Source organism: Scardinius erythrophthalmus (assembly GCF_964197995.2).
Source record: "Scardinius erythrophthalmus genome assembly, chromosome: 7".
Taxonomy (NCBI): domain Eukaryota; kingdom Metazoa; phylum Chordata; class Actinopteri; order Cypriniformes; family Leuciscidae; genus Scardinius; species Scardinius erythrophthalmus.
This window is the reverse complement of record NC_138227.1, coordinates 16112268-16184043: the sequence shown is the minus strand read 5'-3', so window position 1 is coordinate 16184043 and position 71776 is coordinate 16112268. Positions and strand designations below refer to the sequence as shown.

Genomic DNA, 71776 nt, shown 5'->3' with positions numbered 1-71776 from the left:
CAGTGAGCGGCCGCGCGCCGAATCGGCGAACGCTGCTATGGCCGCGACGTAAACCTTGAGCGTGGAGGGGGACCTGCCCGCGTCCAACATCTCTTGGAGAAAGTTCAATACCTGTGGGACTCCACAGGACTGAGCATTAGAACCCATTTCCACACACCATTTGTTAAACACTGACCATTTAGACGCATAGAGCCGCCTCGTCGAGGGGGCTCTGGACTGCGTGATCGTGTTAATTACCCCTTCTGGCAGATCAACGAATATCCGTTGATTTCCCACGCATGCAGAGACCAGTGCTCTGGATGGGGATGCAGAATCGATCCTCGAGCTTGAGAGAGAAGATCTCTCCTCACCGGGATCGGCCATGGGGCTGTGTCTGTCAGCCTCATCAGCTCGGAAAACCATGGTTGGTTTTCCCAGCGCGGGGCTATGAGGAGCGCTGCGCAGTTCGTCTCCCTGATCCTCGCTAGCACTTGAGGCAGCATCGAGATCGGGGGGAACGCATACAGCGGAACGCTGGGCCATGTCTGGGCCAGCGCATCCTCGTGTTTCGAGAAAAACCTCTGGCACTGAGCGTTCTCGCTCGCGGCGAAGAGGTCGATCTCCGCTTTGCCAAAGCGATGCCAAAGCGCTTGGACCGTCTGGCGGTGTAGAGACCATTCCCCTGGGGGAACGTTGTCCCTGGACAGTCTGTCCGGGCCGTCGTTGAAGCGACCGGGTACATGAGCTGCCCTTAGGGAGCGCAGCGGGCCCTGAGCCCAGGATAGGAGGCGCTCTGTGAGAGCGCGCAGGGCTCTGGATCTGATTCCGCCCTGGCGGTTCACGTAAGACACTACTGACATGTTGTCCGAGCGGACTAGCACATGGTGTCCCCGTAGGAGTGGTAGAAAGTGCTTCAGCGCTTTCTCGACCGCCAGCATCTCTAGACAGTTTATGTGAAGGCTTTTCTCCGTATTCGACCACCGGCCGCAAATCGGACTGCCCTCGTGAGTCGCTCCCCAACCCATGTTGGACGCATCTGTCGAGACCACTTTGCGGTGTGCGATGACCCCCATCGACACTCCCCGCTGAAACCATTCGGCCGCCAGCCAGGGCTGCAGGGCTGAGACGCAGCGCTGAGTCACTCTGACTGGTGCACGGCCCGAAATCCATGCTTTGCGGGACACTTCCGACTTTAGCCAGCACTGAAGCGGGCGCATTCGAAGTAAACCCAGCTGCAGGACCGCTGCGGCTGACGCCATATGGCCCAAAAGCCTCTGAAAGGTTTTTAGGGGAAAAACTTTTCCCACCTGAACGGAAGCGGCGAGGTGTCGAACACGGCGCGCGCGCTGTGTTGACAGTCTGGCCGTCATCGCCGCCGAATCCAGATCTATACCCAGGAAAGTGATAGACTGGCTGGGGGTTAGAGAGCTCTTGTCCCAGTTCACGGAAAGACCCAGGCTTTCCAAATGACCGAGAAGCGCTTTCTTGTGAGAAACTAGTTCCTCTGTTGACTGCGCTATAATGAGCCAATCGTCCAGATAGTTCAGAATTCGCATCCCTTTCGATCTCAGGGGTGCGAGGGCCGCGTCCATGCACTTCGTAAAAGTACGGGGTGCCAGGGACAAGCCGAACGGCAGGACGGTGTACTGATATGCCTGACCGTCGAAGGCGAATCTCAAGAATGGCCTGTGACGGGGAATAATCTGAATCTGAAAATACGCGTCTTTCAGATCGAGAGAGATGAACCAGTCCCCCGGGCGAATCTGCGCGAGGATTTGACCGGTCGTGAGCATTTTGAACGGTCGTTTCACGAGCGCTTTGTTCAAATATCTCAGATCTAGTATAGGTCTGAGCGCTCCGCCCTTCTTGGGTACGAGGAAATAGCGGCTGTATAAGCCTGCCTCGGCAGCCAGAGGGTGAACCCGTTCTATGGCACCTTTGTGCAGTAAATTCGCTATCTCTGTGTGAAGCAGATGGGCTGCATCTGCTTTCACTTGTGTCTCGACCCGGGCGCGAAAACGCGGGGGGCGGCGAGCGAATTGAAGCGAATAGCCCTTTATCACTGTGTTTAATACCCATTCCGACATTCCCGGAATAGCTTTCCATGCATTCGCACTCATAGCTAGGGGTCGGATAGCCTCCGGGTCCCGCCCGCCGCACAGCGCGGGACGGGGAGCCTGTGGCGGTATGTGTGCGAGTCGCGCAGTGACAGTGAGGGGAGACGGGGGCTCGCTGATAGCGGCAGCCGGCTGAATGACGCTGTGAGAGAGCGTTTTGAGCAACGGCTCGCGGCGCGGAAGCGGGGCGGGCTCGTGAGTGTGTACATGAGAGCGTGCGTGCTGTATAGCGGGCACAGGACTCTTTATTAACGCACAGCCGGCGGTGGAGTGCTTTCGTCCCCGAATGTGTGAGGCAGAGCGGGCACTGTGTAGGTGTGAGCACTGGGTTGTGGGCACGTGACCTACAGCTAACACTCGAGCGGCCGTAGCGCGCTTTATGTGAGTGCACTCTGTGGGGTACACAGGGGGGATTGTGCTTGTGTGTAGTGATGAGCACTGGGGTGTGGGCATGTTTACTACACTCATAGCACTGACGGCGTGAGCCGGATGACCAGATTTTACACTCTTTATTCGATTTATCTGGGTCGCCGTAAAAACGGCGTTTGTGTGCAGGCGAGAGAGTTGAGAAACTGGCTCGTTGGCTGCGGTGGACACTACTGCAGTAGCCTTTATCAAGGGGACTGGCAGAGGGATACAGGTTAGCTTCGACGGCGGTCCGGCCGCGGCGGGACTCAACCGTCTTTTCCTCCTTGCGAGTGCTAGGAGGATTTCGCAGGCTCGGTTTTCAGCGAAACTCTAGGCCGGGGACCCCGCGGGGGTGGCGGCCTGTGTTGGCTGGTGGAGCGGGACCTGGGTCGGCCGCGCTGACGCTGCTGCGATGCTGGAGGTCGGGAGGGGCGCCGCGTGGGACTGCGTGCAGGAGGCTGAGTTTTAGAGCGGCCTGCAGCGGAGCTCGAGCGGCGGGGCAGGAAGAGGTTCATGGCCTGTGACGCCTTCTGAACTTCCGAGAAGCTGTCCACGAGGCCACTTACCGCGGGGCCGAAGAGGCCGGCGGGTGAGAGCGGGGCGTTGAGAAAAACGGACCGCTCTTGCTCTCCCATGTCGGCTAGCGTTAGCCAGAGGTGGCGCTCAATGACAGTCAGCGCAGCCATAGATCGTCCGATCGCTTGGGCTGCTGTTTTCGTCGTGCGAAGAGAGAGATCCGTCGCACTGCGCAGGTCGGTCAAAGCAGATTTATCAAGTTTTCCCTCGTCGAGCTGGCTGAGGAGGTCGGCTTGAAAAACTTGTAAAACCGCCATTGTGTGCAGGGCTGAGGCGGCTTGCCCAGCAGCGGAGAAAGCGCGGCTGGCAAACGCCGAAGTAGTCCTGCAGGCCTTGGACGGGATGGCAGTCTTTGAGCGCCATCTCGCGGATGGGGGGCAAAGATGCGCTGCAACCGCTGGTTCGACCGGTGGGATCCGGTCATACCCTTTCTCCTTGGCTCCGTCTACGCGAGAGAGAGTAGATGAGGCCGGAGAACGGAGTCTGGCCGAAACTGGAGCGTCCCAGGATTTGGTAAGCTCCTCGTGAAGCTCCGGCAGAAAAGGCGCTGGCCTGGACACTGGAGCTCGTCGACTGGCGGGCAGAAAGCACCCGTCGAGTCTGTTGGGCGGAGTCACCGCTGGCGGGGACCATTCGAGGCCCAGGTGTTCGACTGCTGCCGTGAGGAGGCGGAGAAGCTCGGCGTCCACACTGGCGTGAGTCCTGCTGGACGCTCTGGTGGAGGAGGCGGAGCGGACAGAACCGGACCATTCCTCGCTGTCCGACGCCATTAGTGAGCACGTGTCCAGTAGCGCGTCATCATCCGCTTCATCCCCTGAGGCGACGGCATCGAGGGCGTGAGCCGTCGGCTGCGCGTCGGGAAGCGGGGGCGGAGAAGGAGAGAGCGAGGCTCGCGGGAGAGGCTCCGGCGAGGCCTTGGCTCGAGTCTCGGGCTCCGGTGGTCGCTGCGAGCGGCGTTTCTTCTTACGCGGCCCGAGGACAGTTGGAGCAGATTCCGCGAAGAGGGCGAGTCGAGCCCGCAGGGTCGACATCGGCAGCTCTTCACAGAAAGCGCAGCCGCCCGTGGAAAGCGCGACGGCTGCGTGGTCCTGGCCCAGGCAGAGAGCGCAGAGAAGATGGCGGTCTCCGTCGCTGAGCGCGGAGCGGCATGAGCCGCACGTGGTGCGAGGCATTTGCAACAACGCCTCTGCTCTTTTAGAAAGTGCTGCGGAAGCAAGAACACACACAAAAGAGCTTGCAAAGGATATTCGCCGGATAGCTGAGCTGGCACGGCAGGCTGAAGGCGGCGAAGATCGTCCGGCTTCCTCAGGCTGACCTAAGCTGGCTCGTTAGCTGGGCCTTGAAGGACAACGGCGACGGCTTCCTCTCCGAGATCAGCGATGCGAGTGCTTCGCTGAAAAGACAGAAATCAGAGAATATAGCCTACGAGCCTTCCTTATATATGCTCTGACGCCGCCCATTCTGGCGGGCTGTGACGCGCTAGGGCGCGCGCGCCCTCATTGGGCGTGACGTCACGCCAGGCTCACTGGTAGGCTTAAGCAGTTGCCGCGCGGCAGCCAATGAGCGCGCAGTATGCCGCTCTAGCTCAGCTGCCCGCAGCTGCACTGCGTTGACAAAAAATGAAATTAAGGATAATTTTTGGCTTCAGTATCTCGAGAAAAGAAGACTTTCCCGCAGCGTAAGCAAGCTTACGCAATACGAGAGAACCTCTCGTAAGAGAACTAATTTCGGCGAACAATTCTAGTCTATTCAAAACAGTCTGAGACCGCATTGAGAGTTTCATGATTTTGAAAACAAAGAAACTAATGCAAAATGAATTAAAAAAAATGTGTTCTGTCTGAGTCTTGTTTTTTTTTTTGTCACATGTCTTCCTTTGTTCTGTTTACCCACCTCTCATGGTTACTCTCGTTATCAGTTCAGTTTTATCACACCTGTTTAGTCATTATTGTCATTTGTATCATCTGTGTTCCATTAATCAGTGTTCATCTGTGTTTGTATTTAGTGCCATCCTGTTCAGTCAGTCCTTGTCCGATCTCCGTCGTATTTAGTGTGTGTGTACCTTCTGCCTGTCTTTGTTGTGCCCGTATGATTTATATAGTTAATAAAAGTTTGCATTGGAACTTTTGATTCTCCTTCGTCTTCTTCTGCCTGCACCACACCGTGACAATTTCACTATTGTTTAAGTAATTAATTACTAGCTACTAATTACACTTTCAAGAGTAATTAGATTACTGTACTAATTACTCTCTCTAAAAACTATTGCATTATTTATTACTAATTACTTTCTGAATCCCATAAAGTCCCTCATTAACCATACTTATACTCTCAAGAGAGAAACTCGTAACCTAGAGCGGAAAAACTCATTTAGAATCGTGTGGAAAGACAGTATGTCCCGTTATAAAAGCAGCTAGGGCTGAGCTTCTCCACAAACTCATAGAAAATAACTAAAACAGTCAAAGGCTATTAACAAATAAACTCCTGAACTAAATATTTCAACTGTTATATAGTAGTAATGACTTTATGAATTTCTTCACTGAGAAAATTGAAAGCATAGAAATACAATTTGACAACGTTTAAAGATCGAGACTCAATTATTTATCACCCCTAAAGAACAATTGCAGTGCTTTGCATAGGACAGGAAGAGCTAAATAAACGTATTGCATCTAAACCAACAACATGTTTTTTTTTTACCCAATACCCACTAAATTACTGAAAGAGTTGTTACCTGTAGCAGAAGAGCTCTGGGTGCCAAGACCATTCAAGCTGGCCATTATTAAGCCTCTCATTAAGAAACCACAACTAGATCCAAATGAATTGTCAAATTACAGACCCATTTTAAATCTTCCATTTATGACATGATTCAGGCCCCTTCATAGCACAGAAACTGTGTTTGTTAAAATTACAAATGACTTACTTCTAGCTTCTGATCAATGCTCCATCTCAATAATAGTTTACTTGCTAGTGCTGCATTCAACACCCATTAATTCTCTTCTATAAGACTGAGCTATTACTAATTCATCCAAAAACCTGTACGCAGAATCTCTTAGAATGCAATTTGCATCTAAGGTACTGTTACTTCATCCTCTAGTTAAAGACCTGGTTGTTATATTAGCAAATTGTCTTGCAAAAATCATATTTCATGTTACAAAAATAGCCTTTTCCTCAGAAACATTGCTATGCTACGGAACATGCTATCTGTTTCTGATGCAGAAAAGTTTAGAGAAAACCTCTAGACTGGGTTATTGTAATGCATTAGGTGGTTGTCCTGCATCCTCAATAAACATGCTATGGTTAGTCCAAAATGCAGCTGCTAGAGTTCTTACTTTTGGACTTTTGGTAGTACCTAGGATATCTAAGTCCACTAAAGGAGGGAGACCTTTTTCGCATTTGGCTCTTAAACTCTGGAATAGCCTTCCTGATAATGTTCAAAGCTCAGACACACTATAACCAGTTTAAATCTAGTTGAATGACACATTTCTTTAACCAAGCATTCACATAATGTATCTCATAACCTTGTACTCCAGTTATAACAGATCAAAAGCATGCCTATCTATTGCTTGAAATGTTATGAACATCAGCTACGCTAATTATTTTCCATTTGCTTTTCTGTTTTATCTCGGGATGCCCATCCAGAGGTAGCTAAAGATTACGCAAGCTCCAGTTTGGATCCAGCCTCTTACGAAGACTTCAGATGCCCCAACACCTTTGAAGAGATGACGCCAACTCCTAACGAGGACTTCAGATGATGCAAACTCTGAATTAACATACACAACTGCAAAATATTCCATATATTGTATTCATTATGATCACAACTTGTTATAACTGCTTTAAAGCTACAATGTGTCATTTTTTTCACCGCTAGGGGTCGCTAACCTCATTTAACAAAGGCGTAGATTGATGACGCAGTGAATAAGCGGAATCATGGAACTTGTCGTCATGCCGATGGATCTAATGTTTATGGATGAGTGAATACATTCATGTTTTTTAACATGACTGTGGTATGAAGCAGGGCACGATTGCTAATGAGAGATGGATATCAGCACCATACGCGAGTCCCACGGATATTAGGAATGAGGACATTTCATTCTACCAAACTCATACAGGTCAGTTTATTTGACGAATTAAACTTGTGAGGTAATGCAGCGCTGTTTCACTTGGTCTGACTCTAACGTTACACTATCATACTAAACTGCATTTGAGTGTGTTGAAAGTTATGTTATTCTGTGTTAGTTTGTTGGCTGTATGAGACTAGCAGTAAGCCAGATCAACATTAGAATAACATATTGATCATATTTTAACATTTCATCATGTTGAGCTATATAACATTGATTCGTTTTATTTACATTTGCTCACCTGTATAATGAAGTACATGCAAGAGCGACGTCTCTGTCAAGTCGAAGTTTGTCGCGGACACGGAACTCTCGGCATCTCGAAAACGCCACACCAATATTGATCCTCGTTTTATTTCTCATTTTGGCCTAAAGTCTGCTTGCCGTGGTCCGTAATGTTTGAACGAAACAACAACAGCGTGCCGCTAGACGTTACGCAACACGTTGTCCACGTCTGTCGCCATGGTTACTATGGCAGTACAAGCGGAAACCAGGGATAACGCGGATATTACGTCATTGACAGGCGACAAGTGACAAGGGACGGGCACTATTTAAAATTGTGAATTTCTCTGAATGTACAAATTCTTGTAAACATTTAGGAGAATGTAAGTACACAGTTAAAAGAAATATATAAAACTGTGCACGTGGTTTTTGGATATTTTGATACAAAATTCTTACATATTGTACCTTTAATGAGCTCATTGCTTCTGCCTAAATGAATACATGATGTTATATATCTGCATGATTTGTATTATCTTAGAACTGTACATTTATGACATATGGACGTTACTTTGACACTGTCACCTCTGATAACAGATTACTCACAACTGGAGGTAGAAATATGCATTTTCTGTAAAGGTGCTTTGAAACAATATGTATTGTGAAATAAAATAAATGTAAATTGAATTTAACTGAATTGAAATCAACCTCGACCAATTGAACATTACAAGGATAGACATGGAACTGCTCTTTTAAATCTTTCAAATAATATACAATTTAAGAAATTATTCTTGAACTGACCAAAGTATTTAAATAGAGAATTGTGTTAAAAACACTTTTTTATTATTAAATTTCTCTATAGTATATACAGTATTTAATGCAATTCCATCAGAAGTAACTGTAATTAAATGACAGAAAAAATATTTCAAAGGAAAAGTAATTAAATTACTCTTTGAACAGTTGCTCAGATATTCTTGCTTCCATTGAAGCGCAACATCCACTTTGGATCTGAAAAGCAAGGCGGAGATTGATTGATCTGATTAATACATTGAAAAAATGATTTATAAGTTAGATAACTTCAATTTAATAAAATATTAATCAATCAATCAGTCAATCCTACATTGTAAAAAATGATCAAAGTTGTAAATAAAACAAAGATTTGTCATTATCCCAGCCTGTGTTCCCCTGTCTTGTGTGAGGACTTGCTATTTCCTGTCTTGTGCCATGTGTTACAGTAGTTCCTTTGGTTACCCTTGTGTGTTCCCGTGACAATTAGCCACTCTGTTAACACTGTTATCTTGTTAACCTTGTATTCCCTTTACCCCAGTGTTTCTCTTGTTCCTTGTCTAGCGTTGCCAATATATGGTTGTATCGTGTGTGTTTGTTGTGGCTTCTTGTTCATGTGCCTGGATTTATCTTGTTCCTTGTTTGGTGTTATTTCAGTTATCCTGTTTCAATAAATGTTACTGCACTTGGATCCAACGCCTCTTGTCTGCAGTAGCCACGTTGTAAGATTATTGGAGAACATCTTACAAGTCTTTCTATTCAGAATTTCACTTTGAATTAAATGTGCTACTTGCTGTTGCTTTGTGAAATATACTAGCAATTTCTTGAGGGAAATTTGTTTCCACACCAAAACAACAGTAAAACAAAACATGTAAATCCCCTTCACTATTCATGTGTTTAAGAGAAGGGAAATTAGATAAGCCATTTTCCCCAAATGTTTAATCATTGGAAACTGTTTTGCTCCCTGCCTCTCACAATGCTTTTCGTGATTACATGAGTCAGAGGAAAAGGCATTTGCACAGAAGGAAAAGGCATTTTCTAACTTATTCCCAACACCTTCACAGTTCCCCTCATCTACGCCACAAAAAAAGTTGAACTCATAATGTAAAATTCTAAGATGGCCAATTGTTTATATCATAATTATTGAAGTATGTATTATTATTGTTATGTGTCTCAATAAAGTTCACACATTTGGTCCCTTTCTTGACAACAGAGCAGCACAGAGTCACATGAACAGGACACACATACAGGCCTTCAATAATTTCAGCAATTAGAGCCAGTGGTAAATGGTGTCAGCAGAGTCCCGTCAACCTGTTCTGCACTAATGAGACGTTCATCCTTCTTTTAGGCATGTGGTAATTAAAAGCTGGTTGTTTTCCAGTTTTTAAGGGCACATTCTCCAAACCACCATCTGTCAAAAATATACTTTGGCGTTTCTTTCACGGTGCCTCTTTTTTTCTGCTTTCTGATTGGATAGGAGAACAATTTGTACATATTTATTCTCCACACACCTCTGCCTAATCTACTTTCAGTTTTGCGTTTGCGCCTACCTTAGATTATATTTGTCACCTGTCTGGTTTCACTAAGGTCATTAGGTATAAGGCAATTGTGCAATTAGTGTCATGCACAGGTAAACATCACATGCAGTTGAACCTGTCGAGCAACAGATGAGTGTCTCTTTCATTCACTGATATTGCATCCCTATTGCATTTTCCTCTTTTATTTGGAGAAGGGCTTTTTCACCTTTAATGGACAGAATAATGGGCACTTCTCACAGATCCCTTGCCTCTATATTTTTCAGCATGACTTTCCCTGACTGTGTCTTTTATATCTCTAATAGATTTTAACCTTATTTTGCAATGCAAGTACAATATTTTCTTTGAATGCGCTAGACTTCCGATTCATTATTTGCTTTACGTAAATAGCTAGAAGGCAAGGCAAGGCAAGTTTATTTATATAGCACATTTCATACACAATGGTAATTCAAAGTGCTTTACATAGAAGAAATTAAAATAAGAAATAGAATAAAATACAGTACAAATAGTCGGACGAACAGTGGCACAGCACTCATTCAGTAAATGCACAGCTAAACAGAAGTGTTTTGAGTCTGGATTTGAAAGTGACTACAGTAGGAGCACATCTGATCTCCTCTGGAAGCTGGTTCCAGCTGCGGCTGGCATAATAGCTAAAAGCGGACTCGCCATGCTTAGAGTGAACCCTTGGTATTTCTAGCTGATATGATCCTAGTGATCTGAGTGATCTGTTGGGTTTATATTCAGTGAGCATATCTGCAATGTATTGAGGTCCTAGGCCATTGAGTGATTTATATACCAGTAATACTACTTTAAAATCAATCCTAAATGTAACTGGGAGCCAGTGTAAAGACCTGAGGACTGGTGTGATATGTTCATATTTTCTGGTTCTGCTCAGAATCCTGGCGGCAGCGTTCTGTATGAGCTGCAACTGTCTAGGTCTTTTTGGGAAGGCCAATGTGGAGTCCATTACAATAATCCACCCTGCTGGTGATGAATGCATGCACAAGTTTCTCTAAGTCTTGTCTGGAGTCACAGTGGAGACTCTAGTGTCACACCAAGATTCCTGACTTGACTTTTAGTTGTTTGACCCCTAGAGTGAAGGTATGCATTCACCTTGAGAACTTCATCTTTGTTTCCAAATGCAATGAATTCAGTTTTGTCTTTGTTTAACTGAAGAAAGTTTTGGGGCACCTCCAACTGTTGACTTCATCAGTGCATTGGCACAGGGAGTCAATGGGGCTGTCATCGTTAGGCAATAGGGCTAAGTAGATTTGTGTGTCGTATGCATAGCTGTGGAATAACAAGAATAACAAAGTGCAAAAAACTGTAAAGCTATTTGTGCTACAAACCAGCGTGTTTATTATTATGGTAACAATTATCAGTTTACAATGTAATGCAGCATAAAGGACTGTATTTGTACCGGTAAAATAACTGGAAGTGAAATGGCAAGGTGAGTATTTTACTGGAAGTAAAATGACACCGGAAGCCTTTTCACACTTCGCCCACTCTTACGTTAAAATGAGATGGATAAAGTGGCATTTCAACTCAGAACATTGGCAAAATACCCAGGTAGACCAAAATTATTTGTTAGTCATTGTGACTCGACAGGTTCACCTTCTACACCTTAAAAAAATCCCCTTGAGAGTGGCATCGGTTAGATCTAACGCTAAAATTTAGGGGTTTGACCATGTTGTCGTGTTTTGTTCGAGCTTGGAATATCCCAAGAAAACAAAAACATTTACACAAAAGACCTTTGACCATAATTTCTGCATTCCAACATAATGGTCAATGTCCGAAAGACAGGAAATATGTCCTTTCCCCTTGGCATGGTGCCTATACCTAACAAGCTTTCACTTTCACAATTTTAACGATTTCATTAAAAAGCACATTCTTTTTGTGTTGATAATTCGCTAAAATGGGAATCGTAGAATGTAGGTTGGTGTTTTCTTAGTCTCCTGTTTCATATCGCCTACCATGTATTGTATTATGATAATGACCTTTGTGGTGTGTCCTGTTTAGCATCTATCAATCATCCAAACTACTTTCATTTCCAAGCTTAGGTGAAAACAGAAAGAGGTATGGGTTACAGGAATTAAACTGGATGGAAAGAACAGAAGAGTTTTCAACAGGTAAACTGTTGGTGGCTGTCCCTAGTTCCAAACAATGGCTGGTTCTTTGTGCTATTAGATTAAAGTTTCATTTCATGTTTTGCGGGCTGAACCAGTAGGTTTATGTTCAACAAGGCCATTGTAGTGGTTTCATTGAATTACTGAGTTGATTTAAGGATCTACTCTCCATGAGACAAATCCCTGTGTCATACACTGAGGGAATTTACTATGTCGTTTTTATGGAATGACTCACATCTGGCTGAAAAGTAAATAATGTAATGCCAAGTTTGACAGGAATTGAGGATTGAGAGATCTTATAGAAAACAGGTTGTTTAATAATACTTTGTTAAATAATAAGCATTTTTAATAATAATACATAATACATGACTATAGTTATGCACAACAAGCATTTTTAATCATACTTAATTACTAGTTTTCTATTACCCGCAAAACTAGCCAAATATCACATTAGAATTTAAACTCCAAAGGCTAGAACATCACATCACATGCATCACTAGCTTACCTTAAAAAGCCAATTTAATACTAATTAAATATTAGTATTAAATTGAATTTATAAACACATTTAAAACAGGCAAATAAAGGAAAATAAATATAACTAAATAATTACATCATTTTTATTTTCATGCATAATCGGGGAAGTAACCTATATGCTTAAATATAATATGATATAATTGTTCAATATAAATATAAAATACATTGTTCAGATGTTGTATTTAAAGACATTGTCAGGTTTTTGACAGAGACTTGAGCCACTGATAGCAGTGTAATGCAGTTATTAATGCAGTTATTAGAGAGAGATAGAGAGAAAGAAATTAAAGGGATAGTTCACTTTGAAATAAAATTTTGGTATGTTTTAGCTTACCTCAAGGGCATCCAAGATGTAGGAGTCTTTTTTTCCGCAGTAGTTTCAATTTTGATATTTTTAGGTCAAACCGTTCTTGTCTGTCAGTCGTATAATGCAGGTCTATGGTCACTGTCTCAAAGAGCATGCACAGAGTCCAAATTAAAACAATTCCCCATCGTCCAAATTAAACAATTCCCCATCGTAAGTACACATTGATGGCCTAAGACACGAAAAGAGCGGTTTGTGTGAGAAAACGAACAGTATTTATATTGTTTTTACCTCTTATACACAGCCACGTCCAAGTGATCTGAGGGTGTGTGACGTGTACGCAGACTGGTGCATAGAAATATACACTAGATGTCGCCTTAAAGACATTCGTTCCAATGAACTGCCGTAGCCAAGGCGACATCTAGTGTATATATCTATGCACCAGTCTGCGTACACGTCACACACCAGGATGCGCGCGCCCTCAGATCACTTGGACGTGGCTGTCTTACAAGAGGCATAAACGATATAAATACTGTTCGTTTTCTCACACAAACCGCTCGTTTGGAAAAAAAGACACCTACATCTTGGATGCCCTTGAGGTAAGCTAAAACATACCAAAATTTTATTTCAAAGTGAACTATCCCTTTAAGCATGTATGAATTACCTCAGTCTGTGCGTCTCTCAACAGTGTTCGACAGCAGCGCCTCTTCTAATGGCGAAACTGTAAGTTTATCTGCTTCAAGAACAGCGCCGTACATTGCTAGTGAGAAATGTCATGTAGCTTTTAGTTTGCTTAACTATTTACCTGATAAAATCGTCAGAGCAGCGCTGACAACATGTTTCAGTCAGAGTGTGTGTGCATCTGAGTGGGAGAGAGAGCGTGAGAAAGAGTATTTCGATACAACGTAATTTTGTGGCAAAAAACATGTAAATAATTTGTCTTTCGTTCAGGTCAGTGTCGTTGTGGGTTTTAATTATGTGGGCTGTAAGGACCTTTGAAATAACTGAAATCATTTTGCAAAGTGATATGGAACTGTAATGCGGTCAAGACCGGCCTACTACTTTAGCCGTGCATTTCCCTGAAAATGTAATATAATATAATATAATATAATATAATATAATATAATATAATATAATATAATATAATATAATATAATATAATATAATATAATATAATATAATATAATATAATATAATATAATATAATATAATGATTTATTTTTGAATTTTCTCCCATATTCCTGGGACATTCCTGATGGTCATAATAGTGACTCTTTATGACGCACCAAAAAACAGCCGTTTGACGAACCATTTAACTTTCAAAACAGTTAGTAAAGCAATTTGTCAGGATTAATGTAAACAAAGGATGTGATTTTGAGAGCATTGCTTTTCTTTCAGATAAATATCTGGAACAAACAGTTTCTGAGCAATGCAGACCTTCGGGAAGCACTGTGTGGGTGTTGCCAGCAATTTCAATTGTTAATATCCAGCATGTTGTAAGACAGAACGTTTTGTGTATGGCACAAGAGTTGAGTATAGAGTACAAAGGAATATAGAATCATTTATGCCAATATAGGTAGTGTGTTTCAAAATTGAAATGAGTAAAGACGTCTTCACTCTTAAAGGGATAGTTCACCCAAAAATGAAAATTCTGTCATAAATTACTTAACCTCATGTCGTACCAATCCCGTAGGACTTTCATTCATCTTTAGAACACAAATGAAGATATTTTTGATGAAATCTGAGAGATTTATGGTCCTCCATTGACAGCTACGCAACTACCACTTTGATGCTTCAAAATGTTCATAAAGAGATCATAAAACTTATCCATATGAATTGAGCAGTTTAGTCCAGATTTTCTGAAGAGACATGATCACTTTATATGATGAACAGATTGAATTTAGGCTTTTATTCACACATTCACAGACTGACAGAATTTTCACAGAAACTAAAGGTTCTTTATGGGCATTGATGGTACCATAAAGAACCTTTAATATCCATGGAACCAACAAGGTTATGTGGAAAAAGGCTATTTGGATTATTAAAATGTCCTTCACACTAAGAAAAAAAGGTTCTTTTAAGAACTGTTCACTTAATGGTTCTTTGTTGCAACAAAAATGGTTCTTCAATGGCATCACTGCGAAAACCTCCTTTTGGAACCTTTATTTTTATAAATGTAGCCTATATCAAGCCCCATGTGGAGTGAGATTGCACATTTAAAGATGACAGGCAGAAATATACACTGAGTCAGAGTGGTCAGAGTGGTTTCAGTGGAGTTTCCAAAGCTGAACTCTTCTTCTTCCCAATTGTTTGTGCTTTGAGAATAAACCAGAAACGTGAGGAAATTGCTTTACACCTGTGAACCCTAAAGGAGGTGAAACGTCTTTTCTTTTCTTTTTCTGAACGGAGTGTACAACCATTTATAGTAATGCTCTTCTCCATTATGCCGGAACAATTATGTTGACTTATTGTTGCACTGCGAGTGACAACCTGCAGATTGTGGTAAACATGAATTGCTTAATTTAGTGAGTAATTGCACTTGTTTGGATATATGCCAGTCTCTCTTAACCTGCATCACATGGTCTGTGACATCATAGATGTTTCCCTCTGCAACCTGTGTATTTACAAATATTCCACTTGGCAACCAACCATCCTTGAATTTTCCAAATTTAATGAATGTTTGGACCACAGGATTTTTAATACAATACTAACCAAATCCTGTTTTAAAATCAGTTAGGGACTGTTTTGTAATTTTAACTCTTTGTTATATTAATGCAAAATATGATGTGCAAATGGCATATATGAATTGTGCATGTGTCCTCATCATGAAAATATGCAAAAACATCATGAAAGTCCCCACATCCCCATGCGGTGTAATGTCCCAAGCACAAACTGGTCAGTTGACATTTTATTGACGTGCTGACTTTTTTCAGCAAGTGAATTCTTAACATAAGATTCCCCAGTACTTTTAGCAACTATAAAGTTGTTCTTGAAGCAACATGAAATGTCATTGTTTGGAATTAAAATCTCCGTTTACAAATTCCCTTTGCAAAACGTTCCAGGAGACAGTTTTTAGTGTGTGTACAAGGGAATTAAATTAGGCCTCTAATCATATCACTGGTGATAATAATGGCTTCCAACGGGAATGCATTCTTAATTAAGTCCACCGGGAATGAATAAGTTCACAGAGTTCACAGAGAACTGACAACTTCACAAATGTAAAACTGCATTTTAACTGAGGAAATGCAATAATGAAGTTTTATTAGAGCATATTACACAAATGTAATAAAATTAACAGCTTTTAAAATGATTAAGCTTTACTGCAGAACCAACATTGAATATAAAAATAGCAAATGTATTCCTTCAAGACCTCACAACTATAGCCTTGTTTTGCGTAAACCAACAACACGTCAAAACTCATTATTAGAGCAATAACAATTCCTTATAAGCATGCAGTGAAAAGCATGCCAAGAGGTATTATGTAAGTATTTTAATGCCTTTATTAATTAATAAAGGCATTAATTAATGCCTTTATTATGCCTATAATTAATATAATTAATGCCTTTATTATGTAAGTATTTGTGTTTGAGGTCATCATTTTGTCCATTACTAAATTCTGAGTGGGCTTGTGTTTGAGCCTTTTTCTTTTTTTTTTGTAAAAAAGTTTCTGTTATTGTTGTTGTTCTCTTCCTTTACATTTTGATCTTTTAAACACATGTGACCGCACCTGGCAGTGATTGTATTTTTATGCTCCAGTTTTGATAACTGGCACAAAATGTCTGTAAAAGACGGTGGATGATTTTGATTTGCCAAATTCATTCCTTTTTTTTTTTTTTTTTTTTGGGGATGAATGTCATGGAAGGTGGCAGAGGTTCTTGTCCACACATGTCATCCATTCAATGTATTTGCATGTGGATATGAGATTTTAGAAACAAAATAATGTGATCCTTTCTGTCGAAATAGTTTGATCATAATACATTTCTAGTGATATATTTAAGTTTGCCTTGCTGGACACCATTTTGGATATTTTTAAAACATAAGTCTAGAGTTAACTGTCTATAGTACCAGCAGGTTGTTTCATTCAATAAACATGACTAGATGATGATCTTGTGCTGAACAAGTATCCTTTCATCATCTGTAGTCTAGAGTTTCCCCAGTAATTTGTCTTTAAAGCAACTACTCGTACTCAGCAACAGACCAAGCTCGCAGATCAGCAGTCACACATTCACATGACAGTCTTGTTTGATAACAGGCAAAAGACTCTGGCGCCATCCAGTGTATTAAAAAGACTCTGTCGACATCCAGTGTATAAGAAAATGTCAGAGCCATTTTTGCCCTCAAATTGTTTATTAATTTGTGCGGAGGCCGACTGTCAGATAGATACAATTTTACAACTATTCGTGTGAGCGTTCGATGGTGACAAAAATAATCTAAAATCTGATATAAAAAATAATGCATTGAGATGGCATGAATACAAATAAATGAATATAGGCTAAATAAAAACAACGTCCTATTTGTTATAAATTGGGCTAAATGTGATTATTATGAACAAACACATGCTAGCCTACGTGTTTGTTCATAAATAATCACGAGCCATTGTGTAGTTGCATATAGTGATGAGAAATAAAACTCATTTCACCTAATCGACTCTTTTGAACAATTTCGCAGAACCAGTTCAAAAAACTGATTCATTTCCTACGTTAGCCTAATGACCATGGGAAATGTGGGCCCCGTGGCCTAACCAGTTGAGAACCACTGTCCTACAAAATCGGGTACGTCAGTTCCTGAACGCGATGAATGACGGGATACGCTTTAGCCTCAAATACCCATAGACGCAAATACCCCCCAGAAGCGGCGGGTCATATAGATGTGAGCGTTGTACTGCGCTTTACCATTTTAGACCTGGCCCTGGGACAATCTTGCACTAACTTCCAGTTGCGCGCACGCGCTGTCAGTGACCAAGGCCACATGTGTGGGTATTTGGACAGGCCCACTGCTGTTTTTAGTTTTATTTTCAAGAATATTTATTGTCACTTTCTGCGTTCAGTTGCAACAATGTTTCTCTTAAACATAAGCTCAAAATAATTGTTTTGTCTACAAAAGTTTTTGCGCGTTTAAATGTTTTAAAACCATTTCTACTTCCTAGTGTGTTGATAAAATGTGAATACATTCACGCCGTAAAAATACTTTAAGTACTTTTTATTTATAACATTTTTGCATTTTGTTCTTGGCTCAATACAAGTCGTTCGAACAGAAACGGTTCTTAGTTCAATCACTGTTGCCGATTCAGTCCAATTCATAAATGAATCATTCAACCGCTCAGACGTGGATTCATTGAAAAGATTCGACTCAAAAGAATCGGATTTCGTTATTGCACAATGCAGTGGGCGTTGCAATCTGTGTACACAGAGCGTGAATTATTCTGAGCAAGCACAAGAAACAGCAGCGGCGCGTGCAAACATCCCGTTAACATTTAGCAACAAATTAAAATATGATTTTTGATGTCGTGACTTCTTAATTTTCATCCGTTTTTGCTCTCATTTATTTGGATATGATATAAATGTTTAAAAGCTGCCGACATAACGATATAAAATGGGTTCGACGAGCTCCACCCTTTTAAAAATCCCGAACGTCGAGGAGTTGGTGCAAGAAACGGGCTGTGAGTTACAGTTGTCGTGTTTTATTACACTGGCGTTTGGTTGTTGTCGCGCTTGAACGAGTTAACAACGATATAAAATAAAAATTGTATCTGCACATTTGTTGCCGTTTAAACTACATCCAGGTGCAAATGTTTGCTAAGACAAAAGTATCTCAAAGTTTGGGTATAAATTCGGGTGCATGTGCAAAAACTGTCCAAGATTGACAATGACAGGTGTTTAGCTCATGAGACTTTACTTCACAGTTGCAAACCACTGATAAACAAATATAACACTGGGTATTGCACAAATAGTGTATATGTCGAGCAATTTAGAAATAAAAATGCACCAATGAATGTCAGTGAGGTTTGTTATAGAGGAGAATTGATTAAATGGTCAATTCAATTTGTATACGGTCCATTGGAATTGGTGCACTACTTCGTTATTTGTTGAGTCATCATGATGCTACAGGGCTTCAGTGAAACATAATTCATAATTTGTGATTTCTCTTTTCCAGTCTCGCATGCCCACATTATTCGTCTGTATGATCGCTTCAAAGTTCTGGATAAAGAAGGACGAGGTCATCTCTGGTGAGCCTGATGTTTAGACTGATGTCTTATCATGACACTACCTCAGTTAAGATTTCACTTGTAACTTAAAAAATATTTGCCCTTTCCTCCTGTCTCGTTCTCATAGTCCTCGGGATTTTGAAGCCATAAAGGAGCTGGCAATGAACCCCATAAGAGACAGAATAATAAGTGCCTTCTTCTCCCCAGGGTGAGCGAATCTTGGCATAAGCTACAAAGTAATATTTTAGAGGATTGCAAATAATTGATGTTAACATTGAAGTGTTGAATGTTGGAATCTAACATTAAGCACTCTTAACTGTCTAACACAAGGCCCGAACTGTCTATTTAAGTATGATTTTCATGCTGAGCTATTATTGTGGTAGGCTATAATTTATTTCAGATATCACCACCCTTAAACAACTTATAAAAACGAAACAAACTGTGATTAGTCGATTTGCCTTTTGTTTAGACTGTTAAATCTAGTTTGTTATCTGCGGCATGCCGCATGTGTAAATACAATTCTCAAAAAGCTCTTTTTCAGTTACCAAAATCATAAACAGTGATTGTCATTCTCAGAAAGGAAACAGTGGACTTTAACACTTTTGTGAGGATCCTGGCGCATTTCCGGCCTGTTGACAAGGACCGACCCAAAGACCCCAATTCTCCTGAGCCCATTAATAGCAGGAGCAACAAACTCAAATGTATGTTTGCTTTCGCTTTTACCTGGTAGATTAACCACATCCTCTGAGTAATGGAACAGATGATGTTACTATAGAGATAATGTACACTCAGATGGTCAATAATAGAGATATATCATCATGAAAGGGTTTATTTTATGAGAATGACCATCTGACAGTGCAATATCCTGTTTATTACACTGCTGTTCACCAAATAAATAAATAAATCGACGTGAAATATTGATTTGAATTGAAAGGAATGAGAAGATCATTTCAACCTCACCTGGTTCTTCATTCCTGTAGTTGCGTTTCAGTTGTATGACCAGGACAAGGATGGCAAAATTTCCAGAGATGAGCTTTTAAAGGTCAGTAGTTTCTTCATTCTGCTGTCTTCTCACAAACTGAACATGACTGACAGCAGACTGATTGACAGGTTCTCCGGGACATGCTTGGGATACAGGTGACCGAGGAGCAGCTGGAGAGCATAGCAGACCGCACTATTCAGGAGGCAGATCTAGACCGTGATGACGCAATATCTTTTGAGGAGTTTCGTAAGGTATCGGCTAAAATTCTGCATACACGGCTTTTGAAAGCGCCAGTGGAATATGATTGCTAATACTTGTGTTTCGACCTGTTCATTGTTTTGTATCAGTCTTTGGAGAAAGTCAACATTGATCACAAGATGAGCATCCGCTTCTTGCGCTAGACTAGAGCATCATGGGGAAGCTTCTATACCAACCATGCACGCTCTCAGAAAATGGAAGGAATACCGCAAGACACTGGACAGTATGACGGGATCAGCCTTTATATGTCTTACAGGACTTTAATGCACTGGTAATGTATGCACTAAAACTGCACATTGACAAATGATTTACACTACCGTTCAAAAGTCTGGATCAGCAACGTTATAATTAAAGTTAAAAGTTCAGCTGTGTTTTGCTGTGGGCAGTAGGTGGCGCCAAGTGCTTATTATTGTTTATTCATGCAAGTAATACACTATTGTTCAAAAGTTTGGACTTTGAAAGAAATTAATACTTTTATTTTGCAAGGATACCTTAAATTGACTAGAAGTGACAGTAAAGACATTTATAATGTTACAAAATATTTCTATTTCAAATAAATGTGATTCTTTTTAAATTTCTATTCACCAAAGAATCCTGAAATCCTGATTGTTTATTGTTTCAGCTTTGCCATCACAGGAATAAATGACGTTACTGTAAATGGTAATAATATTTCACGTTATTATTGTTTTTACTGTATTTTTTGATTAAATAAATGCAGCCAGCTTGGTGAGCATAAAAGACTTATTTTAAAAACTTAGTCACCACAAACTTTTGAATGGTAGTGTATATTTGTATTCAGCATTTTCAAAAAAATTACTGAATTGATTAGTTAATTTTGCTATGTAATTATAACTTGCAGGTTTTCCTGCGGGGGAAAGAGTTCATAATAACATTCATAATGCCCAGTGTTAAATTGTCATTCATTACCATATGTGGAAAACTGAGAGAGAGAGAGAGAGAGAGAGAGAGAGAGAGAGTTACTTTAAATGGTAATAATAGAGAGAGAGAGAGAGAGAGAGAGAGAGAGAGAGAGAGAGAGAGAGAGAGAGAGAGAGAGAGAGACGTAGTATGACGATCCCCAGGTAAGATTTCACAAGTTTGAAGGTTTATTAGATGCAAATGCTTTAATCTAGATTCCTGGTGGCATGATGATTTTATGCATTTAAAAAAATTGTCACTTTATCCTGAATCCTGATAAAAACTGGATTTGTTTTTCTGGTATTGAAATCTCAAAATATGTCTTAATTCTTTCAATGCTGCAAGGATATAGTACCTCATCTTATATTACTGGACTTATACATGCTGTGCCAAAACCAGTCAAAAAGGGCTTTTTTCATCTCTGTATTAAATGTAACTAACTTTCTAAGAGTGATATTAAAGCAATTTGCATACTATTCAAAGTATTGTTTGATATATTTTTGGACAGAAGTTTGGAAGTTTTAAGCTTTTAGCTCTTCTTGTGGAACAAGCCCAATTTGTTAAGCAGTGAGCATTTTTTTGCAACAGAAATTCATTTTGAGATGTGTTAAGTTATGGCATCATTTTTTTTAATATATCTGAACAACACTAACCTTATATAAAAGTCAAGTTAAAAGTTCAGCCGTGTTTTGCTAGGGACTGTAGGTGGCGCCAAGTGCTTATTGTTGATTCAGTGACACACCACTGTTCAAATGTTTGGATTTTGAAAGATATTAATACTTTTATTCAGCAAGGATGCATTCAGTTGATCAAAACTGACAGTAAAAGCATTTATAATCTTACAAAAAAAAAATCTTATTTTTACTTTCTATTTATTAAAGAATCCTGAAAAAGTTTATTACAATTTGCACAAAAAATATTGGTCACACTTTATATTGGGTACATTTTTAACTACTATGTACTTGAATTTTAAAAAAGTACAATGTACTTATTGTGTTCATGTTGTATTGCAAAGCACTTGTGTGCTGCTATTGAGGTGAGATACGGGTAAGGTTAGGGACAGGTTTGGTGGTATGGTTGGTTTAAAGGTGCTCTAAGCGATGTCATGCGTTTTTTAGGCCAAAATATTTTTTGTCACATACAGCAAACATCTACTCACCATCCGCTAGCTGCCTGTCCCCTGAACACACTGTAAAAAAACGCGGTCTCTGTAGACACCCCAGGCTCCATAAACGGCAAGAAAACAAACTGGGCCAACCTGCACCACGAAACATAACAAACTATTCCAGCCAACAACCGACAAGAAGGATTTGGGGTGTGGTTTGGGGGGTTAGTGCGCGGATGAGGAGGAGGGAGGGTCTAGCTAGCCTCCGTTTTGTTTGACAATACTTTCAACGTCAACAAGAAGCTTAGAGCACCTTTAAGGGTGTGTACAAATGTAAGGGAAAGGTCAATAGTGTAATTAAGCATGCAGGTAATTATAATAATATAAGTACTATGTAAAACATATATGTATGTATAATAAGTGCATTGTACCAAATTATAAATTGAAATGTTAGTACATAGTAGTTCAAGACTCCTAATATAAAGTGGGACCAAAATATTTAGCAGCACAACTGTTTTCAAATCAGCATATTAGAATGATTTCTGAAGGATCATGTGACACTTAAGACTGGAGAAATGATGCTGAATGGCTTTTAACAGAAAATAGTTGTTTTAATTGTAATAATATTTCACAATATTACTGTTTTTACTGTATTTTCTGATCAAATGAATGCAGTCTTGGTGAGCATACAGGACCCCTAAAAAATACATAATTACTTATTTCAAAAACATAAATAAATCTTACAGACCCCATCTTTTGTCCTGTAGTGCATACTGTAGTGACCAAACACTATACCCAATGATAGAGACCCATTTGTAGGATTTAATACATTCATCTTTCATATAAGTGCTTTATTGTTCAAGGTATTTGAAATGAAATGGATTTGTACAGCATCATGCAGCTTTAAAGTTATTATGCTTTACTCTTGGGGAAAGAGGCAAACAGCAACCAGTAACAGGAAAGGCCAGTGCCTAAACAGAATCACAAAGAAAAAGGAGACTTATCTTAATACTGGCATGTACTTTATATGAACCTAAATCAACAAAAATAAGTAAATCCGAGTTTTCATGATTGGCCGTGAGGTTTTGTACCTGCTACTGTGATGGCCATGGTCAAACGGTACAGAAGGACATCAGTAGTGCCTCCTTTAATGTGGATAGGCAGACCGTTATCCTCCTGTAAATGTGGATAAAACATTTGACAAAAAGTGTTTCTTCCAATATACTACTAAAATATTTTTATAATGATTCATAATGCATTTATTTTACCTTAACTTTCTACATATTTCTTTTAGTCACTATTTGTGTAGTTATTACATGTTTACTAAAGATTAATAAATGTCTTTGCACTATCCTAAGATGCACAAGCTGTTGTATAACTAGATGAAGATGAAGAGCAGGAGATTCATGTTATTGATGCTGACTTTAGATGAAGAGACAGTATGCTGAAAAACGCTTGTAATATGTTTTATGCATACAGAATAACCTTCAAAATTATACAGGACAGAGCTGTCAACAGTTTGCAGTGGACCTGTTTTTTTCTTGCAGTTTTTATTGGATTCATTTCCGTCTCTGTGCAAATGTAAGTCAGTGCACTCTCCATCCGAACTGATTAATAGTTTATGTATAGGAGTGTATTTTTGACTAAATTTGTCTTACCAGGAAAACTTTCTGGCAATCCGGCACCTTGTTTCTCATTTGCCGGACTGTTGTGCTAAACGCCCGGTTGGCTAGACGTGGAAAACTCTGAAAGAGTGAAGGAGAAATATTCTCAAAGGACCAGCATTTGTATCTCAGCACAGTCTCATTACACTTTAAGGATGTGAGATCTCAAAATCCTAATGTACAGTGAAAGAATTTGGTTTAGAAACAAATTTCACTCAGAAATTGCTAGTAAAATTCACAAACAATTACTAAAAAATGATAAGTAACACTTGAAGTAGCCTAGAAAAAAATCACTCCTATAATCTAGTTTAACAAAAAAAGAAACAAATAGCAATAGTTACAACTTTAAAAAAAAAAAGAAACATATAGCAATTTTCCAATCAAGTAATGCAATTTTTTTCTTTCCCCGCCATTGACAGAATTTTCCAGCAATCCATATTTTCATTGTTATAGGAGGCGTTATTACGCATTTTCTGAAAGAGTACAGAATCTCTGGATCCAAAAATAAGCGAAGAAGAAGCAAAAACAAGTGATTGATTGAAGCATTGCTAACGCACATGTAAACTAGCGTGATAATCAATCATTAGACGGCATATAAATCAAAACTGCCTCCAAATCTGAATATTTTGCTTCTCATATTTTGCTTCAAATTTGTGAAAAGCATATGCTTGTCTCAGAGAACTAAACCACTTGATATGTTAATGACATATTTCATGTGTTGAAGGGATAGCTTCATCATTTACTCAGTTGATCCAAACCTGAATTTCTGTTCACTGCTGAACACAAAAGAAGATATATTGAAGAATGTCTGTAACCAGACAGTTGATGGGCCTCGTTGACCCATTTTATAATACTATGACTAATATGAAAGTCAATGGCTACCGTCAACTTTTTGGTTACACACATTCTTCAAAATCTTCTTTTGTGTTCAGCAGAAGACAGAAACTCATACAGGGTTGGATCAACTTGAGGGTTAATAAATGATGACAGAATTTACATTTTTGAGTGAACTATCCCTTTAAGAACGAAACATGTGAAAGGAATGTAACATTTTATGGTTCTGAAGGTCAGATCAGCTCAGTGGAGCAGTTATGTGTTGGGGTTTCAGCCAATCGCTGCTCACCAGCACCTGGAACAAACCAATCAAAGCGTAATATACACTCTTGGGTTGGGCTGAGAATGGCCCTCCCTTTTTACTTTTCTGTCCACCAGTGTGTGTGTTTGTGCATGTAGGCATGCTAAATGTGGAGAAGCTAATGGTGACATGACCTCCTGACTGTTCAAATGAGGACACAGAAACTGAAGACTGAGTTTACAAGCAAACTTCTGACCACCTTGTTGCCATGTAGAGTACTAGAATTTGATTTGTTTGCACAATCAAACAGTTTGAAATAAAAGGACAAACAGTTTATAAAGTGAGCTACAGTATCAGGCAACCGTTGAATGAGTCTTTTCTTTAGAGGTCATTTACGGCTATCAGTCATTCAACAGCCACTAAAAATGCCAGAGCTTCAATCTTTACAACAACAAATTACTAAAAAATGAGACTACCACCGAATAATGTTCTCAAACAATGCCTGCAGTACAATGGTCAGAGTATCGATCTGTGGCATAGTTCCTGTTTCACAAGTATTTTAGGAGTAGATTCTTCCTGATCACACATCTACAGATGTCAGGGTTGCTAACCGTGGAGGAATAAAGAAGAACAGCAGTGTATTTACCAGTAAATGCCTCATGTCCGACGCCGCTCTCTGTTTAGCTTGTTGATTCTTGTCTAGTCGGGGCCCTACAAGGACACACACACAGTTTTTGAACTGGAGCCAAGTATGGTCAGGTGGGGAAAGACAACCCTGAACAGTCAAGAAACCAGCTGATTCAGTACATACAGTACACAGTTTCATCTTTCATATTTACAAAACACATATTTTAACAGAGCCTATCCAAAGGTCACTATCTTAAGAAATCTGAATTTCTCAGAAACATCAGCACAAATCTGCAGACTGATTGCTTTTTCCCAGAGAATATCTATAATTACTACAGCAGATGAGCTGTTATGATATTCAGTTCAATTCACATTTATATGTATAGCGCTTTTCACAATACACATTGTTTCAAAGCAGCTTTACAGAAAGTGCATGAGTCCATTTTACAATTTAGAGTGATCTGTTAACAAAGGTAACTGTCCAAGTTATGTATTTCAGAAATATACATATACAAAATCACAGTTGGCTAAAAATGTATTAATTTAAACAATGCATTACTTAAAATATTTTGGCTTTTCCACAACTATCCACAACTTCACCATATGAATTATTAGAATATAAAATATAATGTAATAAAACAAAACAACTAAGCATTTAATTTGTCACAACTATTTAGCAACTTCACTTACCTTAAAATAGAACAATAATGAAATAATAACCATCAGAAAATAAGCACAAATTTTTTTTATATATCTATGTTTCCTATTACATTATCATATGGTTTGCATCTATCAAAGGAAATTTTAAGTGAAATTTTGCTCTGTAAAATAACATCATGTATATTTTGTTTTATGGCGGAATGTGCACATTTAATAAAATTAGGTTTAATTTAAAGACATCATTTGAGACAGCCAGCAATATCAAATTATTGTTTTATGCACTGTAAAAAAAAGTTGCTGCCTTAAATTTTCAAGTACAATCAACTTGGATGTTTAATTAATTTCAACTTAAATTAGATTAAACCGATTTTTAAAATGAGTTTGATTTTGTATAACGTTATTGTATTTTGAAGAGAAAAAAAAAGAAAATTGAAAAAAAAGAAAACTTATTTTGATGAATTAAAAAACAATGTAAAACCATATGTTGTCATAACTTATTGATCATATCATTTTTTAATAAAAAAAAAAAACAATTTCAGCCTGTTCGCCCTAAAGTGGGTTACAGATAACTTTTTCATGAGAAACAGACGAGAAACATTTACTTTCTCAAATCCTCCCCAGTCTCTTTCTATTCTTAATGCGTCGCAGTATCAGTTCCTTTTTACTCAGGCATGCAAACAGAGCATCCTCTAGTCGAGATTGTGGTGTGTATCGCTTCTGCATTATCAGGGAAAGGAAACTGAAGCTGGCACTCTGTCACAGCATTTCAAAACGGCTGGATCAACATGCGCTATGGTAAGCATTTTCTATTATTTATAAGAGCTATATTTAACCTCAGACTCCAGTTGTTTTGAATTCTATACATAGACTTAAACTATATTGTCTCAGACAAACACATCCTCTGGGCCTGCACCGCTGCTCTGCTCACTGTTTGGGTCGTGGCGTATGATAACGGACATTGCTCTGGGATTGTCACGAGGCAGTAAGACACAACTATCCACACGTTTTCAAATCAGTAATCACCATAATACGTTTAATTTACTGACTAGCAGGGACCTGCAGTCGTTTATCTGTCAGGAATGCAGAACGTTTAAAGAGAAACAGAAAAAGAAAAAAAGTGCACTGCTTTTTCATTTTCAGCTCATGCAACTGGACTTGTATGCAACTCACTCTTCAGTGGCCTGGGAGTTTCTGCATAGTATGTCTTTATATTTTATATATCACAACAGTGCCTTTCATGTTGCACATGCTATTTCATATTTTTCCATCCTCCCACAGGGTCTTAACAACAAAACCATTTGCAAAATACCTGAGACTGTTCGCTACTGGACCATCCATGGCTTATGGTTAGAAATTCAGTGGATGTTCCCTCTTCTGCTGATCTGAAAATCAAAAGGAACTCTCTGTATTTTTGTTGTTGTTGTTTCTCTCGCATTATTCATTTCTTTATTTTGAAATCTTGAGATTTATTCTGATCAAAAAAAAAAAAAAACATCAGAAATACTTTATATTTAACTGTGTTTTTCTAATGACTCTTAGGCCTCAGCATACAGGTCACTGCTGTGACTGCTGGCCGGTATTTCATTCCCATCTTCAGGTAAACGTGTCTCAATCCTCTGTTTGTTTTTTTATTATTTTAAAAGTAAAATATAAAATTTGAATGATCATATTTATGTTCAGGAAATTGAGCCTGAACTCACTCAGCTCTGGCCATCATTAATCAAAGGAAAACACTTCTTCTTCTTCTGGTAAACATGTCTTATGATCTTTTCATGTTTTATTATTTGTGCTTTGTTAAATATGCAGTTGTTCTAGACTACTTTAGATACTTAAAAAAGGAGCAAACAAAGATGAGCATAACTGATGTCCATCGCATATGCACATTGATATCTAAAGTTTTTTTTCGTCTCACTAACATTTAGACATTAAAATGATTTCAATCGAATTAAACGCCAAGAATAAAAAATAACTAGGTTAGGTGATTACCTTAAAGGTCCATAGATATGTCCATCAGCAGTGTTGGGGAATGGCAATATTGCGTTACTCTCCAAAAAGTTACTAATCGCGTTACTTAGTTACTTTTTATGGAAAGTTAATGTTACGTTACGTTTTCTAATCTGGGCCGGGCTTGCTTGATTGTTTGTTCTTTAATAACAAGAAAAACAACAACAAAAGTTCTATTATTAGAAAAATGAAAAAAAGGCCCTTTCACACCAAAAGTGAAATGAATAAGCCTCAGGCAGAAGGAAATGCAAATTCATGCCTGTACAGTAGAGGGCGCAGCTCAAACTAAACTTTCAGCTGTGCTGCTATTCTGGATTGTAGAAGAATAGAGCTGGTAAGTCCCGCCCATCCGTAAAACCCCGCTGGACCTCTAGGTTGAAAAATCGTCAATGCAAGTGAATGGGAGAAAATAATTATTTTCTGGTCCAGTTTGAATTGTGCCATGAATGTGAACATATGTGAATTTTTTTATATAATTTTTCATGTTACGAGTTTGACAGTATATGGTATGATTCTTCGGCTAGCAGTTGTGGAAAGGACATAACGAGAAAGACTACATGTCGCCTATGTGACGTCACCCCATAAAGTTGACTTACCCGTGGTTTTCGCCAACCTCAACGATTTTGTCCTCTCCCTGAAAGAAGGCGGTGAAGTGCACCAAAGACACAGCCATGTTTAGCGGGATCTGTGAGCTAGTGTCCGTGTGCGAGTGGTGGTGACGTTTCAAACGCGTCGAAAGCAGCGAAGAGTTGTAGTCCACAAAGTGCTCTCACACAAAGTCTAACCGTATCAAACTTCTACCCGCTAAATTGTAGCATTCTTTACACGAAAGATTATATTAAAAATTCACAGACAACATATGTTCACATTCATGGCACAATTCAAACGGGACCAGAAAATAATTATTATGACCGCCGCCAGCGTAGCTAGCGAAAGCAGTCATATAGGGATTGTCAAAGGTTTTTTTTTTTTTTTTTTTTTTTCGTCACCTACTGAATTTTCCGTCAACGATACCAGGGACACCGAAGCACCGGGGAACATGAAATTTTTGTGGGCATGTAGCCCCACTAGACTTTTACGGAAAAATTTCGTTTGGTCCCCGGGGGCCACTCCCCCCCCGAGCTGGGGCCCCCCAAACCCCAAAAATGCAGTTTTTCCTACATAACTACCTGAACCGTGGCACCGAGGATGACGAATTTTTTTATGGTATGTTGGTCTTAAGGGCCCACATCAATCTAGCCCATAATCGATTGTCAAATTTTTTTTGTTGTTTTTTTCCCGTCATCTACTGAATTTTTCGTCAACGATACCAGGGACACCGAAACATGAAATTTTGTGGGCATGTAGCCCCACTAGACTTTTACGGAAAATTTTTGTTGGTCCCCGGGGGCCACTCCCCCCCCCGAGCTGGGCCCCCCCAAACCCAAAAAATGCTGAACTACCTGAACCGTGGCACCGAGGATGAAGACATTGTTATGGTATGTTGCTCTTAATGGCCCACATCAACCTAGCCCATAATCACTCATTTGTGATTTGCGCCCCTCCCATAAAAAATTAAAATGCAATATTATTCTACTTTAATCGCCCCTATCTTCATTTGAGATGTTCAGAACTGCACCATATTTCATGTGTATGATTAACTTGACATCCTCTGGGGGTATCCTCTGCTAAGTTTTGTAGAATTTCATCCATGGGGGGTATAAAATAAATTCATTTATGTGCACATTTAGTGACTGTACACTCATCGGCCTGTAGATGGTGGTGTTGAGCGAAGGGTTGCTGGTTTAGGATGATACTGTCACACACACACATGCAGGAATACAAACAAACGCAAGCATGCACACACACTGACATCCACACGCACAGACACACACCCATACACACACATACAAATCCACATGCACAGACACACACACACAAATACACACGCGCACACACATGTACGCAGGCACACATACACGCACAGACACACACACACACACACACACACACACACACACACACACACACACACACACAGACAGACACATACACAAACACACACACATACACACAGACATGCACATACTACTACTTTTTTTAGGTATATACATAAACACGCAATACAGCCAAATTGCTCCACGTCATTTATTTTTGTGGAAAGCCAGTGCAGGCCTGAGCGGCGGTCATATTTTGTACCGCCCTGCGGTACATCTAGTTTTCTCCCATTCACTTGCATTGACGATTTTTCAACCTAGAGGTCCAGTGGGGTTAGCGGAAGGGGCGGGACTTACCAGCTCTATAGTGTTGAATTCGGAACCACATATTAGCATACTATTACTATTTACCATAGAAAGATATGGTAAAAGTTCAGAGTTCAAAAAAGAAGGAAGTTTAACACTCTTATTACTCTTCAGCAATAAAAACAAAATGAAATGCAAATGTGATGTTTAACTAAAGTAATTTAGCTTATTAGTATGGTTGAATTGGATCATCAAAGGACAGCATTGCAGGTTTGCGTGATATTCTGAGTTTGCACTTAATTTTGTGGAATACTGAATCTGTTTTTGTGCAGGTGAGATGAGTAAATGCTCACATTTAGTCTAGAACCACAATAACCATCATGTTGCCGGGCGCACAACGCCTCTGCAAGTCAATTTATATGTCAATAAATGGAAAAACTAAGTAACATATTTTGCTGTAAATTTAAAAGGTATGGGTTACTTTACTAGTTACTTGGAAAAAGTAATCTGATTACATAACGCGCATTGCTTGTAATGTACCAACACTGGCTGTCAGTTTGCACTGCCATTAACACTTTCCTCCGACAAGCAGTTGCGACGAGACTCGTTTTCCAATTTGTTCATGTGAAGTTCTGCATAAAGCCTGTCTTACAGCTTGAATTGTATTTATATATTATATTATATTCATCGACACTTTTCCATAGTGAAGGTGCTGTCACAATTGCTGTAGCTTGGCAAAATTTCACAGGCGAAATCCAGTCGTTGCAACAGGGGTTTTGCATGAGATTTTGCACAGATTTCGTGGTCTTCACCACACTGGCCAACAGAAAGCTGTTTGGTTTAAAAATGAAAACCGCACTTTTAAATGACCATGAAATCAGATCGACAATTCTTATTTTTTATGGAATATTGCAGGTTTTTTTTTTGTAAATGACTTGCCTGTGCAAAAAATATTTTTTAACATAATGTGCCCTTGTCATCTTTAATCAATATAACTTCCCCCTCCATCTTGCAGTGACATCTCTTTTCTTCTGGTGTGAGGGCGCGACAACCTGACAAGTGTTTCCCAGTTCCCACAGATTATAAATCAATTTGTGGCGGGGGGGGGGGGGGGGGGGGGTTATTAATCTCCGTTAATAATCTGTTACACAGAACTTTATTATATTAAATATTAATCAAAAATTATTCACACCTTCACAAAATCCAAAAATTCAGTGTAAGAGTAAAAAATGACAACATTATTTATAGTAAGTTTATTTGATTAACAGCTTATTTAGAGTTTTGACCTCGACAACCCAACTGCATTTACCGCAAACAGTCTAAACTAAAAGATTGTTTTGGTTGAATCGGTTCAAAGGAGTCATTATTCGCGAATCGGACGTGTCATTAACGGACTTGTACGCATTGTGTGATTATCCCGGCAGTTAGGACACATCGCACAAGATTTGTCAACACAGAAACCATTTCATCATTGGATAGGTTTTGTTTTGTTTATTGAAAGTGTTTTTCATGTCAGCTGAATGGACGGAACGCTTTTCAGAGTAGATAAGGCAATGTAATTTTTTTTAGCACAACACCCAGCAGTAATTCAGGAAAAAAAAAAAAAAACCCGAATGCTTAATGTGAAACTTCGGTCTTCCGATCTTTTACCATCGTGTCAATTCTCAATTGATTTTGATTAATATGGGCGAGGGAGCAAGAGAGAGCAAGACAGTTTGAAGACGGTGAGGGTGCGCGCGCGCGACCGGGCCTCTCTCTCTGCTCATTCTTTCAGTAATATATGCGCCCTATCAAGCACAGCAGTCATAACATCACTCACCGATCAAATAAGGCCTTGGCGAGATAAAAAAAAATCGCTTGTGAGAGAGACGCGTGAGTGACAGAGAAAGGAAATGCAGCTGAATGAAGACGCTGCGTGTTTTAAATAGCGTATTTTTTGTATATATTTTTTTTTTATAATGAAACGCAATATGTGGCGGCCGGTGTTGATTCTGTGGCGCACCGCCACGAATTAGTCTATGTGTGGGAAACACTCACATGAGATCACAGCATTACCAAACCACAACCATCCAATCGATTCCCCATGGACAAAATCAAGTCCCGGCTTGTTTGATAAGCCGTTTCATGCCTATAGGCAGAGCCGATCAGCTCTATACGCACACTACGCAAGTTGCGTAGGGCCCCGCAAATTACTCAAGGCCCAGACTCCCTCTCGTGTCAAAGCGCGTCGATCAAAAAAAAAAAATCGATGAGAAAATTAAGCGGAACTATCCTTCTGGTCACGAAAAGAGAGAAAAAACACACCATGGGAGTGAATTGCGGAAACAGCTATCAGGTAGACTTGTGTTCTCTCCTCTCCAAGTTTGATGTCAGCAAATAATAGTAAGTTGATGTGCATCTCTCTCTAGTTTGTCTGTCTGTCTCTCACCCAGCGGGGCAGTGCACCTTTTGGTATTTATGTGTCTTGCTTGCTAACGCCGGCCACTTCCAGGGCTTCTGTGACTTTGTGCCTGACAAAAAATAGTGAGAGTTAAATATTACGTTTGATAAACGACAAAGGGCAACGGTGTTTGTTTATAAACTGCAGCTCGGAAACCGCGTCGTGCGTTAACATGCGTTCTTATGCGCGTGCACGAAACGAAACGCGCACTTTCCAGCAACACATCTGTGGGGAGTGGGGACCAGTACAATATGGGCGTAATGCCACTCCTCATTAGGCGCACAAAACAAGACAATGATTATCTAGTCTCCAAGTCAGTTTAGTTACAACTCTGCAATAAAGAAAAATGGAAAGCAATGTATTGACAATGACCATTGATTTATAGGCTATATTGCATTTAAAATGTTGATTGGCTGGACATAGGCCTACTGGTCAATATGATGCACATCCCTCAGTAAATAATAACCATCAAGTATTGCTTTTATCATTTAAAACACAGTGACATGCTGTGGTACGCCATTTTAGCTTTTATTCATTCACAGGATGCATTTTTGATATTAATAATTAAATTTGTGCTATTTAAAATGTGAACTCTTGATATTAAGAATGTACTTTTTCTAGTAACAATGTCTATTTCTGATATCAGGAATTACATTTTCATTAGTACTAGTTAAAGGAAGGAGCAAGGAGGATTGTAGTGGGAGCACTGGGGTGTCAGGTGTGACTGTGTGGCAATTGGTTGACATGGCTCATGGGTCAGGGAGGGCCCCTTAACAGAATTTTGCTTAGGGCCCGAGGAAGGTCAGGATCGGCTCTGCCTATAGGCTATCACAATAGAAAAGAAAAGAACTTTTTTTTTCAGACTGACTTAATTAGGTTATATTGATTGAAGTTTATGAGGGCATAGGAATTTAAAAAACATTTGCACGAGCAAATCCTTTATACTAAAAACTGCAATATTTGTCATTCTTGATTTCATAATGACTTTAAGGTCACTTGTGAGAAAGTGTGTATAAACAGAACAGAGTGAACAGAGCATTTAAAATGTTGTGTCTGATAGCAGCTCAGGTGTATTGAGAAGTGATAGTGATTGCTTTATTTGGCAGGAGGGAGGAATGGATTAAACACGGGACGTGTGCAGGCTGCGAGGAGACCATGGGTTCTCCACTTCTTTATTTCCAAGCAGCAGTCAAGCTTCGGAAACTCTTTGACATTGATAGGTGGGTGTTATCAGCACATACAGCATGATATCATCTTATCATGAGCTCATCTATTTCCCCATTCCATTTTTTTTTTTTTTTGTAGTGTCTTGGAGAGCTCTGGAATCAAAACCTCATGTGATGTGTCATATAAGGTAAGTTTTTGGATTCATCCATGAAACATGATGTATCACATTGAATACATTTATGAAACAACACTTCATCAATCTTTCCATTGTGTGATCTGCAGCATGACGACATACATGGCGCCCTGACCCCGATGTTTGGAAACAACTTTGATTTGCAATGCGTGACAGACAGTAAGGTGAGATGAGGAATGTTAAATTAAATTTAATAGTAGTCAGTAAGCAAATAAATTGAGTTGGGTTAAAAATTGACATGAAACGGTATTGCGATAGTGTTTTCTTACCTATTTTGATTTATATCCTAGTAAGACAGCTTATCAAACAAGAGAAAAATGTAGGGGGGGGGGGGGGGGCTTGATTTTGTTCATTGGGAATTGGATGGTTGTGGTTTGTTATTGCGGTGACATCATTTGAGTGACAGGTTGCATCATTAAAGACATCATCAGAGAAGAGGTGTTGCTACAAGAGGGAGGGGAAGTTATTTTGATTAAATATTACAAAGACATTCATTTAAAAAAAAATGTATGTGCACAGATAAATAATTTATAATAAATACTGCAATATTCCATTAATAAATAAGAATTGTACATTTTAAATTCGTGGTGACTTTAAAAACCTATTTTGATTGTGTAAAAACAAAACATGAATGCCAAAACATGAATTATTAAAAGATAATAAATAAATAAAGCATAACAGTCCTTTCCATATTCTTAGGGTCGTGAAGCGTGGATCCAGCTGAAGATCCATCTCTTCAGGAACCAAACCCTTGGATGCCTCAAACAAGAACAAGAGGAAGTGTTCAATACATTAGCGTGGTTTAACAGCACAGGACATCCCTGTCCAAAGAACACCACCATTTTTTACGTTCCAATTAACTATGAGACTCCTCATGAGCCCTGTAACTAAGAGAAGCTGTAGCTATAGACTTTCCCTATGTTCTCGTGTTTGACTGTCCTCTTTCAGTTCTCAGACCTGATTGACTTATTTGAAGAAAAATGCTACAGTACATAAAGTATTCAAACTTGGGGTATTTTTCCCAATCTCAATAAATATGCAAATTACAAGGGTTAAAGTGTTTTGAAAGACCTTTAATGTACTCAGAATATACACCAGTTGTCAATGACATTAAAGGTTCAGAATGTAATGGAATATGATGTTGAATAAAGTTTGGTGGTGGAAGGACACAGTGGTTGAACTCCTGGGTTAACTGCTGGAGCTCAAATCACTCGTAAGTGAAAAAAAAAATTATTCCTTTTTATGGTCGATGTTCCAAATATTGGCAGGCAGTAAAATGGTTTAAAATGAACAGCCAAAAGCTATTAAATATTTCATGCGAACACTCAGGATGGATGGATTTAGGAACTCACAGTTCACATTTTATTTGACATGGAATCAATTTGCCAAAATGGAATCAATTTGCCAAAAAGTACGTTTCTACACCACAAATGAAACAGAAAACAGACTATCCACTAAAATCTTCGACCAATTAAAAAAAAAAAAAAAGCTCACTGAAACCGACTAATCTGCAGCATCTGCATTCAAATAGCATTCAATATTTAAATGTGTGGTTTTCTTCACACTTCCAGTTTCCCAAGGAAGCGGAGATTGAGAATCTTCAGTTGCTCATCCAGTTCCATTCTAACAATGCCATCTTCCCCATCAATACTGAGCAGGACTCCTGTGGCCTCCCTGTCCTCTCCAAGAATCACTTTCACCTGAAGAGCACACATGTATTCATTTATAAACATTTTTTCAAATGTTACAACAAACGATTATGACACACACACACACACACACATAATCACAAGGTTCTTAAGTCCGTGTTTCCAGTGAATTTAGCATGTATGGTTCAGTGGGGAGGAGTGACGTGCTTAAATGTAAGTGATATTCTGTGTGGCTCTGCTTCATTTCCTATACTCCTTACCCCTTGTCTGACAATATAGCTGCATTGATGAGGAAAAAAGATAATGGATCAAGCAAAAATTGGGCTGGTTGAGTCTCTTCACTTCAGTGTCTGTGGCATGGATTTAATTCATGAGTGATTTCAGATTGCATAAAAGGTGAATATATGCTTCATTGGTTCTTGCAGCAATTACTTTCATGGTTATGGTATTGCAGTTCTTTAAAAATGTAGAAATAAAATATAAAATGCATAACAGAACAGAGTGAAAAAATATATAAAAATGCATGTTGCCTCATGTTTAACATTGTTTTTGTTCATTTGTAAGCAGTACAAAGTATATACTGGATCATAATTGTCTTGCCATGATATCAGTAGATTGAAAAATGGTTCCATAAGTTCAGCAGTACCTTGTTGTTTTTGGTTGGTGTAACAGGTTCCAGGTGTTCACTTGAAATACTAACAACCTTCTCGGTGTCTTGCAGGAAAACAGAGCACATCCCCCCCTTTGTGAAAGAACAAGAAAAAAAAAAAAAAAAAAAAACTTCCATGAATGAAACACTTTTTTTCCCATGAACAAAACATGTTCAAGAGTAAACAATCAATCAGTCAATCAAGTTATGAACCATAAAATTGAACAGGGAATAAATCTTATCACAACATGGACACACCTTATCCATTGCCAAAATCAGCCCTGGGCATCTCAACCCAACAAAGAACATGCAAATCAAAAACCCACATGCTTCTGCTTGTAGAATCTTTTTAACAGTCTCAGCACTCAGCATTCTACTTTTCAAAAAAAAAAAAAAAAAAAAAACCTTCACTCACAGTCACGCTGCGGATGATGCCGGTCTGATTGATGACACCTCCGTCCAGGAATGTGTCTTTCACACGCACCATGATATCTGTGGTAACCCAGTCATTGGAGGCCTGGTCGATGTTAGATCCAGGGGTGTGAGGGTTGTAGCCTCCCGGAGATGGAGCTCCAGGAGTCATGGGACTGTACCCTACCGGACTGGGACTCGGACTGGCCTGAGGAGCACAATTCAATACTGATTTATTCAAATAAAGAGTCCTTATTGCTCCAAGCCACTGAAACTGATGATCAGTGCTGATAAACTGAAAACATTCAGCAAAAAATAGTTTCCAGTCTCAGCCGTTTTAGAACGCCCAAAATAGCGACCTTTTATTCGCTTTTCTCCAGTTTTGACTGTCAGTGTCTACTTTTGTGCACACAAGATGGATAAGCTATAACAAGTAAACAAACTATAAACTATAACTTTGACAAGATTTAGTCAGTGCTGTTTTCAGTTGAAACGTGAACCCATCCAAGAATCGCAAAAAGCTTTGCATACATAACACTACAAGTAAAATAGTGTTTAACTTTATTGCAAAAAAAAAAAAAAAAAAAAAAAAAAAAAAAACGTACTGAACCATGAAAATGTAATGTACTTTTTAACTATAAATATGAATATATTAAATTAATTATACCTTGATCATGTTAGTTCATAGTGCATTAAATAAGTGTAAACAGATACAACATTAACATTTAAAAATGCATTAGTAAATGTTGAAATTAACGATACAACAATGAAGAGCAGAAATGACATCCAAAAAAAAACAAAAAACATTTTTATAGATTTATAACACAAGTCTATGATGGAGTTATCACGCATGCAAGAGTGCTGTTTTTCCGAATATCTGCACGATCGCAAATGTGACACTGATTTCAGTTCAATAAGCAACAAGTTACTGAGTAACTTTCATAGACAACACATTGTTTTTGCTCCCTCAAAGAAAACAGAACAAACAGCAGAGCCGCTGCATCTCTGAGAAATAGTGTTTTATTCTTCAAAGAATCTGCGTATTTGAACGAATCGGTTGAGTAAATTATTCAATTAGGCTACCCATTCATAAATACAGTCATTTGCCATGTTAAATGAATTGGTATTTTGAACGAATCAGTTGAATGAAGGATACAACTCATTTATCAAGACAGTGAGTTGCCGCAACCTACAAGCAGTTGTTGTTTCATTTTTTTTAAAGTAGCTTATTATTAATTTTTTTTCAATCTTTTAATATTTCTAGATTAAAAATGTTGCAGTATATTTACAACATTGATCTCTTAACATCATTTATGCAAATATAATTGCTGTGTAAATCCATTTCTGCCACATCTGAGCTGCATTAAACAGCAAGCTACATGTGTAAATCCAAAAGTGGACTTTGTTGATACAGATTTCATTTTACCTGGTAATAGCAGGTAATTTAATTTTAATTTAAATGTAAAAAACTGACATAAGAGGACACAGGTATAACAATAAATTGAAAAATACTGTTCACCTCTTGCTTTATTATGGAAGCTTGTTTCCGCCACAGAATAAAACATTTTTAAAGATTATTGCGACTTTTTCTCTCAATTGCGAGTTTTGCAATTTAGAATTGCGATATAAACTCACAATTCTGTGTTAAAAAGATAGAAAAGTTCTGCAAGTTTATCTCACAATTCTGACTTTATAACTTGCAATTATGACTTGTTTTCGCAATACAACTTCCATTCTTTATTGCTTAGAGTTATTTCAGGGTTTGAGCTCTCGACAGAGAGCACAATCCTATATTTTATTGTATCACAATGACTATTTAATATCACCTCTAACCTTTGACTAGGCATGTTTCATATTAATTGTTTTAGGAACCTCAAAGCAGACATCCCAACCTGCAAAAAGTCATTTCAGGGAGGTATCCCAAAGTTGTTTCAGGATCAGTCATCAGGTATCAGGAGTTTGTTGTTTTCATGTAGCCTTGGCAACTAGCCGGCCTGAATAATATGCACATGAAATGAAACTTGCTGAATTTACCTCAACATGTCTTTTACAATCATTTAACCCACCATGGGCAATGCTGAAGTCACTGTTACAAAATGTACAGCGTGCAAGACTGTACATTATGTTTTACTCTTATAAGACAGGGGTACACTTTTGTGTAGTCTGGCGTAAAATGTGTCTTATACTTTTGTTTTTTGTGGCGCTCTCCCTCTGCCATGGCGCTCCTGTTTCTAGATACACTGAACTGATTAATTCGGTTCTGGAGAAGAGATAAAAGCCCGCACACACTGACAACTGATTGGTTGATTTACCAAAACAGGCCAATCAGGATGCTCTCTATCTTACATGCGCTTCATGAGGCACACACGCACACTAGCACACACACGCAAGGTCTCTCGCTCCCTCTCCGCCGTGCGCACGCTACATGGTTTGGAACAGTCTCTGTCTCGCATGCACGCTCTTGCTCGCTCGCTCTAGATTCCGGGAGATTCATATACTAACAAACATATACTCTAGCCCTCCAAGTCCTGCCCTGCACACATGTATATTGTACGTATACAAATGTATACATTTGGGTAGGACTTGCATGTATTTTGAGGATGTTTGAGGTACTACTAATGTTAGCGTCCTCTCAGCCTCGACAGCAAACATACTGCCGTTCTCTACTAATGCAACATCTAGTCAACAAATGTGTTACTTTATAACATGAAAACACGTACGGTAGTGTACTGTATCGATACACAGTTTTGTTGTCTATGTTTTAAATCCACATCTGATGTATCCACTCCGTGCAGACGCCAGTGATAGTTTTTATTTTGTCCACTCTCATACCGTATAATGACAGCAATTTAAATGTTTGTATACAACATTTATACAAATAATTTGAACTAACTGATTGTTAAATAAACATTTTCAGTTTTGGCTAAATTAAAACTTTAATTTGGTTTCAGTGATACGGTAAAAAAAAAAAAAAAAATCTGGACTCCAGACTAACTTTTCCAACTGACACTAACTTTCTCAGTTGGTCACACCAGCACATGATTTGGTCACAATTTTGGTAAAACATAGAATTAATCAGTGCATGCCGATGAACAGTTGTCTTACTCTGCATACCCTAATTTTGCACGGATGTAAAAGACTGACAGTGGCATGAGACCACGTGCTATCAAATGAAAGCCATAAAAAAATCATGTGTACATGACTGATAATAGGGACTTTAAGCAGCAGTTGCTGCTACAACGGCGTACCGTTGCGCATGCGCGAATTTCAGCCGTTTCACAACTACATCGTCACTGAAGCTGCAGACGCGCACAAGTATTCACACTGGAAGCATTTGTACAACGTCACAGTGGCGCCTCCAAAGCTATATATTAGTGAGCATTTTTACTATTTGTTTTTATAAACATGATAGTCTTGAAAGTTTGTTAACACGGAGAGGTGTAACATTCGCATGTAAATGGTGAACAACAAACACAACCAAGCTAACTGCTCAGATCATGTCGTTTCAGTCATACTTCAATATGTTTACAAGACGGCAAACTCTGCGGATGAAAAAAAAGAAAGAAAAAAAAGCACACTCGGGTTTGATTTGGGTAGTGCTAGAGCCTATAGGCTACCTGTCTGTGCATTACATAACTAAAAGAAAGTTTATATGTCATGTTTTCTAGCTAGTTTACTTCAGTTTTTTATAATACACCATACTTTCACCCAAACTGAATTAAAAACAAGTTTAAATGGGTAAATTTAAAGAATTTTTTTTTTGTGGGAAATCATACTGTAGCGCACAGACTTATTTTGCACTGGCAGTTATAGGGTTAACGCGGTTTGGAAAAGGCCGGGTAAAGTGAAACGAGTGAGTGAGTTAGACTGGTGCATTTTGCGTACAGTTGTTCTTGCGTTCCGATTAAAGGTACAGGAACGGAGCTTCCCTTGTCTGTCGTTCTTCAGACGTTCCAATATTTATTTTGCCCATCAAAAGTGTGCTTTCACTTTAATTGAGAGTGAGCAGCGCAGCAAAAATAGACTGCGCTTCGGCACGCGACGCTCCTTCTCCCGGTGTGAATGCCATCATTGGTTAACATGCATGCCGAAAAAAATACGCGCTGCTCACTCTTGCAGTGTGAAACAGCAGTTTAACTGCTGCTTCTTGACATTCTATTGTAACCGTCTACTACAAGAGAATAGACGATTTCGCCTAGTCGATAATGCATGACAGATTAGATACATTTCTAATGAAAGTGCAGGTAGGCAGACACAGATCAAGTGCGTGACCACGTCAAATTTGAACTCGCACATTCTCAAAAAGTGGTCGCATATGTCAACCATTTTGGTCGCAGTCTGGAGCCCTGAAAATATTTCAGTACATTTAGTATAATCAACTACTTCCTTTTTTAGCTGCCAAAACATTACCTGGTAGGCCATTGGTGATGGGGTGGGGTGGTAACTGGCGGGCGAGTGCGTGTTTTGGTATCCCACTGGGCTTGGGGCTACTTGGTGGTAACTCTGAGGGCTGGGGCTAGGCTGGTAGGACCCCTGTGGAGAGGGTGCTGCATACGGGGAGAACTGGTCGGTGTTGTACCTACGGTCAAAAACAAACTCAGTTTAAGATGTTCGAGCCAGATCACAAGCATCTGAGCATCTGAACGAACTCTTACATGGCAGGAGTCCCAGGAGTCTGAGGGTTATACTGAGGGTTGACCTGTGGAGAGGGCACTTCTGGGTAGCCAGGAGTCTGAGGGTTGGGCGTACCACCATAGCCTTGAGGAGACGGAGAGGGCTCGTCGTCATAGGCAAACTCATATTCGTCATCGGGCCTGAAAACAGAGTGAAAATGAGATGAAGTTTGTATGTATGTGAAATTTTTTGTTTGCACTGATCGTCTCACTCCGCCCGCTTCTTACCGTGATGGTGTGTTTGGATTGTTGGGGTCCCATGCGCCGCTCTGACCTGGCGTCCTGCTGCCATCATGCAGAGGAGTCTGAGAGCCATAGTGAGGAGTACGGCTTCCTGTGAGCAATGAAAGACTTTTTAAAAAAAAAAAACTAAATGTTTTGCAGACCATCAAGGCCTATAAAAATATATTGTTTCTTACCATCATGGAGGGGTGTCTGGCTACCATACATGGGAGTACGTGAGGCAGTTCCATAAATGGGCGTCTGGGAACCATACATTGGGGTTCGTAAATGGGTGGAAGACTTTCCTTGTCTTTCTTTACCACCCCTGGTTCAAAGAGAGCAAAAAGATTGAGACAGGATATTCAGGGGAACAAAGTTCACGAAAGAAACTTGTTTTACACAAGTCAAGATATAAAACCTACACAACAATTCAAAAGTTTAGGGACAGTAAAACAGTTTTTTTTTGTGTGTGTGAAAAATATTAATACTTTTATTCAGCAAATTGCAAAATAATTGATCAAAATTGACAGCTTTGCCATGCAAGGAAAAAATTACATTTTAAAATGTATTAAAATAGAAAAAAGTTTTTTAAATAATTATATTTATCAATATTACTGTTATATTACTGTATTTTTGATCAAGTTAATGCAGCCTTGGTGAATATGAGACATATTTCAAAACATCTTTTTGTTTTTTTAAAATCAATGTTTAAATGGTAGTGTAGATTCACATATATCAACACACTAAACGCAACAATCTACTCAGGAATCTCTAAGGTATTCAATATGCAAAATTTGCTCCAGCATTATCTATCCCTGTGCTTTCAGAGAACTCCAACAGTTAGGCATAAACTCTCAGTCACTGTTCACTGCACTAGTGTACCGGCTGACAAGAACTCCAAAAAAAGGTGTCAGATAAACACAAACCCGTCTGCAGTGAAATGAGGCAGAACTGTAAAAAAAAAAAAAAAAAAGCCAGTTGGGGATCCATGCCAATTTTATTTTTGTTTTCTGTGTGGGAAACGGGCGGATCAAGAAAATTATTTAAAGGGTGGCAACACTAAAGCAAATAAGTATTCAAATCATTTATACTACATTATGCTATAACTAAATATAAAATACAGCTTCAAGCGGCAATCATCAGGGTCCATGCACTGCTTACATTTATATTTTATACTGGGAAAAATCTGGGGTGGAAATGCTTTTTCTTAGGGTGGCAGTTGCCACCCTGGTAGATCCGTGTGGTTTTAATGTGTTAAGCAGAGCTGAGAGTAATGCACTTTTAATGGTAGCTTGAAGTTGTGTCATAAATATGGAATAAACAAATGTAGAAGAAGAAGAGTTTTTTGTTAAAAACTTCAGACAGATAACTGATAACATACACAGTTGTAAGACGCTGGCGGTCCACAGATATAGTCTGGCAAGTTGAGTGGAGCTCTACCCTAGCAGTTGATTCTGTGGCATCCTTCACAACTCCAATGTAGCCTGTGGAATTGAATAAAGGTGTTGAAAAACTTGTGGCTATGGCATATGGCACTTAAGTCACACTTACCATGTATACATTTCATGGCATTCTATAACAAAATACCAAACCAAAGCAAATAGAGTTGGTTTCAAATAATTTAACCTTTGTATGGTCCCTGGGATATACGGACAGTCTGCCCAATCAGATCATTGTCTCGTCGTCCGCGGCCCCGACCCATGCCACCACCACCTCCTCCTCCACCTCTCTGTTGCTGACCTGGAGGGAAGACCAGAACACAACACAACAGATAAAGCCCAGTTAAAAACATAAGAGAAGCTTATATCAATAAGATTCAAATGCTCAAAAGGCAACCAGATGTTGACATTTGCAAGTGTTTAAATGCATAATAAAAAAACCCTCTTGCAGTATTTGAACATGCAAACTTTTTATTAAAAACCCCAAACTTCAACCACTGTGGCACAACCCTATTAGTTAAATAAACACGCTTACCACCTCCGCCGGGGTGCATTGGACTGCTTATGCGTGGACTCATAGGAGCAAAGCCCCCCACTGTAAAATTGGTCACATCTCTGGGCTTTGGGAACAAAGGACAAGGACTGTTTAGGATAGGGAAGTTGGGAAAAACATAAGATTTGTCCACAGGTGTAAAACAGACCTACCTTTGAGCCGCCTGCCAGAACGAGGTGACGTGCCTTACAGACAAACATGCCTCCATTTTCAACCAGCTTCTTGCAGTGAAGAAAAGCAAAGCCTCTGAAGATGTGGCGAATTTCACCTTCCCGGCCCTGACAGATTACATAAATGAGAATATTAACTTCCTTTCAGTTACACAGTAAATGTCAAAAACCTTTGTCCCAGGTCTCTGGTAGGTACCGAATGAGGTCCATCGATGACTTTCACAATATCCTTCACATGGATGTTGTTTTGCTCAGAGTCGAGAGCGACAGCAAAGCGGTTGTCCTTCCGTCTGTTCACTGCCTGGTGTCGTACGGTTAAAACTTTCCCGTGCATGTTCAAAACCTAAAAACAAATCATTGTGAAAGAAAATTTTATCAAATAAATGCAGACTTGTTGAGCATAAGAGACTTTTTGCCAAAAACATTTTTAAAAAAAATTATCAAACATTTGAACAGTAGTGTGGGAAAGTTAAACTATTTAGCTGGATAGAGTAAATAAGGTTATGGAGAAGCAATAATATGTAATACTATAATATGTTACATATGCCTGCTCAAAGCAGGCATATGTAAAAGCAGTGTGATAAACATTGGAATTACATGCACAAACATGACCAAACAGCTCAACCCTTATGCTGATCCCTGATATCACTGTTGTCAGATGTAAATGCTGACTTGACATGTTTAATTACAAGCTACTGGCTATACTTATGCTGGGTACACACCAAAAGATAATCGGGCTGATTTTGGGTCAATTTCCCCACTTCTGACAATCATAGCTTTGTCTCGATTATCTTGATGGTTCTACAGCATTATCTTATCAGATTTTCCCTTGGTGTGAGGTGTGTTAGGAGTGTCCGAACCTGCTCGGAAGAATGTCAGAGCCGCCCCGATCGTGAATAGTAAATATTCAACATGTCAAATATTTACGATCAGAAATCCTGATGTGTGGGAGGAACCCTGAGGACAAACGCACGCACGCTCTGGAGATTATCACGTGAAACGAAACAATATCCAATCAGAAAGCAAGATGATGGAAGACAGAAGCATAACAAATGCATTCATGGTGCAGCACAAAGTGAAATTGATGCGGACAGCAGAGATGAAAAAAAAAAAAAAAAAAAACTGAATCTGTACAAATCATTCCAAACACTATCATCGCATATCATCCGCCATGCTTATTCTGAAGTCTCGCGAGATTTTGCGATATTTCCTGTGTTCACAGTCGAGACTGGTTGAAAATCTATTCGTGTGTAGTGTGCCGTCTTTGTCACATCATGGCACACCACACACTATAGGAGCAAAACGGTTACATCTAGGATTTTTTGTCCTCATGTTTGTGGTCTATCACATTTTGAAAATCTTACAAGATGTAAAAAATCTTTTGGTGTGTACCCAGCATTAAAATACAATGCGGCTGCTTAGCGACGTTGCCAAGATGGTCACAGAGTGAACTGACTGGCCTTAAAGGAACTATGGTGAAAAGTGTGCTATTGCTGTGAAGAATCAAATCCAGCAAGTATCCTACTGGATTTTTGCTTACGTTACACTTGAACTCGTCTGTTTCTCCTGGACTTTACCTGGAAGGTCTCTCTCTCCAGCCTGACAATGACACCTACAGTTTGGGGGTCTAACTGTACCAGCTCTCCCCACTCATGCTGGCCTCCTGCATCCACACCTGATGCAGTCTCAGAGCACAGCTGCAAGTCCCGGGGCAAGACCTTCAACTGGAGCAAAAAAAGACATCACATCAGACAAAGAACACACAACATTGACAACTGTATATTGTGTGTTTTTCTGAATGGGGTATTCCATAGCTTACTAGTGAAACCTACCTCATGCATGGTGAGGTCCGAGAACAGAATGACAAAGTTCTCCTCCACACGGACTATGAGGCCTGTGTCACCTTCAAAACGCCCTGCAATAACCTTCACATGGTCACCCATACGGAAGTACTTCCTCAACTCATGAGCTGGAAACTCAAGAGGGTCCTAAATAAAAACAAAGACAAGAAAGTGAAGCAGGCGGATGGATAGATGAATGGATGGATAGATGGATAGATACTTTATTAATCCTTCTCGGGAAATTAGATCTGTTACAATAGCAGCAACTACATTCAATCCGCACACACAGACATCGTCAATCTATCTACCTTACTACATTAACTTTCACTAAAGCATTCTATACTCTATAATATATTAACTAAAAAACATGCCATATCCTATAATAATAATAATAATAATAATAATAAAAAAAACAAATACACAAACAAAATTAACTAAAGCATACATTGTAATAATACTAAGGACATAGGCAAAAAATATAAGAATAAATAAATAAATAAATATAAATCAGACATCAGACTCAGTTATAAATTACTGCACATTAAAGAGCCTAATAGCAGCAGACAGGAACTACTTATAATGCGGTTCAGTTTTACATCACCCTGCCATTGAACGTGCTCAGTCAAAACACCTCTAGGCATTGCAGGAAGGGATTTTCAGGACAATTGAACTCACAAAGTAAAGCTTTCGCAACTTTTAATGACTCGAATGTCACTGAAATTGCATGTTTCAATTGCCAAGATACAATGCTTTGTGTTGATTTGCTCACCTTGAGGTCTTCATGCTTGGGCATGATGGTGATCTTGTTGCCATCCACACTAAGGATTTTGCCCTGAAGGTTGATCAACTCTCCCTCACACACCTCCACATTGTCTCCTGCCTGAAGATTGTGTTCTCGCTCCTTACCTGTAAACAAAACCAAACAAAAAAATCTTTGTGATTCACTTTGCAAAAATGTATGAACAAAGGTACAAGCTCAGTATATCGGTACGACAAAAAGTATCATTGTCAATAATTTACAGCAGTCAAAATATGAATGTACTTTTTAAACATGATGAAATATGCACACACATACAAACACGCATACATACGTACATATGTATGTAAATACATTCATACACACACACACGATATGCACCAATGCATCGGCTGATAAAAGCTATTAATTTCTCTATCAGCCATCAGCCGATTGTTTAAAAACAGCCTATAATCAGGGCTGATTATATCCGGTCAATCAAAGGGGTGCGGAAAAATGTGTCTGATTGATTGCAACTCACACTGTGTGTGTAGAAAATCTCTCGTGTTAAATTTAGGGCAAGTTAATGCGACAATAACGCATTAACAGCGAGCAGGCTCTGTTTGACCCTATGAGTCCCCCGTAGTTCAAGCCAGGGTTGCCAGGACTGTAATTTTTTCCCTATACTAAACATAATTTGTAGCGCGCCTCTCATCCAATAAATCGCAAATAGTCCTGTGCTTTGTTACTTCTAAAAAATTTTTTTTTTAAGTCTTTCTTTTAAATTACGTCCATTTTATCACGAAATTCAAACAATAAATGGCATTTTGACGCTCTTAACGTGTCAGCTCGCTGTAGTGCCTTAAGCGGCAGCATAGAGCACCAATCTTTTCTTCCACTTTAATACAAATTATATCTAGAAAAACATGCATGAATATCAGATGGTATGTTGAAAGATACAGTACAACTTACCAAAATCTGTATCATGTCTCATGTAATCTCTTAATCAGTGTTTCAATGGTGGAAAGATGTCAATAAAACAGCTTGTGAACAATGTCACTTAATGTTGCATTTACCTCAGCTATAAAAAAGCTATTTAAAAAAAAAAAAAGGTTATTTACTGTTAATTATATATTTTTGAATAAATTTTAAATGAAGACAAGTGCTTATGAAAACTACCTTATAGGAGCAACTGAGTTGTATACAAACATTTCAGTTTTTATTTGAGTAATTATTATATCTGAAAATAAATAACATTTTAATATAATACCTCTGTTGTTAAATGCAACCTATATTATAGTGTACCAAATGAGAGGGTTCTTTGTATAGTTCGCAGCATTATTTGGGAGACATCTTTTTCGATACCAGCATCGGCCGATATCATTCTGAATAATTGGCAGATAAATTTAATATCGGTGCATCTCATATATATATATATATATATATACATATATAGATAGATAGCTAGATAGATAGACACACACACACACACACACACACACACACACACACACAGTATCTCACAAATGTGAGTACACCCCTCACATTTTATCAAACATTTTAGTATATCTTCTCAAGGGACAATACTATAGAAATGAAAGTTGGATATATTTTAGAGTAGTCAATGTGCTGCTTGTATAGCAGGATATATTTACTGTCCTCTGAAAATAACTCAACACACAGCCATTAATGTCAAAATAGTTGGCAACAAAAGTGAGTACACCGTAAGTAGACATGTCAAAACTTTGTTCAAAGTGTCAATATTTTGTGTGAGCACCATTGTTATCTAGCACTGCCTTAATCCTCCTGGGCATGGAGTTCACCAGAGCTGCACAGGTTGTTGCTGGGACCCTCCTCCACTCCTCCATTATGACATCACCTCCACCTTTCACTCGAGGATCACCACAGGTGCTCAATAAAGTTCAGGTCTGGAGAAATACTTGGCCACTCCATCACCTTCACCTTCAGCTTCCTCAGCAAGGCAGTCGTCATCTTGGCGGTGTGTTTGGGGTCGTTATCATGCCGATTGCTCAGTTTCTGAAGGAAGGACATCATGTTCTGCTTCTGAATGTCACAGTACATGTTGGAATCCATGTTTGCCTCAATGAAACGCAGCTCCCCAGTACCAGCAGCACTCATGCAGCCCCAGACCATGATGCTACCACCCCCATGCTTGACTGTAGGCAAGACACAATTTTCTTAGAACTCCTTACCAGGGCGTCGCCACACATGCTGGACACCATCTGAGCCAAACAAGTTTATCTTAGTCTCATCAGACCACAGGACATGGTTCCAGTAATTCATGCTCCTAAACAGGTTGCTTTCAGCAAACTGTTTGCTGGCTTTCTTGTGAGCCAGCTTCAGAAGAGGCGTCCTTCTAGGACGACGGCCATGCAAACCGACTTGTTGCAGTGTGCGGCGTATGGTATGAGCCCTGACAAGCTGACCTTCCGCTTTTGCAACCTCTAAAGCAATGCTGGCACGATCATGTGTCTGTTTTTTGAAACCAGCTTCTGCACCTGACGCACAGCATGAGGACTAAACTTCTTTGATTGACCCTTACGAGGCCTGTTCCGAGTGGAACCCGTCTTGGAAAACCTCTGTATGACCCCGGCCTGTACTATAACTCAATTTCAGGGTGTTACCAATCTTATTATAGCCTAGGGCATCTTTGTGGAGAGTAACAATTCTAATTCTCAAATCCTAGAGAGTTCTTTGCCCTGAGGTGCCATGTTGAACATCCAGTGGTCAGTATGAGAGAATTGTACTCAAAGCACAAATTTTAACTGCTCTAAGATAGATAAATGTCTATGGTCTGTCAAGCAGACAAAAACATGAAAATGATGAATAGGACATGTGGCTTTGCATGGTTAAACAACGTACAGCTATTATCACTTATGGCGCTTTTCCAGTACCAGTATCAGCTCAACTCGACTCGCCTCGGCTCGCTTTTAGCTCCGTTTTCCATTGCAGATAGTACCTCCACAATAGTACCTGGTCGTCATAGCGACGCCGCAGGAAACTGCCATGACGTAAACTTATACGCGTCACTACGCTGATTCTCTGACCAATCAGCAGTCTGCCGTGTTTTCACGTCACATTTTAGTATCGCCTCAGCTCGCTCAGAACCTCGCCGGAGGTGATACGAAAAAAAGTACCTGGAAGAAGGTACAGGTACAACTTTTACACAGTGGAAAACCAAACAAAGGCGAGTCGAGTCGAGGCAAGCTGGTACTGTGTAGTGGTAAAGCGCCATTAGGGTGTACTCACTTTTATTGCTAGCTATTTTGACAGTAATTTCTGAGGTTTTTTTCAGAAGACAGTAAATATATACTGCTATACAAGCAGCACATTAACTTCTAAAATATATCCAACTTTCATTTCTAAAGCATTGTCACTTGAGAAAATATACTAAAATGTTTGCAGAAATGTGAGGGGTGTACTCACTTTTGTGAGATACTAATAGATATATATATATATATATACACACACACACACACACACACACACACACACACACACACACATTATATGCGCATTTTCCATGCAATAATTTTTTATTGCACTGTTGCAGAGATCTACAGTTGTCTGGTTGTCTACCTGTTGTTTCTGTGACTACTTCAAGGTCAATACCCTCTGGCTGGTCCTCAAACTTCTCCAGCTCTGACAGAGTGGGTTTGACCCCATCTGTGATCTGTGCAAAAAGAGACATGGGTTGAACCAGTGTACCAATGAGGAGCGATTAGACAAGACATCCAGAACTAGAATGAGCGTGAAAGCTCTTACCACTGCTGACATGGCAAAGCTTTTGAACAGGAAGCCTTTGCGGCTGTAGCGATTGGCTTCAAATATCATGAAGTCACCGTCATGACTGACCTCACCGCCAAGAGACCTGTGGAGCAGAGCACATGTGTCAGTGTGGCTGACATGTTTCAGTGGGTTGTGATTATGAGAGTCTTACCTGATCTTTTCAGCATCAAATAGCCTCTGAGGTGGCCTCTTAAACTTCTTTCTCTTTGCAAACCAGTCTTTCTGTGAAATGAACAATAATGTCAGATCAGGTCACTAAAATGTCACAGTGGATATACACTACCTTTAAAACGTTTTTGAATGTCTCTTATGCTCACCAAAGCTGCATTTATTTGATCAAAGTACAGTAAAAACAGTAATATTATAAAATATTATAATTCTATTTTAAAATGTAATTTATTCCTGTAATGGCAAAGCTGAATTTTCAGCAGCCATTACTCCAGTGTCACATGATAATTCAGAAATCATTCTAATATGCTGATTTGGTGCTCAAGAAACATTTATCTTTATCAATGTTGAAAACATTAGTATATATTTATAGTAGTATAAATTAGAGGTCTGCGCGGGACTGTTTTTTAGGTCCCGCTCCCGCCCGCTCCCGCTGGGGTTATATCCCGCACCCACCCGTTCCCGCTATATATACACTATTTGTTCACCCGCTGTCTGCTTAGAATAATTTTCTTCCCGACCCGACCATCCCGCTTTAATATAGATCTCCCAGAATTTCACATGTAGCCTACATTTTCACAGAGAAAATAAAAATGTAGTCTGCACAAACATTTTTTTATTATTATTTTATTTGCCCTTTTCAATATACAAAATTTAACATTTTGCTGCAGACAGTAGTAGGGGAAAAAATATCGCAGCGAAAAAAAAGAAGAAGTGTAGGCTATTATTTTTATTCGTATTATCAAAATTCGTAACATTTTGCTGTTAGGCAAATACAATCAATGCATGACAGAAAGAACCGTTACTGGTCCGTGCGTGCAGCGCGTGCATAACGGTCCTGATTAGCCTACATGGCAGACCCTGTTGGTCGATAAGATTAAGATTAGGTAAAGCGAAGATATGCTGTTCTGAAAGAACGTCGGCGTCGGGAACGTGATATTGAATGACCGACCGCTCCCGTTCAAATTACACCAGAGTTACCGACCGCTACCGTTTTTTAGTCGGAAATTTAATCCCGCGGCGCAAAATATCTGGTCGGGTCCCGCGGATCCCGCGGGACAGCCGCGGGAATGCAGACCTCTAGTATAAATACACTGTGATGACATAACCCACCATACTCATCCTCGCTTTGATGCGATCCAAATCAATACGAGGAATCATTTTCAGTGAGATCGTATTCTGGCTCGGTTCAACGTAGTCCACCTGACAAAGGCAAATTATTAGATACATACATAAAACGTTCTCCTGGCACAGAGCCGTAGTGAAAACCTAAAAGTGAAATTCAACTGAACCAAAAAAACACCGTAGTTGTTTCTTAATGACCATATAGCCAGGTGTTATGGTGTACCCACCTGGGCAATGTCATCTTTATAAAGGCCTCTCTTTAGACGAACCCAAGATTTGGGTTTAAGGTTAGTCACTTCCTTAACCACTTTCAGCACATCAGTCATCTCTTTAATGGGCACCATCTGCTGATTCCAAAAGCCCATGCGCAGGTTTCCAACACCCTCAATGGCAGCCTTGACGTGGGTCTGCTTGTACGCCTCCACATAGATATAACCTTTGACATGCTCAGGGGCCACCACTGATTTGATTTGAAGTGGCTGTGCAGAGAAACAAAGCACAACATTTTAGTACGACACACCTTCAAGCAAACATTGTTATGCTAAATGTACTGTCTGCACTGCAGTTTTCTTCTCTCTTGGCCTACAATATAAAAAAATAAAAAATAAAAAAAAAAAATTGACAGAGAAATCTAGTTTAGGAAAAACATCAAGGTGCAAGGAAAGGTTTTACACAATGCACCTAAGTTTATGTTCATAAAGTTTCGCGCTTATGGAAAAACCTACCGTGTCGGTGCACTGATAAGCAATGAATTTTCGCATCAAGGCGATGGCAGTAGCTCTCTCCTCTCCAATCTACAGAGAAACAAAAGAATTAAACAGTGCACATACTGCAGCCTCATCATAAGCCATTTGTTAGATATGTCCAGAACTAACCTTACACTTAACGGTCCACAAATTAGGATCCCTGCAAGAGAACAATATCTTAACACAAGCCCAGTGGTCTTATATGTATATAGATTTAATTCAGCACATCTAATGATCAATAAATGGATTTTTTTTTTTCATACTTGACCCCAGGAAGCAACTGCTGCTGGGTGATGTCATCAGAAAGATCTTCAGAGCCGCCATAGAAACTGAAGTAAACAACAGAACGAGAATGTTTAGCTCAAAGCAAAAAGGTTCATGAAGTTAACCAACATTCCTTTAATTGCAAAACTGGCAAGTGCTGAAGTCAGTCATGCGTTTCATTAAAGTACCATACACTGAGTACGGATGAACTCTTGTTGACTTACTGCTCGCCTCCAGAGGACTTGGCATATTTCCTCATGTAATACTCCCCCAGTGCTTCCTCACGGGAATCCCTATAGAGAAACAGCCAGTTATTTAAAATGACTTCCATTCTTCAGATTCAGCCATGCAAAAGTGTGTTTAGTGCAGTTGTCACACCTCCAGAGATTCTGCAACCTCCTTGAACCAGAGTGATCCTCATCTAACACTGTTTGGTCAATATTGGACACTAACGGATGAAAACAGAATAAGCAACTAAATGACAAAAAGAAAAAATATATTGTGGCTAGATTTTTTTATTTTTTAGAAAATTCCAAAACTGCTTATAGCTATGTTTATATGCACTGTAATAATCCATTAATAATTTAACTACTAGTGCCTCAAGCTGAATACACCGATTAATCTCGATCCAAGAAATATTTCTAACCAATTAAAAGAGGTGGTGCAGAACTTAAAGGGATAGTTCACCCGAAACAATTCTGTCATCATTTACTCTCCCTCAAGTTGTTCCAAACCTGTATGAATTTCTTTCTTCTGCTGAACACAAAAGAAGAGATTTTGAAGAATATGGGTAACCAAATAGTCGATGAACCCCATTGACTTCCATAGTATGTAAATAGTAAATTACTATGGAAGTCAATGGGGCCCGTCATCTGTTTGGTTACAGACATTCTTCAAAATCTCTTAGAAAAGAAAAAAGAAATTCATACAGGTTTGGAACAACTTGAGGTGAGTAAATGATGACATGTTAAACTAGCTCTTTAATAGAACATTTTTAGAAGATATTTTAACATATTGTTTGCAAGAAAATGTCATATAAAAAGTACACTACCATTCAAAAGTTTGGGGTCGGTAAGATTATTTAATGTTTTTGAAAGAAGTCTCTTGTGCTCACCAAGGTTGCATTTAGTAGATCAGAATAATGTAAAAACAGTAATCTGGTGAACTATTATTACAATTTAAAATCTCAATTTTTTAATTGGACATTTTAAAGGGGTGGTTGAATATGATTTCACTTTTCTAACTTTAGTTAGTGTGTAATGTTGCTGTTTGAGCATAAACAACATCTGCAAAGTTACGACGCTCAAAATTCAAAGCAAAGGGAGATATTTTCTTTTAAAGAAATTGCTTTTTAAGGACTACAACAAACGGCTGGTTGGGACTACACGAGCTTCCTCCCGGGTTAGTGACATCACTAACCCTATAATTTACAAAAACCCTGCCCCTGAAACAGGATTTATAGATTATCAATAAAGAATATGCTAATCAATGACTAGAAGATACTACGCATAAGCTACATAAATTCATCTACTAAACATTCAGAAATGTTGTCTACACGTTGTCACTTCTTCTCGAGTTTCTCCATCTTTCTGACTTTGGTTTGAGCATAAAAGGCTAAACATTTTTTAAATTTTCAGTGCATGTCTGTGTGAGGTAAAAGGACACAAGCTCTTGAAGCTCCACCCCCTGTGCCGGGAGCAGCAGCTCATTTGCCTTTAAAGCAACAGGCACAAAAACTGTGCATTTTTGCTCACCCTCAAAAAGTGACAACTTTAACATGCTATATAAAAATATCTGTGGGGTATTTTGAGCTAAAACTTCACATACACACTGTGAACATCAGAGATTTATTTTACATCCTGTGAAAAGGGCATTTTACCACCCCTTTAAAATGTTATCATTGCTAAAACTTTACTGACCACAGTGACTTGAATGGTAGTGTACATTCAGAATCTGCAATGGACAGAACTTATTTAGATTTACCTAAAGCAGTGCATATAAACACAGCTATTGAACACATGGTTGATGCATAATAAAAGTGAATATCCATGCACACCAGAAGATGTATGTACATACCTTCAGCCTCTTCTGATCAAATCCAGTGTTGAGGGAGGAAGGGAGGAGCATGAGCCATAATACAAAGTCATGTGTACACAGCAATTTCAGGCAAGGGCATACACAGGACCAGGTAAACAGAAATAAAAAAAATGGAAATTACCACTGATGGGCAGGCATAGACATATGATATATTTTTAAAGATGGAAACTACGTGATAATGATGTCATGTCACTGTTAGCTTATGCATTACAATAAGCACAATTGAATACAATCAAAATAAGGTATTGGGTTTTTTGTTCAAAGGAGCATTTTCAGGCAAATTATCATATATGGTTCCCTTTCAGAACTCAGTCAGTCCTCACTATACAGTCCCCAGTTTAATGAATGGTGTATTTTATAATGATCGCCTTTATTTACTTTACCCTTACTGAATATGTTAATGATGCACAAAAAATGTATTTGCCATCCATGCTCCTTGTTTAGAAATGTAAACAAATTAAACATTTGCCAAACAGCTTTAGACGTCACAAACAGATGTTAGAGGGGTGCAGATTATGGGAATGGATTTTACCGAATGTGAAAATGATTTGAAATTAATCATTCAATTAGACAGAAAAAACAGAGAAATCTGGAGTTGGTTTACCGTTAACTGAAGGAGGCATGCACAAGAAATAAAGAATCAATGAGAGCAAGAAATACATTAAAATTACCGGCATCAGTTTACACAACATTTAAAGTACAGCCCGTTGTTATTTCACTTAAAATGCCTCCATTCTGTAATTTTTTAAGCTATGGATATAATATATAAAGCATACAGCACATATTGGCAACACAATACCAACAGAGATTTTAACTCAACCTGCAAGTTTATATTAGGCATATATACGGGAAACATCATTACATCAGCTATAAAATAAGCAGTAAATATATATAACTAATTCAGTCAAAACATGCAGAAATAATTAAAAATGTCACACCTTTTTCTAAAATGTCTTCAGCACCATCCTCCCATGGATCTTCATCATCATACTCATCATCAACATCTAGTTAAACAGAGATACATTTTTATACATATACTTTTCAGGTATGCAAAAAAGGCCAAATATGTTGAATTAGTTTAATATAAGAAATATATGTTGGTGAGGGGCTTTTCGAACCTGCTTCGTCCAAGATGAAGCCACCATGCCGAGGTTTTTTCCTGGGCCGGTCCTCGTCCTCTTCTTCCTCTTCGTCATATTCCTCCTCATCCTCTAAATCTTCTCCCTCCTCCTCAGCAGCCTTGTCACTGCCAGTTATACTGCCCTGATTGTGAGGGAGATTGTTATGTGAGGGATGTGCTTTTGACCGCGGTACAGGCAAATCTAGATCCGTACTCACAGTTATTGGATAAAATAAGCTTCAAACGGACGAGACTTTATGCAGTGCCATCTGGCTAAGACTATTTACCAATAAACTTGGAAGAGTCGGAAAAAAATAAGCAAATAGACTTTGAATAAATATTAAAAACATTATACATTACAAAAGACTACAAATACACACATACATACCAGGGGTGTCAATTGGGTATGGCGGCCAGGGGCGCTGCTAAGGATTTTGGGCCCCATGAAAAGAATCTTGACAGGGCCCCCAACACAGCTGAGACTTTTTTCATATTAATTTACATAAAATCATGGTTTATGGTATTTTGACTATCAGTCTCATATATTTAAGTCAATCAGACAATTTCCACACCCGTAATTTGTCTTCTGTAATACTGCACTACTTCAGTACTGTATAATGTATATACTGTGCATAGCTGTACATGTGCCATATAGTGTATTCACATATATTTATATTTGTATGTATGCGAGGCAAAGCCGTGCACCCGCTGCACCCTGCTCTATCGAAACGTGCTAACTTGTCGAAAAATGCTACCGTAGAGACCAGGGGCCTCATGTACAAAGCGTGCGTACGCACAGAAAAGTGCCGTAGGCTACAATCATTGTCACGGGCGGTCCACTAACAATTTAGGCCTACTTACAAACCCACCTTTTCTTGTGAAATTCGGTAACATACTGTCGACCCTTTGCCTCTTTCCAGGGTTTCCCCAGGTTTGATCACCCCAAATTTAAGACTTTAAGACCTTTTTAAGACCACTTTAATGAAAATTAAGACCTACATCGCACCCATTATGCGTGTCGTAAAACACCAGATCAAATCCCAATAATGACTATTACTAACAAATGTTTTAATTAAAAATACATTTATTATAAAAAACTCATTCAACAACACACTGCAAAGTGATGTTTTTGGTAAATATCAAACATTCATAACAATAAACAGATAAACTAACTTTTCAAATCGTCTTAGTAAAGTTTCTCAGCATTCACAGGGCTCTACGCTAACTTTTTTCCCAAGGAGTACATGTGCTCCTAAATTAAAAAATTTAGGAGCACACAAAGAAATTTAGGAGCACAGTGAAAAAAGTTGATTAAACTGCTCAATTCATATGGACTGGTTTTATGATCTTTTTATGAACTTTTTTTGAAGCATCAAAGTGGTAGTTGTGTAGGCTGTCAATGGAGGGAAAGAAATCTCTCTATTTCATCAAAAAGTTCTTCATTGGTGTTTCGAAGATGAGTGAAAGTCTTTCGGGTTTGGAACGACATGATGGAGAGTAATAAATGACAGAATTTTCTATTTTGGGTGAACTACCTGTTTAATAATTGTGCAATTATTATTTTTAGCCTACTTCAAAATATATAAAAAGAATGAACACCTCAATAAAGTATAAAGTGCTAAAAGCAAAACAAATGCCCGCTTGCTTTTTTTCTTTGCAGTACTTGCAGTAGGCTACCTTAAGTTGTCCTCAAAAATGAGTTTTTGTCGTCTTCCTGCCCTCAGTGTCGACTGTTTTGGTCGTAACTTCAGTTTCTGCACTGTGCGGGAGTTCCTTGTTATGTTTTTGTTTTTGTTTTGTTTTTTGCACTTGGTCTTTTGAGATAATGACTATAGGCGTCATACTGTGTTGCGTAAAAGTGTTTACTTGACTTTTTTTTATGGTGTAGGGGCCTGTTTACATCTGGTCACTTTATGATTTTTTACTGATCAAAACTAGGGATGTCCCGATACCACTTTTTCACTTCCTATACGATACCGATGCCACAGCTTTGGTTATTTGCCGATACAAATATCAATCCGATATTTTTATTTTATTCTTGAACTAATACTAATAATAATAAAATATATGGAAGCACTTTGCTCAATTAGCCACATAAAAACATCTCACTCAAATGGAGAACAAATACTTCTCCAGTATATAGTCCACAACAACAGTTGATAATGAAAGACTGCCACCCTTTATTCAAAAGACCTTGAGATATGTTTGGTAATTATACCTGAATGAATTTAAAATTAATTTGCTATATTTCATATCAATATATTTGTTTCCTTAAAATTTTAATTAACTTTAACTTTATTCTCATCTGAATTATAAATAATTTATTTTGTGTAAAATAATACTACCATTAAAAACACATTTGATTTTCTTTTTTAATTAATTTAGAATGTGTAACTTAAATAAACAGATTAGTGCTTTGTTTTAGGACAAGAAATGAAAACCAATGCAATATGATGAATGTCCAAAAGATGAGATAATTTTGTGTGTGTGAGATTTTGGTTGGGTGACAGTTGTAGGTTACAGTTTGACAAAAGCACAATGTTGTGTTTTACACAAATATAAGTAGGCTAAACACTTTTTGTAGTTTTAATGATGTCCTGTATGTTTTTATGTTTCCACTGTTCGATTCGGATCATATTTTTTTCTCTCCTCCGATCTCGCTTTCTGGGCCAGACATAGTCACATAAGTGTGTTTTCGTAAAACTGATATAAATCAGATCTTCTATTCCCGCGCTATATGCAGATTTAATGTAGGCCTATGCAGAGTTCACGTCACCAAAAGCAACAGATATGAGCTGCATAATGATCATAAGCTCATTTCAAAATCAGCGATAGGAGAGAGCGACAGCAGCACTAGCCTAATTAATATCATATCATTTCTTGAATATGATTGTGTGTTGAGCCGAGCGTCTACGACTTACTTTCACTTTCATTTACGGCAGTTTGCGCGTTGGCTTTGATGAATAGATCGCTCGATCGTCTGTCGTGATGCGTGTTGCAGTAGCGTCATCATATCTGGCTACAACATGACATATAGCCAATAACACGCTCTCACACGTTTATTTTTAGCACTGTTGGGAGGATTCACTTGACTGACTAAATTAAAAATGATTAAAATCCAGCAGTTTGATTAAAATCCAGCAGTTCCCGCACATTCCCACACTATTTCAGTGATTGGCTTATTGGTTGCGATTCAAATCGTCGCTCTAATTTGAATAAAGTTAAGCGCGTCATCATGTTCACATCGCGCAGTTGCGACCCCGTCCTCTTGCTTGCTTACCATGTGAAATCAATGGTATGCTTCGCTTCATCGCACTGTTGTTCAGTGTATTGAGAACAGCCCGTCACTCGCGCACTGTGCTCGTAAATTATTTTTCAAGTTCGCACATGACTATTTTTAGGCGCAAATGCGAGTGAAATACTCGCACTGTAGAGCCCTGATTCAAATTGCTTCAACCATTGCTTCAGAGGGGTAGACAGATAGGTAAGAGAGATATAGATAGCAGGGGTGTAACGGTTTACAAAATTCACGGTTCGGTTCAATACTATACACTTGTGTCACGGTTTGGTACGTTTTCGATACAGCAAAAAGAAATAAATGCCAGAGAATTTTATTATTATTATTATTATTATTATTATTTTATTTATTAAAACTAACACACTTTGACCAATGATGGAGCTATAATACTCTTCTTAGGAGCATAAACAAAACAGCTCCTTGGAAAAAAATGAAATGTAACTTAATATTGTAGTAGTTATAAACAAAGGTCTATTTTTAGTTCAGATTAACATTTGAGGGCAGCAATTGTACCGACGTAATGTTACTTGAAGCCATTATAGCCTACTATTCCTGCCAAACTTCCATGGTTGCAGACAGTTAGTGTTACTACAGTAAGTCCATGGTGAATTTTGCAGATCTGTGGACACTGGATAGTTCATTAATGGCACAATGTTTCTTCCTGGCTTCCACGCGCTGTTTGATCCGTTAAAAACGGACAAATGTGAATGTTTCTCACTAGATCTCACAGCGATGTTATTACTTCTGTGGCGAATTCAAATGATTTATTTACTGGATCTCTTATTACCGCTGTGTAACAGTGTCGCTTGATCAAGATCGCTCGCGCTGCACTGGTCCAAACTGATAAGCGGTCCTTCAACCACACAATAACGAGTAGCCCAGTTTCGTTCTGCTTACATTACATTTGCACATTTGATGTTGGACAATGTTGTGGTCGCGCCGGCGTCTCTTACATTATGAGCGCGCTTGCCACGTGCAACGCGCCTACATTTGAAATAGTGAAATTTTGGTCGGCAGGAAAAATGGTCCAACGAACCGTTCCGTTCTATGATACTTCATCACACCGGCGCTATAAGTGAAGTCAAGCTGTTTGTGTTGCCTGGATACAATTTGGGCGGACTGAACCATTTTATGATAATCGAGAGGGGGAGAGGGGCCCACGGACGTTTGTGTTTCCTAAACAAATACATTTATTTGACACCAGGAAACAGCAAATAGAATAATTTAAAGTTAATAATTTTTACTATCAAATATTTTTTTTAGCACCACAATTTTATTGGGGGCTTCTCTGGGACCCCTCTTAGTCATGGGCCCCGAGAATCGTCATCGTTTACCCCCCCTTTACAGCGCCCCAGATGGCGGCTACCATACTTTCGCTGGCTGGTCAGGTCAATGCAAGTAATATATTTTTATTGCAGGATTAACAGAGTTAAATTGCTATGCATGTCTACAACAGAAAAGTAAGTAAATAAAGCGATCTGGTTGTTATTTTCATGTCACACGAGTTCAACGGCGCTGCCAAAGTGTCCATTTACAACATGATTGTTCAGCGTGGAGTATTGTAGAAAGTCAATCACAGGGATTTTTGTTTAAAAAATAATGACTAATCAGAGGTGTTTAAGTTACCAGTAGTGAGAATCTGCTCAATATCTCTCAAAACGCTGAATGAGTTTATATATAGTAAGTTTACTAAGTTCTGCACATTCACAAATCCTCATAATAACAAAGCAGAGACACAGCGACAACTTAAATAAAAGATTCATTGCGCAGATTAATTGATTAAAACGGGGATTTGCGCTGAACTGACTGACAGCCTCAGTGATTATAAAGGAAGCGCTCTTTACTCACTCTCTAATTTCATTCGCAATTTGGAGAAAAGTTTTGGTTTTTCACAAGACTTTGTAACTTTTCCTATATCAGTACAAAAAAAGCTGGTCACTATTCTGCTGGCTATAGTAGTCTTTTTTAGATTTTTTCTGCATTGCGAAACTTTTTTACAAATGAGGACAGTTTTTACAAAGTTTTACAAATGAGGACACGCTTTGAAAGATGAACAAAAACAAAAAAAAATTTGGACATCACATTAAAAATAACATTCAAATTGGATAATATTCAGACTTTTGAGCTTTGAAGTGCTGTAGTTGTTTACTTAAGTAGCCTACTTGAAAAAGGGACTGTCACGTCGAGGGAGTAAGATCGGATAATGTCACCAGAGTCTGCCATCCCTCTGCTTATACATGTATATGTGTATTTTTATTTATTTACATAATTATTATTTGAAGATCAGTGGTAAAGCACGGTTCTGGCTACCATACAAAGGTACATACAGACTTCCAGCTGTTTTATGATAAACACGTTGAAGGAGGAGCTGTGTGCCTAACCTCATTCTCTTCCACCTCCTCAGCCTCCTCAGCCTCGCTGCTCCCAGCACTCTGATTATCGGAGAAATCACTGTCGTCGCTGTCGGACATCTCTTTGTTTTCTTCTTTCCGTGTTATCCAGACGGGAATACTACTGGATAAACCACATAAATTACACGTACAATGCGATTAATAAATAACAAAGACAAATAGATGGAAGATTCGATCATCTCACTATACATGCTAGAAGCGAATGATGCGAGTCATTACGTTTACGCTACGATTTGATTAAACACAGTATGTTAGCTCCTTACTAGCGTATGCATAACACGACTTGCATGTTTAAAACTACAGATACACATTAACAGTCTATCTAACTTGGTCCGGTTTTCTTGCATTTTATTTGTTTACGGTAATGTGATGTGCTCTAGCTAATGCTGCTAACTCCAGCCGTAAAGGTATTAGCACATGAGCTGGAAAACCTACATCTTATTTTACAAATAAAACTCCGTCGTTTAATTGCGACAGTCGTGTCTTAATTAATCACAAACCCCATATACCGCTAAACATATTATTAAAAATTAGTAAAAATCCTTCTTACCCTTAAACAGCTGTCTGGTTTTGCTTCTATCAGGTAGCGAGGGCCAATGTTGTTTTCTTTCATTAAACTTCCGCAAGCAACACGCAGAGCGAGGTTCTGCACGGCGCCCTCTCGTGCTTGGGAGGAAAGCCATGTTGCTGCGCGGCAGGTACTTTGCACCAGTGCGCGCAAAGGTTGTGGTGCAAAGTACCTGTAACAATCAGTACCTGTTTAAACTTGAGTTTTCATCCTGATAACATCTTTTATAGCCAACAAAGATAGGTAAAAAAAAAAAACTCACATCAGGGTATTTTTACTACTTTACACAATTCCTTATTGTAAGAAAATTAAATAAATATAAATGTACAGTAGAACACTTTTCTACGCAAACCTGGCTGTTTGTTACCACATGATTTTTCCTAATTTCTGCAAAAACAAAAGTTTGCTTTAAATCTCCCTCTTTTTTTAAATTGTGAAGGAAAAATAATAATTGTGAAGGCCATGAAATAACCTGTTACCGTACTTAATTTTAAAGGTTAATTTAACATGGTCAACATTTACATATACTGGTTTTAGGAAATGCCATTTTTTTGTATCTCTTTTTAGTGATAGGCTACAAAAAATGTTTGGAGGAAAGTATGTCAAAATATGTCAAAGCAAGACTACACAAAGTTTATTTATATTGCACATTTCATACACTATGGTAATTCAAAGTGCTTAGCAGAAAGGAATTCAAAAAAAAAATCTTTCATCACAATAAGTGTATTGTGATTGTAACATGTTGTCACTAAACCTAATAAAATTCAGTTTAGTTACTAAAATGTTTTGACAATGTTTATGGTATAATTTCTGGTAAACTACGTTTTTTTTTATTATTATTGCTTGAAACAAATTTCACGATTTCAATTCAGTTCTTGTGATTTGATTTAATATTGACTCATTTGGATAAATATTAGGTAAGCAAGATAGGCGTTAATTTTTCTCAAGAAAAAAAAATAGCTCATAATGCTGTAGTGTAAACATAGAGACAGCCCTATCAGCTGGTAGTATTATTTAAGGCTAAAAATAACTCATATTAAATATAATGCGTTTTTTATTATAATAAAAACTTTATTTAATGATATAAGTAAAAATATAATAAATATGTAATATAGTAGCTACACATATTTAGCAAATTACTCTCTATAGCTCTTTTTTTCTAGCCAACTAACAGGGACGTGCACGGGGATTTTTTTTTTTTTTTTTGTGATTTTTAAATAAATTTAAATAAATTATTTCGCGATTTTTCTGTGCGTGAGAAAAAGGATGTGTGGCGTGAGACGGTGAGAGCGTGTGAAAAGTGTCAATTGCGTGAGTCTCACGGTGAATGCGTGAGAGTTGGCAGCTCACATAACTCAGTTTTTGGAAATGCGGGTAACCAACCCTGATAATCATCAAGGCAAAGAGAAAAAATGTAAGGGAAAATACAACAATACCAAAATCAAAAGCAGTCTAACCAACGGAGCACTGCTTTAGCACCTGGTTTTGGGTGATCTTTGTTGCTGAAAAAGTTTGATGACTTTGCCCCAAAATAAGGTTTAAAATGCCTTTTTCCCCACAGGTTATACTTTACTACGCATGCACAAGGGTTCACGACACCAACTTCATTTATGTCTCTATCCAGAATGCCGGTGTTGTGCAATAATCAATGTCAGTATTGTTCTCCATTATTTAAATAAGCAGGTTTGCACTTTATCAGTAATAACAATGTATAGACCAGTTGTTTTAACTATTCATTAACATGAATCGGTTCAAAAGAGTCATTAGTTCGCGAATTGGACGTGTCATACAGTTGTGTGATTATCCCAGCAGTTAGGACATGAACATCCCACAAGGTTAGTGTCAACACAGAAAACATTACATCACTGGATAGGTTTTTTCGTTTATTTAGAGAGTAATTTTAAGTCAGCTGAATGTGCGGAACGCATTTCAGAGAAGATAAGGCAACGTATTTTAGAACAATTCACACCCAGCGGTAATTCAGGAAAAAAAATCTCTGAATGCTCCACATGAAACTTTGGTCTTCCGACCTTTTACCATAATGTCGTTTTATTTTGATTAATATGTGTGCGGGAGAGAGAGCAAGACAGCGCTTAAGTTAGCATTCCATTGACTCCCATTCATTTTGGCGTCACTTTGACAGCGAATAACTTCATATCTGAGGCGTTTAAAGACTCCATTTGTCCATTATTTATTTCTAAAGAAACACAAAAATGTATAAAAGGCTTCATTACCTTGTAGCTTACGTTATGGCCCCGTAGAAGCAATTTTTGTAAAATTGTCGCACAGTAGAGAATTACCGTATGGACAGGAGGAGAAGCTCGCGGGCAATCGCGGAGACGTGGAGGCAAAAAATTCAGGATTTTAACTCTTTAATTGCCAAATTCATAAATGATGTCACTTATTTGGGGGGGGGGGGACACAAAATGACTTATTTTCAATATAAAATGTGAATGTGGACTGGATTTATTTATTTATTTATTTATTTTTTACCTTTTATCAGTCTTGGACACAGGGCCGGCGATTGCTATATGCGAACTAGGCGGTTGCCTAGGGCGACAAATGTGTTGGGGGCGCGGACGCACTCTAGTGTCGCCCTCTAGACCTACTTCCCATAATAATCATAAAATTAGAACGAAACGCGAAATAAAACATGTTTATTAAACATGATCATCAAAGGGCGCCCCCTCCACCACACGTTTAATTACTCGTCAACCTGATTATTAGATTGAATTTATGATTTTTGTCGACCATTTCTGGAAAGGCGGGGGCGGGAGGGTTGCGTTCCGTTACGTTAGGGAAGTGCTCAGCTGCTGGCGCGTTGATCGAAAATGAAGCGGTCTAAACCTCTGGTGCACAGGGACGAAAACGGAGAAAGGAAGAAGATAAAAAATACAGCTCAGCAGTAAGTCTTCTCATCTCAGCCATTACCAATGAAATAAATGTAGCCTAGTAGCTATTGTAGCCTAAGTTATATCATATTGGACGTTTCATTGCTGTCACTAAGCTATAGTTTGCTAGCTATAGGCCTTACTTTGAAGGTGAATAGAAATGGCAGAAACAACTGTTCATCTTTTATTATTTGGGATAGAACTAAAATAACTTAAATCTTTTAATTTTGTAGTGGTACGTATCCATAATAGCACATTTGTTTGTAGAAGGTATAGTTAAATCAGTTTAATGGTCATAATTTGCTTAAATTAATCCAATTTGGTAAATATCCTTGAACATTCTTCTTTGTAGAATTTGTGTATGAACAATTTATTACAGTTGATTCTTCAAGTCATAATTAGCTTGTTGAAGTGTTGGAGTGACTATTAGGCTAGAGCATTTTTGTTTGTTCATCAATGAACATTCTTTGTAGCATTTTTGTATGTGCAATTTATTAGAGTGTATCATTTAAGTCATATTTTGCTTGTTGAAGTGTTGGAGTGACTACAGGTGAAACTCGAAAAATTATCGTGCAAAAGTTCATTTATTTCAGTAATTCAACTTATAAGGTGAAACTAATATATTATACTCATTACATGCAAAGTGAGATATTTCAAGACTTTGTTTGCTATTATTATGGCTTACAGCTTATGACATATCAATTCATATCAATTCTAATTTTCTGTGATTTTGAATTTGGGGTTTTTATAAGCTGTAAGCTATAATCATCAAAATTATAACAAATAAACACTGTAAAAAATGATTTTTTGGCGAAGTAAATACTACTGAAAAAAAACAATGTAATTTACATGAAAAAGTTAGTTCAGGCAAGAATTAAAAAAACTAAGTAAATTCCATATCAGTACTTAATTCAAGCGAGTAGAAATGAAAGCGTAAATATCAACTCAATAAAATTAAGTAAAAATTACTCAACTTTTCTGATACTGGGGTTCCCATCATGCACTGGACCTTGAATAATTAATGAGGTTCATTTTTTCACTGTTTTCCAGCTGTATTTACACTGTTTTATCATTGCTTTTGTTGTCAGGATTAGTAACTTGCCATTTTGTGACATTTCAAGTAAATTTTCTGCTCAAAATGACACATTCAAACACAAAAATGATCCATCAAATGTTACCGTGATTGTGTATTGTCTACCAAGTATTGAGGTCTTTGCATTCACATGAGGCTTAACATCTGACATGATGTAGTATAAATTACTTAGATAATCTAAGTAAAGCACATACTATAAATGAATGGTATAATTCAATATTATTGTTTGAGTGAAATGTAATGCAAAGGAAATTTCAACTAAATCGATATTAATCAAACTTTTACTAGCCAAGTTAAAATTACTTATTTTCTTTGTTACTTTTACTTAACTAGGTTGAGTAAAGTTTACTTAATTCCATATTCCAAGTAAATTTAACTTAAACATTTCTAATTAAAGCTACTGATAAATATGTTTAGGTTTTTACTTGGCAAACTTTGTAAATTTACTAGCATTTTCTGAGTGAAAAAACTTAGCAAGCTTGTTTCAAGTAAATCCTACTCCAAATTTTTTTCAGTGAAGGCTTGACAATTATAAATTTTCTTATTTTCATATAAAGCACAAAAACTCAATCTTGCCTAGGGCAACCAAAGGGCTAGAGCCGGCCCTGCTGTCAAAGATTAGAAACAACTTTGGTTTTGATGCATTGTTAGTTTTTGTGCAGCATCAGATTTGAACTTTTTCTCCCTCATTTACTGTTCGTGGCTGTTTTTGCCCCATTGACTTCCATTATAACCATATTTTTTGATTGCAAAGCCATGACACCATATAATAATTTTTGATTGTTGGTGATTTTCCCTGTTGGGAAGAGGTAAATTTGTCATTTTTACTGTTGATAACCAGGTGGCACCATTAACCCTTTAGGCATGTGAAAAAAAAAGCTTAATTTCTGGCTTTTACATGGAGTTATAGAGAGAGAGAGAGAGAGAGAGAGAGAGAGAGAGAGAGAGAGAGAGAGAGAGAGAGAGAGAGAGAGAGAGAGAGAGAGAGAGAGAGAGAGAGAGAGAGAGCTCACCTTGATGCGTCTGAGAAAATCTAAATATGCACCTCAGGTCTCAGAACTACATGGAGTAAACAAAAACAAAGTAAGTGTATTTATGCATCTGCTGCCTTTTGATGGTGAGAAATGCAGACTAAACAAAGCAAGTGGATTTAAACACTTGCATGCAAGCCTGCTGGTCATTTGATGGTGAGAAGAGCAGCAAGCAACATGAGAAAGAGCTTGACTTCTTGTGAAGTTTTAGAGAGATGATTATGCCGCCTGACCCCTCCAGCGAGCTGCAGGATGTATCGTCTTCTCCCTCTGACACCACAGACTCAGGAGAGTCAGATCCTGATTTGGATGTGGCACCCTCATCATCCTCTCTAGCTTCCACTGAAGGTGAGGAGGATTCGGAGGATCCTGGATCTGGGTGGATTGGGAGAAACGGCAAAGTGTGGTTTTCCACCAACGCGGAGACAACTCCCTTCACATTTTATATTGAAAATAAGTCATTTTGTGTTTTGTTTTTCCCAAATCAGTGACATAATTTATAAATTTGGCAATTAAAGAGTTAAAACCCAGATTTTTTAAAAAACATTTAGTAGTTTTTTTAAAACAACTGAGGTTGATTAATAGATTTATGCAAAAAAAAAAAAATGAAAAAAATATTTATCTGATCATTTTTTTTACAGCAGTTTAAAGTAGTGGCTGTTTTCAGCCACGACAGGGTGTCCGCGGATCCTTAAAAAGTCTTAAATTAGATTTTTAAAATTTAAGGCCTTAAAAAGTCTTAAAAAGTCTTATTTTTACTTATGAAAGGTCTTAAATTTTCGATGGCAATTTGATTTACACATATCTAAATGTTTTCCAAATCTAATTAGCGTACTTTATTATTATTATTATTATTATTATTATTATTATTATTATTATTATTATTATTTCTTTGTGGATTTGCTTGTTCACGTGACATTTCGCGTCATTTCGGCAGCATTACGTCCGTCTCCTGCACGCGAAACAGGAGGAGATAAGAAGAAGCGAGTTGGTAAATGTCAGTTCAATTCTAAGTTCATTCTTTATGTGAGTAGTGGTGTGCGATGTGTATTGTCTATTATGATATATTGTAATCATTGTTTTAACGATGTACGAGGCACTGCGAGCTGACATCGCTTTTGTCTCTTGTGCTTTCACTGCGTGATGTGTACGGTAATAGGTATGTCTCATAATTTATATCATGTTGTTATCATAGGCTTACAATATCACATTAGCAAGACTTCTGTTTTCCCGTGCACAATTGCAAATGTGATTATTTATTTTATATAACAGTTAAATTAACAGTAAATTAACATTGTGAGTTAAATTTTATAAACAATATCGTCAATATTGTTTGTTTTCTCTTTATTTCGCTTACGAGAATTTCAAAATGAAACCATAGCAAAGTCTCAATGCAACAGACAGCGATGCTTTTTTTATTGGAATCCGCGTTTTGAATGAATCAATTTAATGATTCAATGAACAACCTCTTGCTTCTTTCCCGAATGAATCAGCCGTTTGAACAAATCGGTTGAATGAATGACTCCCTCAACTCACACCGGCTGCGTTCGAAACCGCATACTTCCCTACTATTTAGTATGGGAAAAAGAGTAGGCGAGCGAAAAAGAATGTACGAATCCAAAAGAGTAGGCGAGAATTACCTGGGTGACGTACTAATTATCGCGAGATTCGGACTTAAGTGCGTTCGAATATGCCTACTTTCCTACTATATAGTAGGCGAAAACAGTATGTGAAGGAAGCAGTACGTTCGAAACATCAGTATTCATGAAAGAGTAGGCGAGAAGTTCCCGGATGGCTTACTGCTTCCGGACAGATTTTTGAGTGCTCGACCGATGGATACTCTTCTATCCCAGGAGGCCACGCGAGAGGATACGTCATAACAAAAGAAGAAGAAGGATAGGTCATACTCGAACGTGACGGAAAGGATGACGGACGAGACTGTTTTCAAATGTGAGTATTACAAATCAAATGATCGCATGTGTTGAACTAACTTACTGTACAGTTGAATTGTTGAAGGTATAAAGACGCTATATATTTGTGATTTTGCTGTAAATCACATTTTATTATGTATAGCTAACAGAGAAGCTCCAGTAAGGACACATACGTCTCCAAAGTGGATTTGCATACATTTTAAACCGTATATATCTTAAATAAAATAACTAAATGTCTATTATCTGGCAAGAAACTCTTCTATAAGAATTGCAGATTACTACGTCTAATAGATATGAAATGGCATCTGAGTGTATGTGTGCTATCATGTAGGACAAATCTATAAAGTAACTAAACATAAGTTATCTATTTTATTTGTCCATTAGTACTGTTGATAAATTAAGGAACATTTATGTAGGATAAAAAGTTAAAACAACCTCAACATGTAAATGTAGTGTTGAGCTCATAAATCACAGAGGTAACGTGAGTCTGGTCTGGATGTTACAGGGACAGATGAACAGATGTGTGTTTATCCGGTGGAGAGTGGCTCATGAAGCTGAATGCTGCCATCAAAGGCTTTGTGACATTACAGAATGAATAACAACAACTATTTAAATATTAAGTTGTAGTTTATCTTAATTATTGTAATTTCAAACAGAGCTATTACAGCACTTTTCTGACTCTTGATTTCTGTGCATTTGCTGCACAGCTTTTGTGGTGGAGCAGGACCTGCAAGAAAAGATGATGGCGGCATTTGTGAAAAAAAGCATTGTATATGCATTTGTTTATTGTGTGATGGTGACTTTGATTCATTCTTTTACTAATTTATTAATATTTCTCATTATTGTCAGTAAATAAAATACAATTAATTAATGCTTTATTTATTGTTTGAATAAAAATGTAGATGTTCACTATATACACATCTAGAGTGTATTCATGCATAGCTATTTCAAATGACATACATTACATTTTGTTTGTTTTATTGAATTATATAATTTACAGTAAAAAGTAATATAATTAATCGATCAGCATTTATTGTTGTTATTATTGTATGTTTTGGGCTGGGATAGCAATGCAATTCATTCTGGGGTAATATTAATTTTTAATAATGATACTTAAATTTTTCGAGTATAAAATCAACAGTTTTCTCCAAAGGCGAATCTCCCTTTGTGCAGACATTACAAACGCTGAGGAAAACCGTTCTAGGTAGGGCTGTCGAGTTACTGATGTTATGAGGTATATGTATGTATGTATGTATATATATATATATATATATATATATATCAATCATGGGTTTGCAAACATATTATGAGATTTTATACACAGGAAAAAACCTATAAGGTTGAATATCAATATATATTTTCTTAAATAATTAATTGTATAATATACATTTAAAAAATGCATTTTCTGTTATTTATAGGCCTGAGGGATGAAACGAGAGTTAAATTTAACAAGAAAAAGAGGAAAACAAAGCAGTAAGCCACTTTTGCTTATGGATGAAAATGTTTGGATATAAAATAAAGAAATTAACAACATATTCAAGAGATGACAATTTTGGGATATCGTAATAAAAATAAATATCGTTAAGGATAAAACGGTGGGTCACATTAGTAGGGTTAAATATAAGAACTTAAATCAACCCTAAATGTACTCACAAAATAAATGGGCAGCAGTTTCTTCAAAAAAGACCACAAAATGAGCAAGTTTAATCAATATCATGATATTTACAGACAGATTAATTAAACGTGTCGTTCACGTAAAAATCTTTTAAGTTGTTGCGCTTGTGATAACGCGTCGTAGGTCACATGATAACGTCAACATGGCAGATGTCCGGTTCTCATTCATACTCAACGAGATCTGGCTATAAAGTAACTACTCTTTTAGCGCTCGTTAAGTAAGTACTTATTGAAATGAAGTACCTACTCATTGAGTATGCGGTTTCGAACGCAGCCTTAGTGACTTGCCGCAACCTAGGGTGTACTCACACTAGGTACGGTTGCCATGAACCGGGCCCGAGTACGATTGTCCCCCCTCCCCACTCCCCCACTGGCCTGCACTCACATAGGGTTTCAGCATTCGTGCCGGAGCACGCTTACGTCATTATGGTGTGACGGTTTCGGGATAAACAGGAAGAGCGGCGCATCGCTCTGAGTCCATCGCTCTGTTTACTTTGTGGATAATTTTGAGTCGTTTGGTCCACAGCCCTCTCACAGCCTGTTGTTAAACATATCTATCGCCTTTGTGGCACGAAAATTTTCACGTAATCGTGCTGCTCGTATGAGGAGGTTTGCGTCACGCGTCCTGTTCCGTGCTCCAGCACGGTTAGCGCTCACACTGCATGCGAACCGCGCCCGAGTCCAACTGAACCGTGCTCTGGCCCACCTCTTCCAACCGGGCCAGGGCCGGCTAATCGAGCCGCGCCCGGGCACGGTTCGGAGCACTCACACTAGTCAAACGAACCGCGCTTTGGTGGTCAAACGCACTCGGGCACGGTTCAAACTGGCTAGTGTGAGTACACCCTAAGTTTCACATTTAAAGTAGCCTAGTAGAGCCTACCCTTATTAGAACATTAGAATTAGAAATCAGTTCATATTTAACAATCTCATAGCTTTATTTATGCAATTGTAATTGCAGTGTAAATAATGCCAAATCTGATGCCACTTCTGTGTCAC

At 38.6% G+C, this 71776-nt stretch overlaps 4 protein-coding genes across 8 annotated transcripts; 2 read left to right on the top strand and 2 right to left on the bottom strand.

Annotated features, from left to right (window-relative positions):
- The first annotated feature begins 18089 nt into the window (after positions 1 to 18089).
- On the top strand, positions 18090 to 21529 carry chp2 (calcineurin-like EF-hand protein 2). Of its 3 annotated transcripts, none has more exons than XR_014030485.1 (8): positions 18090 to 18349; positions 18844 to 18916; positions 19023 to 19103; positions 19472 to 19596; positions 19876 to 19937; positions 20006 to 20128; positions 20225 to 21111; positions 21191 to 21529. XR_014030485.1 is itself a non-coding variant. In XM_081370599.1 (7 exons), the coding sequence occupies exons 1-7, from the start codon at positions 18283 to 18285 to the stop codon at positions 20276 to 20278; spliced, it is 585 nt and encodes a 194-aa protein (XP_081226725.1). In that variant the 5' UTR covers positions 18090 to 18282; the 3' UTR covers positions 20279 to 21529. The 3 variants fall into 3 exon arrangements, 1 of the variants encoding a protein (XP_081226725.1); XR_014030486.1 differs by having other exon boundaries at positions 21185 to 21529; XM_081370599.1 differs by having other exon boundaries at positions 20225 to 21529.
- A 1450-nt stretch (positions 21530 to 22979) lies between these two features.
- cox7a1 (cytochrome c oxidase subunit 7A1) lies at positions 22980 to 25980 on the bottom strand. Its single transcript, XM_081370600.1, has 4 exons — positions 25544 to 25980; positions 23817 to 23903; positions 23250 to 23334; positions 22980 to 23129 (listed from the first exon to the last, which is right to left on the bottom strand). The coding sequence occupies exons 1-4, from the start codon at positions 25721 to 25723 to the stop codon at positions 23071 to 23073; spliced, it is 411 nt and encodes a 136-aa protein (XP_081226726.1). The 5' UTR covers positions 25724 to 25980; the 3' UTR covers positions 22980 to 23070.
- Positions 25981 to 26651: 671 nt separating this feature from the next.
- rnaset2l (ribonuclease T2, like) lies at positions 26652 to 35377 on the top strand. The gene is made up of 10 exons (XM_081370598.1): positions 26652 to 26979; positions 27073 to 27166; positions 27325 to 27382; positions 27463 to 27530; positions 27724 to 27781; positions 27865 to 27932; positions 33957 to 34070; positions 34156 to 34204; positions 34300 to 34374; positions 34910 to 35377. The coding sequence occupies exons 1-10, from the start codon at positions 26970 to 26972 to the stop codon at positions 35099 to 35101; spliced, it is 786 nt and encodes a 261-aa protein (XP_081226724.1). The 5' UTR covers positions 26652 to 26969; the 3' UTR covers positions 35102 to 35377.
- supt5h (SPT5 homolog, DSIF elongation factor subunit) lies at positions 35265 to 62215 on the bottom strand. Of its 3 annotated transcripts, XM_081370597.1 has the most exons (29): positions 62143 to 62215; positions 61563 to 61695; positions 55882 to 56026; positions 55702 to 55767; positions 53045 to 53114; positions 52891 to 52959; positions 52666 to 52731; positions 52532 to 52562; positions 52382 to 52450; positions 51884 to 52135; positions 51645 to 51734; positions 50515 to 50585; positions 50340 to 50445; positions 50154 to 50247; positions 46587 to 46723; positions 45809 to 45964; positions 45554 to 45700; positions 44173 to 44319; positions 43959 to 44084; positions 43789 to 43873; positions 43441 to 43554; positions 43196 to 43298; positions 42012 to 42139; positions 41821 to 41926; positions 41575 to 41733; positions 41330 to 41498; positions 36924 to 37127; positions 36506 to 36601; positions 35265 to 35910 (listed from the first exon to the last, which is right to left on the bottom strand). In XM_081370597.1, the coding sequence occupies exons 2-29, from the start codon at positions 61650 to 61652 to the stop codon at positions 35770 to 35772; spliced, it is 3237 nt and encodes a 1078-aa protein (XP_081226723.1). In that variant the 5' UTR covers positions 61653 to 61695; positions 62143 to 62215; the 3' UTR covers positions 35265 to 35769. The 3 variants fall into 3 exon arrangements, with proteins under 3 accessions (XP_081226723.1, XP_081226722.1, XP_081226721.1); XM_081370596.1 differs by lacking the exons at positions 55882 to 56026; positions 61563 to 61695; positions 62143 to 62215 and having other exon boundaries at positions 55700 to 55765; XM_081370595.1 differs by lacking the exons at positions 55702 to 55767; positions 55882 to 56026; positions 61563 to 61695; positions 62143 to 62215 and adding an exon at positions 54743 to 55635.
- Positions 62216 to 71776: the final 9561 nt, after the last annotated feature.

What these genes read in the sequence shown, in the direction of transcription:
- chp2 (XM_081370599.1), top strand. Translation starts at nt 18,283, where the DNA reads ATGGGTTCGACGAGCTCCACCCTTTTAAAAATCCCGAACGTCGAGGAG. An exon ending in GTTGGTGCAAGAAACGGGCT is followed by an intron (nt 18,350 to 18,843) that starts GTGAGTTACAGT and finishes TCTCTTTTCCAG; the next exon opens with TCTCGCATGCCCACATTATT. An exon ending in GAAGGACGAGGTCATCTCTG is followed by an intron (nt 18,917 to 19,022) that starts GTGAGCCTGATG and finishes TCGTTCTCATAG; the next exon opens with TCCTCGGGATTTTGAAGCCA.
- cox7a1 (XM_081370600.1), bottom strand. Translation starts at nt 25,723, where the DNA reads ATGAAACTGTGTACTGTATGTACTGAATCAGCTGGTTTCTTGACTGTT. An exon ending in CGGACATGAGGCATTTACTG is followed by an intron (nt 23,904 to 25,543) that starts GTAAATACACTG and finishes TCACTCTTTCAG; the next exon opens with AGTTTTCCACGTCTAGCCAA. An exon ending in ATTGCCAGAAAGTTTTCCTG is followed by an intron (nt 23,335 to 23,816) that starts GTAAGACAAATT and finishes CCACATTTACAG; the next exon opens with GAGGATAACGGTCTGCCTAT.
- rnaset2l (XM_081370598.1), top strand. An exon ending in TATTTCATTCCCATCTTCAG is followed by an intron (nt 27,782 to 27,864) that starts GTAAACGTGTCT and finishes ATTTATGTTCAG; the next exon opens with GAAATTGAGCCTGAACTCAC. An exon ending in AAACACTTCTTCTTCTTCTG is followed by an intron (nt 27,933 to 33,956) that starts GTAAACATGTCT and finishes TTTATTTGGCAG; the next exon opens with GAGGGAGGAATGGATTAAAC.
- supt5h (XM_081370597.1), bottom strand. Translation starts at nt 61,652, where the DNA reads ATGTCCGACAGCGACGACAGTGATTTCTCCGATAATCAGAGTGCTGGG. An exon ending in TCATCGATGGACCTCATTCG is followed by an intron (nt 44,085 to 44,172) that starts GTACCTACCAGA and finishes GTAATCTGTCAG; the next exon opens with GGCCGGGAAGGTGAAATTCG. An exon ending in GCATCATCCGCAGCGTGACT is followed by an intron (nt 36,602 to 36,923) that starts GTGAGTGAAGGT and finishes TCTTTCACAAAG; the next exon opens with GGGGGGATGTGCTCTGTTTT.